The sequence below is a fragment of the Lycium ferocissimum genome, chromosome 10 (assembly GCF_029784015.1).
Source record: "Lycium ferocissimum isolate CSIRO_LF1 chromosome 10, AGI_CSIRO_Lferr_CH_V1, whole genome shotgun sequence".
In the NCBI taxonomy this organism is placed as follows: domain Eukaryota; kingdom Viridiplantae; phylum Streptophyta; class Magnoliopsida; order Solanales; family Solanaceae; genus Lycium; species Lycium ferocissimum.
This window is the reverse complement of record NC_081351.1, coordinates 22,508,598-22,580,686: the sequence shown is the minus strand read 5'-3', so window position 1 is coordinate 22,580,686 and position 72,089 is coordinate 22,508,598. Positions and strand designations below refer to the sequence as shown.

The following is a 72,089-nucleotide window of genomic DNA, read 5'->3' as shown; positions in this document are numbered from 1 at the left end:
GCAGACCTTAATTTTGTTGGAAAATCTTAATTACTCCTAGTTGTTATTGTACAAAAGAAAGAAATAAAAAAAACTCCTAGAGCCTGTTTGGATGAACTTATGCCTTATAAGTACCAAGCAACATAAAATTTAAAAAAAAAAAATAAGTTGGGTAGTCTAACTTATTTTTTGGCTTATAATTTGTTTTCTAATTACTAGATATTTATAAGTCAAATGGGCCCAATTATTTTTGAGCTTATTTTAAGACAAAATGACTTTAAAATTTATCCTGGCCAAAATTAAACAAAAAAAAGTTTCGAAAACATTTTATAAGAACTTATAAGTCAATCCAAATGGGCTCCTAGAAAGAAAGGTGTGAACTGAAAGTAAAGTCTTCTTGCTGAGCATATGTGTGATCAGTATTTCACACAAGGAAAAGTTAGACCAAGACTTGAGAGAAGAAAATAACAAAAATTGGGCCTTATGTTTCAACATAGTCCCTTAATCATGCTCCTACGTAGTTATAGACCTTTAAGTTTGTAAAAGTGAACACTTTTAATCTCTATCTAATATTTAAAAAATTTATTAGATTTGATGGAAACTACAAAAACAACTAAAAAACTCGAAAATTCCTGTCAAATTTTAGACACTACAATACCAAAAACTCCACTATACACCAGAAATAGAAATGCATTTAAACAAAAATTGCATTTGGCACCAGAATTAGATCGAAAATTACATCGAAATGCGAGATTTTCTTCTTCTTTTCATAATTCTTGTTAAATCTAATAGCCATAATATGTCAAATATTTGGTACATAGACCAACGTGCTAACTTTTATAAATTTAAAGGATTAAAATTGCTCAAGAGTATATCTAAAGGACTATTTTAAACTTAACTCAGAATATAAACTATTTTTGTCATTTTTACTATTTGAGAGAGATATGTTGGTTCTTTTTCAATAAATTGTTTACATTTAAATTTGGCTAGATCTGCCATGTGATGATCTTTTTCTATTTTGACATTTTCTCCGGTTGAGTGAGAGACATATTTATTTTTTTAATCAACTATTTACATTTAAATTTGATCAGACATGTCATGTGTGAGTCTTTTTTAAAAACCATTGACCTGATCATTGAATACTTTTGATATCTTGAAACACGATATTATAATTATCACTGCATATTGAATATAAGAAAATCACATTTAATTATTATCATTTAAGCAGAGAATGATTGTGATAAATACATGAAATTTAATTCTACCAAAATATCTATTGAGTTGCTTTTCTGTATTTTCCCACTTGTTAGGGCTAGCAGCCAAGGGAGACCATTTTTATAGCAGGGGAGTTAGACTTAAAGACTTTAGTAAAGTTATTTGCAAAATTGGCCCGTTATGTTTGGGTAGATCTAATATAGTCCCTTAATTATGCCCCTGCAAAGATATTTTCTTGTTGAGCATTTGGATGTACTCACTCAAAAGGAAAGAGACTTGGGAGACTAATTGGATGCAGGTGGGTGCGCTTTTTAAATGTGTTCACTAAATGCTAAATTTAAAGGAACGCACCTAATGAAGAATGTATAATGATGCAACTTGATAGCCCAAGAAGCAATGTCTTGTTATATTAATATACTACTCAAATCCCTGGTTCATAGCATTTTATTAACAAAAATACCTAGAGGACACAAAACTGCTCATAAATATATTTAAGAGATTGTTTTAAATCTACCTTAAACACGAGGGACCATTTTGTCATATAACTTGTCAAATGTATTCTACTCCGCATTTAAACCAGCAGTGCTTGGGTTCATAAGTAATTGATAAAACGAGACTAAGAAGAAGAAAAGATTACTTCCCACGTTTTAATTAGTTAAAGGGATTTTAAAAGAAAAGAAATAAGAAAAAAAAGGTTTTATTAGCAAAAGAATGTGTTTTAAAAAAAAAATAAAAAACAAAAAGGGGTTTTATTAGGAAAATAATGTGTTTAAAAAAAAAAAAAAAACAACATGTTTATTAGGAAAATTACATTTTTGACCCAATTAAGTAATAAAAGGGGTAATTTTTTTGGACTAAAGCTATCAAATATAAAGACATTTCTTTATCCTTTTTGGTTTAATCAATAGTTTACATTTAAATTTGGTTAGACATGCCATGTGATGGGTCGTTTTCTATTTTTGTCATTTTCTCCATTTGAGAGAGACATACTTGTTATTTTGTAATCAATTATTTACATTTAAATTTTGTTAGACATGTCATGTGATGAGTCTTTTTTAAAAATCATTAACTTGATCATTCAATACTTTTGATATCTTGAAACAGATATTATAATTATCACTGAATATTGAATATAAGAAAATCACATTTAATTATTGTCATTTAAAACGGAAATTAATTGATATAAATACATGAAATTTAGTTCTCCCGAAAATATCTATTGAGTTGTTACTCTTCCTTAACTCCCCACTTGCCAGGACTAGCCGCCAGGGGAGACCTTAATTTTATTGGAAAATCTTAATTACTCCCTAGATGTTACTGTACAAAACAAAGAAATCAAAAAACTCTTAGAAAGAAAGGTGTGAACTGAAAGTAAGTCTTCTTGCTGAGCATCTACATGTTTGTTCAGTATTCACACAAGGAAAAGTTAGACCAAGACTTCAGAGAAGAAAATAACAAAAATTGGGCCCCTACGTTTCAACATAGTCCCTTAAGCATAATTATAGTCCTTTTAAGTTTGTATAAGTAAACACTTTTGATCTTTGTCTAATTTAACGACCTCATTAGAATTTTTATGAGAACTACAACAAGAAGCAGAAAACTCAAAAAGTCCTATCAAAATTTTAGAAACTACAACACCAAAAAGCTCCACTATACCATAAATAGAAATGCATTTTAAAAAAATTGCATTTGACACCAGCTAGACCGAAAATGTACCCCCAAATGTGAGTTTTCATAAAAACTTATTTTTCTCTACATTGTTATTAAATCTAACAGCCATAGTGTGTTAAACATTTGATATAGAGACCAAAAGTGCTAACTTTTATAAATTTAAAGAAATAAAATTGTTCAAAAGCATATCTAAAGGACTATTTTAAACTTAAACTTGAATATAAAGGACTAGTTTATCATTTTCTCAATTCGAGAGAGACATGTTGGTTCATTTTAATCAATTGAATCAGTCATTTAAATTTGGTTGGACTGTCACTTGATGAATCTTTTTCTATTTTTTTCATTTTCTCCATCTGAGAGAGACATATTCGTTCTTCTGTTAATCAATTATTTACATTTAAATTTTATCAAACTTGTAAAGTGATGGGTCTTTTTAAAAACCATTGACCTTTTCATTGAAGACATTTAATATCTTGATACATGCTATTATAATTATCATTAAATATTGAATATAAGAAAATCACATTTAATTATTTTGATTAAGAAGAAAGGGTCTCCGACAATACATGAAATTTTATTCTCCTGAAAATATCTATTGAGTGGTTGCTTTCCTTTAATGGCTCCACTTGCCACAGCCGACTGCCAAGGGAGACCTATTTTTATAATTTTTGGAAATTGGAACAGGAGAGTTGACTTCAAGACTTCCGTAAGTTATTGCAAAATTGGCCCCTTATGTTTTGGTAGATTCAAAATAGTCTCTTAATTACTCATAGTTGTCACTGTTTTGGTAGGGATATACATGGACCTGATTGGTTCAGTTTTTTCAAATACCAAACCAAACCAAGTGTGTCGAGTTTTTAAATGTATAAACCAAACTAAACCAATAAGTTGGGGTCTTCAACCTCGAATTTTCTCGGTTTTTCGGATTTTTTTCCGGTAAAGTATTCATACTAAAGATATAACTTGTGCTTCGAAAATTACTTTAGTCCTAGTAAGATACAACTATTTAATTAAGATTTTTTTAAGAAAATAACAAAATGTGAGATGAGATATGACATTGTACTAGACTGAAAATGTACCTCCAACTATGAGTTTCCATTAAATCTTTTTTGAGTTCATAATTTTCGTTAAATCAAGCAACCATAATATGTTAAATATTTGATATAGAGACCAAAAGTGCTAACTTTTATAAATTTAAAGGATTAAAATTGCTCAAAAGTATATTTAAAGGACTATTTTAAACTTAATCCAAAATATAAAGGACTATTGTTGTCATTTTCTCGTTTGAGAGAGACATATTGGTTTTTTTTCAATAAATTGTTTACATTTATTTGGGTAGACATGCCACGTGATGGGTCATTTTCAATTTTTGTCATTTTCTCCATATGAGCGTGACATTTTTTTTTTTAAACAGTTATTTACATCTAAATTTGATCAGACATGTCATATGATTGGTCTTTTTAATAATCCATTAACTTGATCATTGAAGACTTTTAATCCCTTGAAACACGATATTATAATTATCACTGAATATTAAATATAAGAAAATCACATTTAAGAAGAGAGTGTTAAGTAATACATGAAATTTAGTTCTCCGAAAATATGTATTGAGTGGTTGTTTTCCTTTAATGGCTCCACTTGCCGGGGCAAGCCGCCAGGGGAGACTTATTTTTATAATTTTTAGAAATTGGAACAACGGAGTTGACTTGAAGACTTTGGTGAATTACTGCAAAATTGGCCCCTTATGTTTGGGTAGATTCAACATAGTCCCTTAATTACTCGTAGTTTCTTCTGTTTAGATTTTAAACAAGCTGTGTACTTTGATGCTTTCAAGATTCCAATTGGGTGTTTTCTTGCTAAGCATTTACATGTGTTCACACAAGGAAAAGTTGACCACATTGGGAAGACTTGAGAGGAGAAAATTAACAAAAATGACCCCTATGTTTAAGGTAGATCTAGTATAGTCCCTTAATTATGCTCCTGAGCAGTTATAGTTCTTCAAGTTTGCAAAAGTGAGTGCTTTTTGTATTCGTTAAATATTTAACAAACTCGTTAGATTTTACGGAAATTGTGATAAAAGTAACTATTTGACCATAAACATTAGAAATGTCCTCTCAATTATAGAAACTGCAATACCAAGAAGCTCCACTATACATCACAGATAAAAATGCATAAAAAGAACTACATCAGACATTAGAAATAGACCGAAAATATAACTTCAGATATGAGTTTTCGTTAGAACATTTTTTTTTTTTTTACTTGGAAAAGATAAAATTAGAAAGCTTATTGCACCAAAGAGGCAAATAAAGTCAAGCAGGTTTTGTTTATTACCAGTTTCATAGTACATCCAAGTAACATGAATATTAGTAGCTTAGACTACTTGATCATTCCACATTCATTGAATAATGAAGGCAACAACTGGATACTCCCTCCATCCCATTTTATATGGGGTGTTTGACTGGACATAATGTTAAAAAATAAAGAAAGACTTTTAAAACTTGTGGTCTGAAAAAAATCATAGAAATCATTTCATTAAGGGTAGAAAGGTAACGTTAAAATTGAATTGTTACTCCATTTAGAAAGGTGTCTTTTTTATTTTGGCGAACTAAAAAAGAAAGAATATCATATAAATTGAGACATAGGGAGTATATTTTACTTTCTCTAATAGTCAAACAGGTCAATATGTTGTTTGTTGCTGAATTATTGCCATAGTACTTTAACGAATATGAATACACATTCTCTAGACTATGTAATAATGTCGACCCCTGAGTATGGTAAAAATCTTTGTTGGGAGCGCTGCCATCAAAATGAGCCCTGCAACTCTTAATTCGGATTTAATCGAGCTCCAATATAGGGACCGGACACAGGGTGAAAAAAAAAAAAAAAAAAAAAACTATGTAATAATGTAACTTGATGGATCAAAGGTCACTGTCACGTTATATTATTCAAATCCCTGGTTCATAGCATTTTATTGGAAAAAGGCTCATTTCTTGAAAACTTAGAGGGCCAAAACTATTCCGCAATATATTTAAGAGATCATTTTGAATCTACCCAAACGTAAGAGATCAATATGTAATTTTCTCATAAAAAAAAAAAAAGATATTATAAACGCCTCCAAGTTCACGTGATGCTCACTTGCCTGAGGTAGCATTTTACAAACAGCTTTGATTCATTAAGATGAAAACTTCACACAGGAAGTGTATGCCACGTATATTTGTTAGTCTATTATTTATGGGTTTTATGGGCCTCCATGTGTTTGTCTGTGTGCGACACATCAATGTTCGCATCAGATTTTCTTTGAAAAAATAATAAATATTTAATTTATCTTTGTTGCGTAGACTTGGGGCCTTTTGTCCAAGTGCTACTGAATTTGACTCGTCTACTTTGTAAATATTATACTTGGGAAAAGGGTTCAAAATACACTCAAACTATGGTCAAAGTCGCCATAACACACCTAAACTCTGCGGGGGTCCTACGACCCCCCTGGACTTATTTTTTGTATTATCTACGCTCATGTGGACAAAGTGACCCAGTATTTTGACTATTTGAGTGTGTGCGTGACGCGGACTACGAAATTTGATTTTGTAGCGACCGTTTCTTAACGAAGGGAGATGAATCAAATTGGGTCATAAATTGCACTTATAGTGACCAAATCTTTTTTCAATTCGTTGAAATTCATTTCTTTCAATTATCATGCCTTTTGCTCTATGCCTTTTGTGTTGAGTTTGTGCATGTTCAAGAATTTGTGCCTTTTGCTTTGCTTTGTATTGAGTTTAAAAGAATTAATTATTCTTCAATTGGGTATTTTTCATTTCTCCACTTTTCAAAATTTCAAACTCAAAAAAAACTCCATTGTAACGACCAAATCAAATAGGTCTTTTTCGATATTATATAGGATTTGTGGCGTTGTCGACATTGAAAACATGATTAATAATAGTGGATTAAGATAGTAGAACCCAGTAAACAAAAACTCATTGGGACGGCAGTTTCGACACCAAGCTTCCGGATACGGGTCTTAAAATTCCGGATTGATGAATAAAATTCTTGGTTATTGATTGTTTGAAGGCGAACCGAAAACAGAAGACATCTAGAGCGTGAAGAAAAGCTGAACAACTTCATAACCATGAACAAAGCTTGAGAAGCTTCGAACTCAAATTTTCGGGTTAAATGGGCAGGCTCCATTTCAAGTGGGTGATATATCAAAGAACCGGGATACCGAGAGGAATTCGAATATGAAATTTGGTGATGTTTGGTTGAGATTTGAAGGGCATTAGGATCGAATTCAGTCCAGGTTCTCTATAAAAAGATGAATAGTAATTTCTTTTGCCCAGATTTTGCAAAAGTTGCCATAACACTCCTGAACTTTGCGGGGTGTCACTGTGTTGCTTGGATTTATTTTTGTGTATTATATATACTTTTATATGGAATCTTACGCGCTTAGAAAGTTGATACAATCTCTTGTACAAGTCACCGTAGAAAGGACTGAAAATACACAAAAAATAAATGGGGTCATAGGAACTAAGAGATCGAGTGTGTTATAACATTTTAAATGGTTGAGTGTGTTTAGACATTTTCCTATTATACTTTGGTAATAAAATTTCAAGCTACCAAAAAAAAAAAAAATCCTTTGTTCCAATTTATGTGATATACTTTTCTTTTTCAGTCTGCTCTAAAAAAAAAAAAAGATACTTTATTATATATGCAGAAATAATTTAATTACCCTTAATCAAACGAGTTATAGTCACACAAGTATTTATGACTTGTTTTAGATCACAAGTTTTAAAAATCTTCTTTTCCTTCTTAAACTTTCTGCCTAGTCAAACTATATCACATAAATTGAGATAGAGAGAGTAATTTTTTCACACCATATAAAATTTTCTAATTTCTTTTCTATTTTTCACTCACCATTTACTCCATTTTTCCTCCAACAAAAACGCCACTTCAATGTCTTTTTCTATTCCTTCATTTCTACCATTATTACAGCAATTGAAGTTGAAGATGAAAAATTGAGTATTTTACAAAGTTTAGCTCCTCTGCTTGTGCAACCAATTAAAATCCCTTCCCATTAAGAAGGGGCTCCTTTACCCTCTTGTTTTTATTCTTTCTTTTTAACTTTCTTTTTTAGTTAAAAATCGTTACACTCAATCCCTTTATTTGCCTGTCTTACATACACGCACTTTGTCTAATTCAGTTAAGTTAGTGGCACATAAATTTGGAGAAAAGGCCATAAATAGTCCCTTATCTAGGGGAGTAGGTCTAAAATGATCCCTTAACTATACACTTATCGATTTTAGTCAACTTTAACTATCCAAAACTTATCAATTTCGTCTCAGTATTTTTTTATACAAACAACGTACAAACTCATAAACTTGCTGAGATTAATCATTAAACCATTCCTCGACTTATATTCTCTCTCCCTCTTCTTTTTCCTCAAGTTCCTCTTGTTTTTTTTTTTTTTTAAAAAGAAAGATTACAAGATTAAGTGTCGCTCTCAGTTTCTAAAATTCGAAAGACAAACTCGCAGCAAAATTTCTATAACCATTCTTCTCAAATACTACTAAAAAATTGGTAAAAATCGACGGAAAAAAACAGATGGAAAAAACCAACGGAAAGACCGACAGATTTTGTCGATTTTTTCAATAATTTTTTAAATCTTTTTTTTTTAAGAAAAGGTCGATGGCCTCATTTCGATTTTTTTTACAAAAATGCGCGAAAAAAATATAATTATTTGTTATATTATTTTCTAAAATAACGATGGAGTTAGTCGGTTTTTTATTTTTATTATAAAAAAACCGATGGAGACGAGTAAAATTGGTTTTTAGAGCGAAAAAAGCGATATAAATTAAATCAATGTAAAGTATATGAACAAAAAATATCAGTCGTCTAATGGTAAAGCCCCTTTAATGCCAAGGAACATACCCGGATTTGACTCCAAGTTCCTATGGAACATATAGAATGCAAGTCCGATTTTTTTTTTTTTTTTTGGTTTAAACAAGAGGAACTTGACGAAAAAGAAGCAGGGAGGGAGAAATATAGGCCTGAGGAATGATTTAACGATTAATGTCACAAAGGTTTATGAGTTTGTACGCTGTTTGTATAAAAAAATACATAGAGACCAAATTTGATAAGTTTTTGGATAGTTAAAGGGTAAAGCCGTAAGATATAGTTAAGGAATCGTTTTAGGCACTGGTCTTAGATAGGGACCATTTATGGCCTTTTCTCCATAAGTTTGGTCAATAATTATAGGGGTTTAAAAGAGTAGACTAGATCAAGTCAAAAGTGTGTGGATGTAAAAAACTGGAACAAGTACAGAGCTACACTCTGCATAAAAAGGCAGTGAAACATTGATTTAGCATAGTAGAAAATCCCCATTTGTAAATACACTCTCTCCATAGTCGTCTCTCTCATCAATACTACTTTACTGTAAATCGATATTAGCGAGTTGACTTAGTTTGACATGGAGGCGATTCTTGGGCCTGAATTTGAAAACTTTCTCTCCGAGGCACCTGAAACCGTTCTACTTATCGTGGAGGCGATTCCTGGGCCTGACTCCGAGGCATTTGAAAACTTTCTCGAGCCATTTGAAACCTTTCTCTCCCATCTAATAGAGAGACGATTGAAGGCTCAGATCATATTCTACATAATGAAACAGAAATACCCCGACACCCTTGCTCTTAAAACAGTTAACCTTCTCAGTTCTTCCCAAGCCAACATTGATTCTCGTACGAAGTGTGCTGAACTCCTTTCCAACTTACTTAATGATGATGACTTATGCACTTGGCACAATCTAAGCATCTTCACTCAGTCTGCCATCAAATCTTTCCTTCTTAATCCTATCATCAATTTGGACGAATCACAATTCATCAACAAATGCCGCTGTTATACCATTTATTGCTTGCGTGCTTCACTTCTCCAAGACAACAAATGGCCTGAATTATTGCCATTGTTGTATCAATTCCTCACTGATTCGGCTTCAAACAATTACCTTAAAAAGTTTGCTTTTCGTATGTTTGCTGAACTACCTGAGGGCATAGGTGAAACAATAGTAGTCCCTTCGGCAAAGACTTTGCACTCACTATTCCGTACTACACTGAATGATGATACCATTGATCTAAATGTCAGGATCACAGCTGTGAGCGCTGTGATCAGATTCATTCAGCATATGCCGAGTTCAAATGAAAAGGAGCGCTTTCAGTATTTGTTGCCGGGAATGATGAAGACGTTGACTGACGCATATTTGAGCAAAGGTGAGGTTGCAGACGAGCAGGCCCTGAAACATTTTATAGAGTTGGCCAAGGATGAGCCTAGGTTCTTTAGAAGTCAGCTTGTGGATGTGGTATCCACCATGTTTGAGATAGCAGAGGCTGAGACATTGGAAGAGCGGACGAGGCACTTGGCAGTTGAGTTTTTGATAACATTGGTTGAGGCGAAGAAGAGGGCCCCAGGCATGATGAAGAGGGTCCCCTTGTTTATTAGCAAATGTTTCGCGATGTTATTGAAGTTATTACTAGATATTGAGGATGCTTGGCATAGTGTCGAGACTGATGTGTTCGGGCCTACAAGTAACTTCGAAGTTGGCTGGATGGGTTTAGGCCGGTTTTCTTGTGCCTTAGGAGGTAAGTCTATTGCTCATGTTGCCATGGAGCAACTGTCTGCTTACTCGGATGCGCCAGAATGGGAGAAGCGCCATGCAGCTCTCATCGCATTTGTTCGTATTGCTGAAGGCTGCTCAAAGGTACAACAATTGTCCTACTTGTGGATTAATTATGACTATGGTTTGGTTATAACGCATACTATTTCAACTCGTAGCATTTAAGAGGTGCATTTAGTGGCAACCTGCCTAAATTTATCAAATAACTAGTAAATTGACCCGCGCGCGGTTATTACAACCTCATTAAACTTATAAAATGACGTTTTTATTTAAACTTGAATACTAAGTGAAAAAGTCATTTTTGACCCGTTCTCTTCACAATTGTTTATTTTTAATGTATTCAAATATTTTTCACTTGTTCTCTGCTCAATTGTATAGTTTTAATGTATTCAAATACTTTTAACAAAACTTATGAGAGCTTTAGTTGTAAATATACTATCCGTAATTTCTATTGTTTTGAGAAAAATTACAAAAGTATTGTTTCATTTTATTTCAATCTTCTATATAATTGTTAAAACTGCATGTTATCTTCTATATATTATATTTTAATTCCTCATACAATTAATGCTTTGACAAAACAAATTAATAGTGTAAGCGAATACACTTGCTGGAATACATAATATTCTTCAATTTAATTAATACATATTTAATTGTTTCCTTAAAAGGTTAAATATTTTAATTTTATAGCTCTCATATTTTATCGTGTCAAAAAAATAATAATGGAGAAATCATGATGTGTCAATTTTCCCAACAAACTCAATATAGTTTGTTGAAGAAAACAAAGCTCATCATCAAAGGATCGATGTGATGTAGCGGATGGGCTGCTCCTCCATAAAAAAACTTTATCGATCCATAAGATGTATGCATTGAACTTTATTTCTGCCTCTCACTCCCAAAAAATTGGGAGAAATATGTGGACAAAAACCATTGGCTTTTTGCGCGAAAATTAAATTTATCTCAATATAGTTTTTTATCCTTCAATACTGTCATAGGATTAAATTTTTTGTTCCAAAGGTAAGGAGTAAACAATGAAAGAGATGCTAATAGAATGTCAGGATATGTATCAATTGAAATGCTCATAGAATGTCAGGATATATATACCAATAAAGACACATATATATATATTTGCGAGTCCAATTGTGCATAATAATTTTGCAGAGAACGAATCTCGCAATTTAAAGTTTCCTTAGTTATAAAAACTGAAAAGGCAACGCAATATTTTAAAGATTCATGTAATTTCACAAAAAATTAGTAGTAAAAAAATAAAAAGAAAGAATGTAATTTCAAAAGTACGCTAATACAAACTGAATTTAATCTTTATTTTCTTTTGTTTCTCTTGTTCATTTACTACGTACTGTATTCTTTTTTGCTCTTTTGTCTTTCCATCTTCTTTTTTTTTTGTTTTTTTTTTTTTTTTTTTTTTTTTTTGGCCTTCATATCTCTTCTTCTTACCACAGCCATTGTTTCACCAAATATTAAAAAAAAAAAATCCAATAAACACACTAAACATTAGAAACGTACGCCACAAAGTAGAAAAAGACATCTTGATTAATAAGTAATAACTTTTTCATCACCCTCCACATAAAATTTAAACCCAAAAAGGGTAAAAAAAAAACAAAGGCAGTATATCTCAGAATTCAACTCTCAAGTATGAAGAGATGAGAGAAAAGATTAATTTGTGAGCTCTGATTTTGTTCATCAAAAGAATATAATTTTACTATCGTTATGCAATCTCAAGAACCTACCGAAATGTTTGTATGGGAGAATCGGGCGGCGTATGTCCTTTGTTATCACTGTTGCCACCTTCATAGGCTAATCGGGCGGCGTATGTCCTTCCATATGCTGTTATTTTTAATAGTGAAGAGAGGAATTTTGAAATTATAACGTAGCACGCAAACGAGAAGAAGTAAGAAAGGGTTGGATTGGAATTGGAGTAACGGTTTAGTGTATAAATGAGAAGAATTAAGAAAATCGTTGATTTAGAATTGAAGTGGCTATTGGGTTTCTCAAACTGACATTGATCATTCAAACGGTTGTTCTGCAGTTGAAGTAACTATTGGGTTTTTAAAAATAGCATAAATTGGGAAAAGTAGGGGAGAAACTCAAAAAGCTGAGTAAAAAGATAAATGAACTTCCTGGATTTAGAGAGTGCGTGGCAATTAAAAACATTACGCAATTATAATATATATAGATTTGCCCAAAGTCCCCTATTGTATATTTTAAAGCTCATCTCTTTGATTTATTTATTTTTGGATTTAGTGATTACCTTGAATTAATGGCTTCTTTCCTCTTATAGATGTGCAGCTTGCCATGCAATTTGGCGGTTTTCGTATGACTTCTCTCCGCATTTGCAAGAAAAATACCATAACCAAGTATTCGTTGCATTAGCTGCAGCTATGGATGATTCTTATCCACGAGTGCAGGTTTGTCCTACCGTCTATGAGTCCTGCAAGTTTCCTACAAAACAATTGCAAGCTAAAACAAGACTAGTTTATCATTGATATATGAAACAATCAGCCATAAGCCCTTTAATTGTTATTTAAACAAATATTGGTAGGAGTAAATGTTAATTGTTAATGCTAATATTTAGTGGAAATATTGTTATCTGAATAAAGTAGGGCGTGATGACAAAATTAGTTGTCAAAATAAAATTTGAGTGGAAATATAATTATATGAATAAAATAGGGCGTGATGACAAAGTACTGTGAGTATGGATTTATTTTTGCCTAAAATTCTTACAGATTTAGTTGAAATTTTTGTGAGGAATTACCTACAGATTTTTCTCAAGAAAATTCCTCCTTTTATAATTTTTTACCAAACAATTCTTGCTAATTTTTTATATTTCATGCGGAAATATCCGCAAGTAGTTGCATGCGGAATAAAAATCCCCATGTAATTTACCTGGGGAAATATGAATCCGCAGGTAATAATTACTAGCGAAGGTTTTTCCTTCGTTTTTTTTTTTGCAGGAAAATGCTCATGAAACTACATTACCTGCGGATTTTTCTGTATAATCCCCAAGAAAATCCCTACGTAATTTGCATTTTTCTAGTAGTGCACTATAGTTTGAGATGCAAGAAAACGTTTTAATTTATAAGAAAACATATGTAAGGGATCATTGATAATGCTTGATACAATAATGAAAGTAATTTTTCAAGGAAAATGTATATTCAAGGTTAAAACTGTAGAGAAATGTAGCAGAAGAAAAGTAAATTCGGGAAACCTTCTGCTATCCCAAGATCATTAACTAAGATCGGATGATTCAACTAAAGAAGAGGAAGCTTTGGAAAGTAAGTGTTTACTTGAATTGCTTTGAAGTGGGTTGTGTTGGGTTGATTACAAATGACTAAGGCCACCCCTATTTATACTTGTGTAGGGATGGTTCTAGATAGAATTATCTAGATATATCTACAAAATATCTAGTTAGTCTTATCTTCTAACACTACTCTATATATTATTCTAGGATGTAGATAATTCTATCCTCTACAAATATCTAAGTGTCTAGAATTTCTAGACATTTCCTAAGTATAGATATCAAAGCTATTATAATACAACTTTCTAGCAACTCTTCTAGATATCAATGATATTTATTCTTCCAAAAAATTAACTTTAATTTTTCACACTCCCCTTTAAAGTAATTTTTTGGAAGCTATCCTGAACTTGTTGTGGAAGAACTCAGACGAAGCTTTTGAGCGTGTCTTGGTGAAGATCTCAATAATATTTTCTCGACACTTCTTCCTTCTTCAAATGGTGATGATTTTTCGCTAATAATTGGGCCTCCAAAGAAACATGAATATGTCTTGATAAAATTTTCATCTCTCTTACAGCCAGACTTGACAATATTTCTTTTTGGCCTTTGCGAACCACGTGAATCATCTTCATCTTGAGTTTCACATTCTTGAGTTTCGTACTCCTCCTTTCTCTTAGCTCCTTGACAATTGTGTTATTTGGAGAAGCACCTGAGTCGGTGACGATCTGAACATTAATTTCCTGCGAAGACTCACTACCACCATAGGATCCACCACCAGATTCCCTTTTCAGCTCCTCAATGAACCTTGTCGACCTTCGCAGCATCCGGAACCATATTATCCGTCTCTCTATGAAATTAAACCTTCAAGGTCTACCTCTTCATTTATTTGACCGTCGGCTTCTCCATCTGCTTCCAGTATTTGATCTGAGCTAGTGATTGACTCTGATATGGCGAGATGATTGACTAGAGACTTCAACTTCCACCACAACTCGCTCAATGCTTTCTCCAGAATGGTTACCATTGCCATATATAGTTTCAAACACTTCATGCTCAGATTCTACTTCAACATCCTTTACATCCAGACTTTTATTTCCAATTTCAGGATCTGCTTCGTTGATTTCCTCGGTAGCAGCTACCACGTCACTAGTCTGAACGTCTTTGGAATCTTCTTGCTTTTGTTGATGAAACCAATGCTTTCTTTCTCCACATGATGGACTATATTATCTCCTGAATCCACGATCCGGTCTTTTCGAAATTGAGGCGAGGCTAAGGCATCTCTTGCTCGAGTCTCGGCTACGAAGCACCTTCCCCGCTTATTCTTCTTCTTCAACTTTCTCGGTTTGAGCCATGTGAGCTTTCTTTGGCCTAAACCAAATATTTTTATCTGTCCTACTTCACTACATCGGTAACACGACAGACTTCTTACCATAATGATTAGAAGAATCATCTTTCGTTCGACGAGCTCGAACCTCATGGAATTGAGAATGTGTCATATCTCTTGAGCCACTCTCGCTCTTGTCTTCCTTTAAAATTCCTCTTGTTAGCAACAAGAGCATTTCCTTCCCTTCTTTTGATAGACACACTAGCCATCTATTTGGCTAGTAGCTCTGTGATGATAAAAGATTCTCAAACTCCTCCAAGGATGGTTGTTGAGCCCATCCCAACCGATGTAACAAAAGGAATATATTCTTTCTTCAAACCATGAATGATAATTCTTCTCATTCGTGCTTCAGAGATAGCCTCATCCGGATTTAACAATGAGATCTCTGAACATAAGTTCTTAATCTTCAAAAAATACTCGGCAATAGAAAGATTACCTTGAATGGTGTTGGATAATTCATTCTCCAAGATTTGTAGCCGCGCTTTATCCTTCTTATTGAACAAACGATCAAGGGTCCTCCAAATTTCATGAGCTGATTTGCACCTTATAATATGATCAAACAAGTTGTGAGAGGTGGACCTCTTCAGGAGGAACTCCGCCTTCACATTAATTTGCTTCCATTTCTTGTATGCGATGCTATTTTCTGGTCCGTCAATAGGAGGACTTATTACTACTAAATGTCAGGGGAGGTATCTAAAGTGTACCCTTAAACTACTTATTTGATAGATGCGACATTACTTCTCCATTCAGTTGTTGATGCCAACTAATTTTCTCCTTTTACTCTTTGGCATTTTCATAGGCAATTGCCGCATATGCTCTCGGCGCCTTCGGTGAGACCGGCAAGCCAGAATTTTTGATACCTCACCTAGGTGGATTAATTGAGAAACTGCTTGTACTTATAAAGGTGTGCAAATATAGAGGCAAAAAAATTACAGAGGAATTTCACTGCTCACAAGTGTGGAAGAAACTAATTTTTTTTTTTTCGTTGAAATGCAGAATGACAAACAAATTGTCCAAGAAAAAGCATTACATGCAATCGGTTCTACAGCTGATTCTGTTAAGGTATTAACTGGTGCATTTTTTTTCAACTCAATTATATTTGTACCTATATTATGAATCATGAAGGCTAATATATTATACGCCAATAGGAGCACTTCGGAACCTGCTATGACACTGTCATGCCACACTTGAAAACTGTCCTGAGAAACGCAGATCTTCAATCTAATCTCATTCTTCTTCCCCCTGCAATGGAGTGCATAAGCAGCGTTGTGAGAGCTGTTGGCAGAGAGAAATTTAGAGATGACGAAAAGCAGGTCTTCTACTAATAATTATACCCGGTGGATCCAGTACATATCTTCTTTAGTTCCGTAATCATGGCTTGGTTTTTGTTTTATTACAAAGTAGGTCAATTTTCACAGCAAGATAATGGCAGGGATATCTTTCCTCATATCAATTCTATTTTGGTTTCCCTCTTGCCATTTTCTTTCACTGGTCATTTCTCAACATGAAGCTTAATTACTTTTCATTTGTTTCCTTTTTTGTTGATGTTGTTGTCATTAAAGGTTATGGAAATGCTTATGTCATTACAAGCAAAGGTGGATGATCCAACTATTACTATAGACATGCTATATGTATGTGTTAATCACTTGATTTTAAGATCATAATTGCTTTCTAGATGGGCCTCTCTTTATTTTCGTTATTTCATCACAGGCATGTGGTAGAATTTGCGACTGCATGGGGAAGGATTTTCTTCCTTATATGAATGTAGTCATGCCCATCTTATTTCATTGTGCTCAACTTAATAGGTAAGCTTTTATCATTGAGGTTTGACTTTTTTCCGTAATTTGTGAAGTTCATTTAGATTTCTTCTTCTTTTATTTTATTTAGTTATATAGTTGACCTACATTGGGTATAAAAGGCATCCAAAGTGTTTTATAAATATCGTACTTAAGGTTATCAATTGGACGCTCAAATTCTTCCAAATACTATCAGAGAGCCAACTCTTGACAAGTCCATTCTCACAAATGTCTATCGGTGTTAAAGTCCAAGGTTGAAATCCAAAATCCAGTTACACATGCTAGAGGTGTTGAGGAAAATTAATCTTGGGTCTAACTCAACTCTATCTTTTTTTACTGCTTGGTTGGAAACAAGTCATTCCGGGATAACTTATCTTGGGATTAATTATTTCTACTCCCCACAAGTGATAAAATAACACTATTAAATCCTGAGATTAGTTATCGCGATTTTATTCCAACCAAACGTGGGATATACTCATCTTAAATATAATTACTATTATTTATCCTTATTCGTTGTACCAAATGACCCTAAAAGCCTACGTTGCTCGAGTGATTGCCCACGAATAGATAAAGTGAAAGAAATGAACTTAAACACAAGAAAATATAAAAAAATATGAGGCAGAATGTAGCTAAAAACATGTACTTCGAGCCGCCGGTCAGATACAAAGATAGTAAAAATGAATTACGCAAGATTAAGTTAGATGTCTGAAACGAATATGCAAAAAATTTCAAATAAATGAGATATAATATGTTATAGTACTATTTTAATTATTTTATTTTTCTAATAAATATATAATTATATATCATATGTCTTTAATATTCTCTAATCAATTAAATTTCAAAGCTTCGGATGTGCCACAGTTCAAACAAAAGTCCAGAATTGAGGAATGATATTTTGATAATTCTAGTACCAATCAAGGGGCGAAAATCCACACTACAGCAAGCTGCCCACTGTTAGACCCAAAACACGAAGTGATCATCCTCTAACTGCCGGTTTAATTCGTTGGGAGAAACCTTTTCCCCTTCATATAACATTCTTTCAAATCTCTATTCAGTTCATTCACATCGATGCGAGTGATGTTCACACTCTTAACTAACATTAAGTGCTCAACAGGTTCATCCTTAGTTGAAGTGCCTAAATTGAATTATGTGACAAGTTCAAGTGGCTAAATATGTATTCAGCCTTAATTAAATAATTACTTCTATTGGATATGATTGATTTCTCGTACAATCAAATCTTGCAGTAAAGAGACACTAGAGATGAAAGCTAAAGCCTGTAAAATGCTATGTGGGTATGCTCAAACATTGAAGGAAGACTTTTACCCATGGATTTCCCAGGTTGGCGTGAATGATCACCTGCGTGTTTTCTTTTTCTCATGTGCTTTCGAGAGAAGTCAAATTAAACAAGTGATATCAATTGCTTAATGTATGAAACAGGCCGTTTCAATCCTTGTTTCACTTCTGAAATTCTATACCCACAAATCTGTCAGGATATATGCTGTTTTAGGTGAGAATTCTCGTGATTTCATATATTTTTTTCCAGTTGTTGATGCAATTGATTATTTTTTGCTGTTTAAGCCATGCCCGCCCTGTTGCGTTCTGCTAAGCTGGCTGTTGAGAAAGGGGTTGCTCAAGACGAAAGTGAGTCATATTTCATGGAGTTGTCAGACCATATAATACTGGCTTTGGTTGAAGCTTTGCATAAGGTCCTTCTTAACATCAATACTTATGTTGTTTATTTTTCTTCCTTTTTTGGTGGGAGATTGCTTATGTTCGGTACCCGCAAGGGTGGCTCAGTTGGTTGAGCATGGGGCTTTCATAATGGAGGTCTCAGATTCGAAATCCCCTGCCTACGAAAGTAGAGGATTTGCTTTCTGGGTCGAGCTCGTCACACATGGCTTGCCTAGTGTGGGTTATCTCTTATGCGTAGTTTGCGGGCTATCGTACAGGAGTAGAGTTTACCCTGTGCGCACCCGAAGTGTAGCGGCTGCGAGGTTCCCTTGTCATAAAAAAAAAAAAATGCTTATGTTCGGTGCATTTGGATAATAAATAAGTGATATTTGATATGTTATCTCATGCAGGAGTCTGAGACAGAAATGTGTGTAGTCATGTTGAGCGAATTGGACGATTGTCTGCAGGTTGGTTTATGTTTAATACGGTTTCTTTAATCTTGTTGATCCAAGTTTGCAGGTTGAACTTTTTAAATATGATCAAAATATTGGCCTATACATTCCCACAGAGTAAATAATTCCAACTTAAGGTCACTCTAAATCTATGGCCCTATTTCTGTTCCTTCAGTAGAGATCTAAACACATCATTCGTCCAAACTCATATCAGTTATATTAAGTTGCTACATGGGTATAAAGCTAAGTACAACTCTTATATAGAGGAGAAGGGTACAAAGAGCAATCACTTGCATTGCCTAATATATATGCAGGAGATCAACTAAAGTATAAGCTCCTTAGTTAATTTATACCTACAGACTAAAACATGGTTAAACCAATAGAATGCTTAAAATTTGCGTGTGCAATTAAATTTACTATAGATAGCGCAGTAGCCAAAGTTTTCTTGACATGACTAGGCAAGACTGGCGAGTCTGACAAACATCTTATTAACTTTGTTTTAGCTTGGCTCCATAGAGAAAAACTTCCTTTCAGATAATCCATGTTAAGACAAGTTACGGCTATTATTAATAATGTATCATTAATAGTGTCAAAACAAGGAACAGCAAAAGCAGCAGCAGGTAAGTTAGAATGGCACAGAAATGTTTCTGCTATTGTGATCCTTTTGTGTCTTCTTTCAGATTTGTGGACCACTTCTCAATGAAGGTCAGGTTCGTAGCATCGTGGATGAGATAAAGCATGTCATCACAGACAGTTCAAGTAGAAAACAAGAACTCAGAGAGAGAGAGAAAATGGAAGATTTCGATGATGAGGAAGCTGAGTTGTTGACGAAGGAAAGCAATCAGGAAGAAAGAGTTTTCTATAATGTATGTTTTATATAAGAATGCAGAAGCACACCGTTTTGTCTTTCTACTAGCATTTCAATTTGAATCTACTATTATTAGCCAATCATTCTATCCTTTTTATTAGGTCCGCTATATATTGGGCAAATTGATCGGAACTTTCAAGGCTTCTTTCCTGCCTTTCCTTGATGAGTTGTCAACATATTTGTTACCTATGTGGGTAAGTTATAACCAATATAGTCGTAACCTTCTAGTTTGTTTTTCATTATATTCATTTTTTCTTGATTTTATGAAGGCCAAGGAGAAAACACCTAATGAAAGATGTACACCTACTTTAATCTTTAATGTCCTTGTGGAGGAGGGGTGTCCTGAAGCAGCTCTAAAGTAGGTTTATTTTGTATGAGCATTCCTTAAATAGGTTCCCAGATTTGATAGTTACTTCCTATACAAATTAGGTACTATGATGTATGTCTTCCTTCGATTTTGGATGCAAGCGATGACGAAGACCCAATAGTTAGACAGGTTTGTACATTTTAGTGGTAATAGCTTTAAGTTGCATTCGCTATTTGTGCTTATGCTGATGTCATGTTCAGAGTGCTCTTTATGGACTTGGTCTTTGGGCGGAATATGACCGTTCTTCTTTCAAACCTTTTGTTGGAGGTATGATATTGTTGAATGTGATATTGAGACCCTTATCATCATGAGAAAGGGACAAGAAGTGATATGTGTTTGTATTTCCTTAACCTTGTGAACTGAACCAGAGGCTTTGTCAAGGATCAATGTAGTGATAATGCATTTACGTGCTCTTGAACCTGAGAATGTAAAGGCATATGATAATGCTGTTTCTGCGCTTGGTAAGATATGTCAGTTTCATGGGGAAAGTTTCGACTCAGCCCAGGTATGTGCTTTTATTTGTTTTATGTATTCTTATACCTTCAGTTCATAAATATGCTTGAGTTGGGCATTCCAGAATCTCAGTTAAAATTTTGGGTACTTCATTGCATGTGTTAAATAATTTGAGAAATGTCATAATGTTTGGATCACTCTTTTTTTTTTTTTTTTTTTTTTTTTTTTTTTTTTTGCAATACTAATGTACAGGGATTTTAAAATCTAAAGTCCGTAAGTCACTGAACATCCATAAAAACAATTGCCTAAAAGACTACGTAGGAATATAGTCGTCGATGCTTTGTTTAACCAAGCATATAGCTAGAGATCTACAAGTGTTTCCTATAATTCCTTTCTGGTTTATTTATTTGCTTTATCCTGAGTCGAAAGGCGTTTAGTTAAGCTAGCGAGGACTTTTCTATAAGTGACTTAATTTGATTAATGATATTGTAGTCTATTTTGCTTGTAGTTTCCTCATAATTCTTATTCCAAGTCATTTTGGTAGGCTATTCCAACTTGGTTGAATTGCCTGCCTATAAAAGCGGACTTGGAGGAAGCCAAAGATGTTCATAAACAGTTGTGTTCAATGATCGAAAGGTACTGGATTGGTTTGCTCTCGTCTTTATACTCATTTGTTCTGGATTGTTTTTGTTTGTTAGGAATATAATTTTGATTGTTCTAAAATTACTAGATGCATGTTGGTGTTATCTAAGTTCCTTCTCTTTTGTATTGTCTATGTACATTATTATATTTTCATGAAGGTCAAGTTCATAGTGAGGGTATGAAAGCATTTACTAGTATGAGTTTAGAATTGTCCTTTAGCACCAATATAAACCCCCTTTGTAATGTTATTATGTAAGAGTGAAGTTTTATAATGATATGAAGTGAGCAGAATGTTTATCTCTCTCTTCCATCCTCTTTGTATCCTATGATATTATCAAGGTGCGCTTTATATTTCCTATATTGTTACCTTGGCATTGATCATTAAGGATGGTTACAGGGTAACAATGAAACCTGGTTCTTACTAATTGCATTAATGCTATTATATTTGCTTTTGGCAATTATTGATTTAAGTCATTGTAAAACCATAAAAGAGAACATTGCAAACGACAACAAATGATTAGAAACATTTTCTATTGATAAAATCGTAATTGTTCTTAATGGAAGAATGTATGTGTGCTACATGAATTTTGTAATTTCAGATATTCGGGAAAACTAAACAAAACACATTTCCAAACAAAATGTATGAAGCTATATATTAATATTGTTGCAACTAGTTTACAAGTTAATGATAGCGCAGCTGGAACATCTTTGATAAATTTGGTACAGCAAAATTCCATTAGATGGTGAGACCATTTAATGCAGATGAATTGTTGACTTCTCTGATGTGGCACTGGCAGGGATATGACTTGACACAAATCATCTTGTTGCTCGTTTTCAATTAGCAACTTAAATGTTAACATGAAGTTTTGCAAACTCTAATATGTGTTGGCTACTGGTTGATCTAGGTCTCATATATTCACGCCTTTTTAGTTTTTACCGTTTACCAGATTTCTCACTCGCAGGTCATGCGGAGAACTTTTGGGTCCCAACTATCAATACCTTCCAAAAGTTGTTGCAATTCTCATAGAGGTTAGTTTGAGATTAGAACCTGTTTATGCTAAGCTAGATTGATATATAAAAATTTCTCGCATTGATTCTTATATTTATTTATGAAGAAAAATAAATATAATGTCTGCATATACTCTACCCTCCCCAGACCCCCCTTGTGGGATTACACTGGGTATGTTGTTGTTGTTGTTGTAAAAACATAGAAATCTCAAGGATTTACAGAAAAGTTTCTTTGTATTTTTTACTTGTGCTATATGTATTTTTCTTCTTATAAATCATTTGACAATCAGGCATGCTATCTCTAACAAGCAAAGCTAAAAAATGCAACCGCGTAGAAATACTTTGCAAATCTTGAATAAAAAAATGTTAGTTGGATGATTAACTTAACCTTGCCTTTTTATCTCAAATTCCATTTAGATAGCTTATTGATCTACCAACATGATTGTCTCATAATATATGTGGCCTTTTTATCAAAGTACTCTTTATGTATCTGTAGCTATTCAGTAACTGAGAGTTGCTTCTTCTGTAGGTTCTATGTGCTGGAGAGGTTCTTGCCACAGAAGAAACTGCAAAACATATGATTAATATTTTGAGGCATTTTCAGCACACATTTCCATCAGCCACGTGGGCATCGGCAGTTTCCTTATTATTGCCTCAACAGGAGATGGAGTTGGAATCCCTTTTATCACCTGAGGAAGATGTTAACATTTCAATCGATGCAATGAAGTTACTAGTCTTGTGAACTTGTGGGAGTCATTTAGCAGTGTATTCTTTCCTGACTTACTAATATGAAGCTGATGAAATGTAGTATTCAGCAAAATCAATTCCAAGTCAGATACTTTACTGTTGTACTTCTGAAATTGTAGAAGGAATTCTGAATTGCCTATACAAAAGTTTAAGCCCAAACCTTAGATACTGGGTCTAAAGTCTTGCAGAAGGTTTCACACAATTTCAACGGGAACTTCAGACAATAGACAAATGGTTGAAGTTGTAGAAGAAATTGAACGTATAAAAAAAAATTGCAGCGCTATGTGCAACAATTAACTAGTTAAAGTCGAGACATATTTAGTAGAGATTGTATTTGCTCCTGAAAACTGTTCTTACCCTAAATTCTGGTTTTTTTTTTTTTTTTTTTTTCTCTACGGAAGAAGACATATTTCATGGGCATAATACATAAACAGACATTCAAACTTGGTCTCAGCTGGCAAGTAAGCACTCCAACTTTGGGAGTACACATATAGATACTTTAACTTGTCCCCACCATGTCTCATGGACATTCGATGCTGACGTGGCAATTATGGAGGTGTCTAGATGATCATTTTGTAAGTTGGAGTGTTCAACCGACACAGTGGAGGCAAGTTAAGGTGTCTAAATGTGCATTCTCAAATTAGAGTGTTTAATTGCCAGCTGAGGCCAAGTTTGAGTGTCTATTTATGTATTATGCCTATTTTATACCATGTTAACTAGCTGTTATAAAAAGTGATCTGTCACACCCCAATCCTGATAGGACATGATGGGCACCCGACCCTTACTTAAAGTCGAGCGAACCCGCTGGTTCTCGTTATACTCATAATCTCAGAGGACTCTTAAGTCATGGAATGGAAGCTTTTCGTAAACATTCTTTTCGTCTTTCTCGAATCAAATAAAATCTGTAATCATATGAATCTGTAAAGTAATGCATAATGATACACCGGCTTAAATAGCCGCTTACAAGACTGACATACTACATACATGACTCTGTCTGCAAAGTCTCTAACATAAATCAATACACCATAACATAGATTCTCTGACTCGGCAACACTCCGGAAAGAAATGGAGCTCGCCAATCCAGCTGAAACATCTTCTAGCAATATCCACTACTCATCTGTATACACCGCGTGCGTACATGAAACGCAACGTCCACAAGAAGGGACGTCGCACGAATAATGTACCGAGTATGTAAGGCATGAGTAACAACATAACATAGATATGAAATTAACAAGGAATAAGAAAGATAACCGTACATCCGAATGCCTCGCGTATGTCATGCATGCTTAGCCTTTTAAAAAAAACATTTCAATACATATACATAGTAACATGCCCGCCATTAAGGCTGGGTGTCATATATATAGTATCATGCCCGCCATTAAGGCTCGGTGTCATATATATAGTATCATGCCCGGCCATTAAGGCTCGGTCTTATCATCATTAGCCCACGTCCGGGGCAATATCATAACATGTCCACTGCAGTGGTGTGCACATCTACGTGCTTGCCCGGCCGACTATAGCGCGGCGCGGTGTGAGAAAATACATACATATATATATATATATATATATATATATATAAAAAGCATGCATGAGAGCCAAGTAAAAGCCATAAGTACATCGGAGTGACGTAAGGTCGGTAACCTCCGATTATATTATGGAATAATCATCGTCGCTTTGTCTCACCTTGAAGGAACAATTATTGTAAGGTGAGACTATCAATGAAGAATAGCATTAGGAGAAAACATAGAATAAGATCATAAATCTCATAGGGCATCAATTCATATACTTTTGGAATCTTAAAAAGAATAGCCATCATCCATGAATAAAATTGAGACATCAAGAAATAGTTCAACATTCTTATATCGTCATTGAAATCATAAACTTGGAACCTTTAAACATGAAATCATTCTCATCATAGAAATATTCTCACCCTTGACATCATCGTTGTTATTGTAAAACATATTCATCATTCTTGTCATAAAAGCTTACGGAGTCATAAACCTCTGGTTTAGGAAATACGAACATTTTGGAAAACATTCATGAATTATTAGGAAGGGGTTATGCCTTGGAATCATGAACATCTAACTTTTGGAAATAAGGAGGCTATGAAAACATTTATGGAATTGTAATCATAGGAATCATGCCTTGAAAGAAAGGGACGAGCCTTAACATACCTGAAGGATAATTTCTCGACTTCCAACTTACTTCCTGTCTTGTAATTCACTTAATCTTATTTGTAGCCTCGCAATCTATATATACAACCATTCACACTATTGTTAGGATCATTATCATACTCTCGTCTTAAGCCTTTAATTAAAATCCTTTTAGATTCTGTCGAAATTCGGGCAGCATCTCCCCTGTTTATATGCCTAGCCCGAAGTCATTATATCAACAACCAATCAACAACAACAATACAAACATCATCAATACCGTTATCCATACCAATACTTCCAAAAACATCCCACACGATGTCTTCTAAATTTCTCAACTAACCAACTTGTGATACGACTATTTGAATACTTTATTTCCGTAAGGAAGCCGAAATTAATACCAACAACATCAATAACAACATCCTCAACATCCTACAAGATAAATATATATATATTTTATCCAAAATTCTCTTCAAACCTCAATCCATAATTCAACAACATCAACACAACAAAATATAACCTTTATTCTTGCAATTATTCCTTAATCCATATTGATAAAGAAAGAAATTCAATGATTCATACCTTGTATTTACCAAAGTAACAAGATCTTCAATTTTTACTTGTTCCCAAGCTCCTCCAACACCAAAATGAAATCATAATCGCGTCTATGCGTCGCCCGGACTTCGATTAGTATTTCGTCGCTTGAATTTCACTCAAAATTCCCACTTTTAGGTGAGATATAAGGGCCCTTTTTGTGGCTGAATTTTCTGGAAATTTTCTGAGCTTTTGGATGAAGAAAAAATGGGATTTTAGCCCTTTTATAGTGAGCAAAGTCGGCAGTACTGCAGCAGCCCTGTTTCTGCGTTGACAGTTCAGTTTGTAACGTTCGTAATTCTCTACTCCGATGTCCTATCGATGAACGGTTTGTTGCATTATAAACTAGACTCGATGAACTTCATTTTAGGCTTTTGTTTAACCTTGAAACTCCTAATATACTAGGAGATATGCCCCTCCAAAGTTGACTAAAAACTTTGCCCAACATTTCTCAATTTTTCGTCGAACTTATTTTCTTCAACTTGCTTGGTCTCGAAATCTTCCGAAACTCTTCATTCACGATACTTATCATTTATTATACTTGATAATGGCCATGTCCTTGTGTTTCAAAATAGTCTTTCCCGATTACGACTTACGAGATCATAATCATCCTTTACTTAAACAATATACTTAATAATGCCTCGTTCCTCATACTCCAAGGTTGTTTTACCTAGTCGTAACTTGACATACTTACATTCCAATTCAACCGATTTGCTTCTCCGAGGTACGGGGTGTAACATGATCCTTCTCTTTAGTACCTAATTTTAAAGGTCATTAACATAATAATAATCATGAATTCCGGCTTTATATTTATGTTTAGGAATGTATCAAGCCTTTAAGTGCACCATCTATCTAGCAAGACTCATGAACTGATGTGACATTTCTCCATTTTAGGGCATCTTTCAGCTCAAATAGATCACTAATTTAGTACTCTTCCCAACTAACACAAAAGCTTTCATAGTTCCGTACCTTAGAAACGTAGGCGGAGCTAGGATTTTGAGTACATGAATTTTGGATTCTAAAAATACAACAACTTATTAAGTGAATTTTCAAATATAAATATTGGGTCTCGGCCGAATAGAAGCTAATGGATTCTGGCGAACTTGTAGTTCTGACCAAGACTAGAAACCTAGTAGGTTTAGTTGTTGCTGTTAAGATATAAAATGCAGCTTGCAACCAAAAGATTCTAATATTGTACCTACTTTAGTCTCCATGGAACTAACCTTTTATATGTTGGATGATATCTTTTTAATTTTAAACTTTAGTTAGAAGTATGAGATGTATCCAAATGGCAGATTTTTGGAAGGCCAAAGTACGATAAATTATTTAAGAAAATGATGAAAGAGTAAAACATTCAGGAGCAGGCCAGGTTCGTGATTGCAACTTAGTTTTATGGTTGACCAGGTGCAAAGTTGTCCTAATCCACCAAATATAGTTTTATGGTTGACCAAGTGCAAAGTTGTCCTAATCCACCAAATATTATGCTATTTTTGTCAAGAACTAGACCACATTTGACTTTTGTTTCTTTTACTAAACATACTATACATTTTGTACCTTGTGACATGGTATCTAGAACCATGTACTGCCTAGCATGTCTCAAATTTTTTATGTTTCTCCCTTTCTTGTGAAATCTTTAAAATGATATTTTTAGAAAGAATTTTTTAACTTTTATTATTTAGTTAAATTCAGATCCCTTAGTCAAATTCAGATTCGCGATGCTTCAGACCCTTTAAAGGGGATTTTAAAGCACTATTTCCAAAACTCGGACTCGAGACTTTTAATTAACGGAGAATTCTATTTATGCTATCCCTATTTCTTGGCCTAGGAAGTAAGACCACTATTTTATTAAGATAAGCATAACATATCATTTTTGTGCTTTTGCCGGCATCAATTCTGCAAAAATGACAAAATGTGCCTCTTAAGAATGATGAACACTGCCACCACCAATACCAAAAAATACATGCAATGCATCATCACTTGTACTTAAAAATTGAGATGAGAAAAATTCACTTAGAGCCTTTATAACTAGTGAAATTATCCGCGCTTTGCGCGATTAGAAAAATACTTAGCAGCGATCTCTTTTATAAATTTAGATGACATAAAAGAGATTAAAAAAGATATATTGTTGTTAAAAGTAGAGCTTTAAGAAACTTCTTTTTCATCGTTAGACATTTTCATACAGGAAAAGAAGAAAAATATTTTTAAAGAAATTTTTGCTTTTGAATCTCTTATACACACACACACATAGACGAATTCAAGTTTTAAATTCTATTGGTTCAATCTTAAGATTTTTAGCATTAAATTTATTATGGCTTCCTATCTACTATGTATTACAAATTTAGTAATTTTTTTATACATAAATTCATGCTCCGAGAGTTATTGGTTCAAACGACACCCCCTACCTATAATGCTAGATAGGTCTCTAAATATACATAGTTACTTGATGTCACCATAAGTATACGGAAAGAGCAAGAGATTTTGGTAACGCAATGAAAATTAATTATAAAATTATGAGTCTTAAAGTGTACTTCAATTTGTGACGTAATTTTTTCTTTCTAATCCTCTACTTGACCAATCAATTCAGATCCAAAACTATATATAACGATTTACATTTTTACCCAAACTACACAGTGATGAGTTTCTAAATTCTCATATTTACATTGGTTTTACTTATTGTTGAAATTGGAGAAAAAACAAATATTTGAGCTAATATATTCACGTACCCACACTCACATTAGTTATGACCCCTATATATATATATATATATATATATATATATATATATATATATATATATATATATATATATTACTTTAGTTTGTCTCTCAAAAACAAGAAAGTATCGACCCAAAAGATTTCGTAGCTAAACAATAAAAATCTCATGCTAATCTCATTTAGTGATAGATTAGCAACGGATTCAATTAATTAGCAGCTATTTAGCGACAAATTAAATGAGGATTACCCGAAAATTCTGTAGCTAATCTCATGTTTGCTAGTAGTAACAACTAATTGTTTAAAGCTTTGCTTGATTTACTACGAATAAATAATTAGAAAACAGCAGAAAGATTTCTACCAATATAGAAAATGCAACCGGAAGATTTCTCAAGCTTTGCCTAATATAAGTCCTCCATTTAGATTGTGAGATACGTATTCAGAGTATTTTGACATTAATGTGATGGACAAAATGCTTGTATCAACAGACCAGACAATGAACACCATAAAAAATAATGAAGGGCCAAACATTCAAATGCTGTGACTAACGTCTCTTCTTCAGCAATTCCGTGCACCCTCGTCACCCCACTTGGAGTCGCATCATCTCTCGGTTCTGCTCTCTTCCAATGCATCATCACCATCTGTAGAGATGTAATGGTGGCATTTTAGGTGTATAGAAGTTATTTTTAAAAAAACATGAAGAATATATTGGAGTCCAAACAATATATAGTAAAACAAATAGCCTTAATTTTGGTGATGGAGGGGAGAAGGAACGATTGAGAACTTGAAAGCCGACGGCTTTTCAATTCTCCATTAGTTGTAAATAATAATTAAGTAATTAATATACAATGAAAGACTATGGTTGTTACAGAATTTAATGAAACTTAATAAATAAGATAGATCATGTTTAATCCTTTAATTACAAAATAAGGGGAAAATAGAGAAAAATGTCAAAAAAAAGGAGAAAAAAGAAAAATAGGAATGGTAGTCATAGAGAGGTGCCATATCACCTTATCTATGCTTAGCTTTATAATATATAAAGATTAGACATATACTAGTTGATGTGTTAGGTACTTTGATCATCCAAAATAGATATTATAAAAAGAACGAATCTCTAGAAGAGATAAAAGGCCAAAAACTAAGGCCTCATTTTCCACCCCATTTAACCAAAAAGACAAAGAACGTGCATAAGTGTGAGCCTTAGAGCATGCCTTGCAAAAATGCAGCAAACATAACAAACTAACAAACACACACAACAAACATTAAAATATTCTTGGATAATTATGTTTGGTTTGGTCATTCATGTTAAACAAGTCATTTTTCCTACCCCGTGGCAGGTACCTATATTGGGGTCTGATCTGTGATTTTACATGAGATTCAAAAGATAAAAAATTAAATATACTATGAAGCCCATAAATTCAACATTTACTATACATACATAAAAATTAGTTTTGACCTTATGTATAAAATGTATTTTTTTGTTGAAGAGCGTCATCGTACCCTAGCTTCGCCCATGGTCGTCCGACTAATTTAGATTTACGCCACGTAAGACCCATTTAGGGAGAAAGCGTAGGGTCCCTACCACGATTTTTCCATACCTAGCTAGGCTTCGAACCTGAAACCTCCAATTAAGGATTGAAAAATTCTATCCATCCTATCACGCTTCTAGTTGTTGACACACTTTGATATTTCAGTTAACTAAAGAAAGAACAAGTAAATGAAGACAAGTCTCCCATAAACTCCAAAGACTTTATAAAGAACCTTAACATTGTCTCTTCTTGTTTAAACAACTCTCCCATTCCTATCGTATTAGTCCTTTTTCTCTTAAACATCTCTTCCTTTAGCTCCCATGGAACAAGAACAAGTATATGATTCCACCAAAAAATGGAGTCCCAAAGTTCCAAAACAGAGAAAAATTGTTGGTGTAAGACAAAGGCCTTCTGGAAAATGGGTTGCAGAGATCAAGAACACAACATAAAAGATCAGAATGTGGCTTGGTACGTTTGATTCAGCTGAGGAAGCTGCTTGCGCTTATGATAAGGCTGCTTTTCTTCTCTGAGGATCAAATACGCGAACGAATTTCCATAATCATGCCCCTGTCAACCCTGCTCTTTCTATGACCTCAACCATAAGAAAAACCTCAACAAGATCAATCCCAAAAGTACTACAAAAAATCCCACCACTAGTACTATTTCAACTTCAAAAAGTTCACTTAGTGTTAGCAATACTTTTAGTCCTGGGGCAGCTAGTGGATCAAGAAGTCATTAAGAAAATGAAATAAATAATAATAATAAAAAGAGCAAAATTTAATAGCAACAGTAGCATAAACCAAAGAGGGCAGTGGGCAATCATTTCATACAGTACAACCACTCTCTATAGTCGTCTCTCTCCATTTGAGAGAGATTTTGGTTCAAAATAGTATGCACTGGACAATTTTATCCTTTAAATTTTTCAGAAATTTAAGACTATGAATCTTCGTCAAATATTAGAAGAGATTTATCTGTTGAGTCCACTTATAGCCTGTCAGAGGCGAATATATAAAATTTCTAGATGGAGAGAAAAAAATGCATTAAGTGAAAATTGATCCTTATTTCTTTAACCAAATGCACCATTAAGACTTTTGTAGCATGAATGCCAACAGCTAATATCATATCAGTTTTAAAAAATATGTATATAAAATAACTGGTTTAGCAGAAAAATCATGAGTTCAAATGCAGCAGAAATAACACATAAATATTTATTGAGTGATTGTTTTCCCACCTGCCAGGGCCAGCCACCAAGGGGGACCATTTTATATAATTTTTGGAAACTGTAACAGGGTAGTTGACATCAATTTTGAAGACTTCAGGTGTCTTGAAACAATATATTATTATCACTGAAAAATCATAACATTTATTTCCTCCGTTTCAATCTATGTGAACTCATTTGATTGGACACGATATTTAAGAAAGAGTGAAAACTTTTGAAACTTGTGGTTCAAAATAAGTCTTGAATATTTGTGTGGCTGTAAATCACTTCATAAAGTGAATTTATTTTCAAATTAGGAAAGAGATCATTCATTTTGACACGAATTAAAAAGAAAATAGGTTCACATAAATTGAAACAGAGGGAGTATGTTTTTTGCTTTTTCAGTAGACATGAAGGAGAGAGCGGTGGCTAGTGATAAATACATCCTTTGTTAACTTTTACTTATCTAATATTCTAAAAATACATTTTCATTTTTACTTGTCACTTTTATTATATCAAGAAAAGATAATTGTTTTTCTATTTTACCCATAATATTAATTATTCACTTCAAATTCAATAAAAATATACACCAATTAATATGAGTATATTGATAAATTATGCACTACATTTATTCTTTTTTAAGGGGTGTACAAAATCAAAACGAACGTGCAAAAGTGAACGGAGAGAGTACTTCTCTAGCAACCAAAACAACATCAAAATTTAAAAGCAACAATAGCATTAGGAAGAGATATAGAGTCTATAATTGATTCCAACTGTATATCTTCTTGTTGACCAGGACTTGAGAGAAATAAATAACAAAAATTGGCCCCTCATGTTTCAACATAGTCGTTTAATTATGCTGCTGCACAGTTATAATAGTCCTTTAAGTTTGTAAAAGTGGACACTTTTAACCTCTATCTAATACTTATTTAACAGCTTTGTTAGAGTTTAATGGGAACTATGAACAGAACCAGAAGACTCGAAAAGTCCTATCAAATTTTAAAACTACAACACCATAAACTCCACTATACACCAGAAAGGCAGAAATAGAAATGCATTTCAAAAAAGTGAACCCAACACTAGAAATACACCGAAAATATACCTCCAAATGTGAGTTTTCAATAAAACTTTTTTTCTTCTTCTTCTTCTTCATAATTCTCGTTAAATCTAACAGCCATAATATCTTAAATATAGAGACCAAAAGTGCCAACTTTTATAAATTTAAAGGATTAAAATTTCTCAAAAAGATATTTAAAAGACTATTTTATACTTAACCCGAATATAAATGACTATTTTTGTCATTTTCTCGATATGAGGGAGACATGTTGGTCCTTTTTTAATCAATTGTTTTAGACATCTAAATTTAGTTGGACATGTCATGTACGACTCTTTTTAAAAACCATTGACCTGATCATTGAATTTTTTTTTTGTTTAAGATCATTTGAAGACTTTTGAATATAAGAAAATCACATTTAATTACATTTAAGAAAATCATATACAACATGTGATGAGCCTTTGTATATAACATGTGATGAGTCTTTGTTTAATACTCTTGTTAGAATCAACTTTCCTTCTTTCAACAATTATGTGGTTCAAAATAATGGAAAGAGGATATCCTTAACACCCCCCCCCCCCCCCCCCCAACCCAGTGTAAAGTATCGATTAAATGAGATATTTCTCCATTAAATATTTACTCTATTTATGTGTCATTTCTATTAGTGATAAAAATTTATTAAGGATAAAATAGGAAAAAATAATTAATTCTGTTTTGAATTTCTAAAATGACATATAATTTGAAACAACTATTTTTGTGTTTACATTTAAATTTGGTTAGACATTAGGGTCTTTTTCTATTTTTGGCATTTTCTCCATTTCAGATAGACATGTTTGCTCTTTTTTAATCAATTATTGATCATTGAGGACTTTTGATATTTTGAAATCCGATATTATAATAATCGTTGAATCTTGAATATAAGAAAATAACATTTAATTTTTTTTCTTGGAACTCCAGGGAAACATGCAGTTGCTACCCTTCGGATACACACTGGGTAACTTATTTATTGTGCAATAATTCGCAAAACACACAGGAGATGCAAACTACACAAAGCAAGCAGGTGCGACGAACTTTGACTGAGAAGGTTGTTGGTGAAGGGAATCGATCCCAGCTTTAACTAAATATTCTGCATTAAATCCAACAACGTTAGTAAGTTTGTTGGCCCTTTTCCCTTTTAAAATTATCATTAACACTAATTTTAAAACAAACTTGTGTTTTGCATTGTTGGAAGACTTTATTATCTTCTACCTACCTTTCTGTTCATTCTTTGACTCGAAATAGTGGTAATGAAGAGGAGAGTGGTCAGTCATAAATACCAGTAACCAAAGCAAGTTTGCTTTTTGTTCAGAAAATGAAATAAATAATTTTAAAAAAAGCAAAATTTAATAGCAATGGTAGCATAACATCATACAGTGCAACAACTCTCTATAGTCGTCTCTCCATTTGAGAGAGATTTTTGTTCAAAATAGTATGCACTGAACAATTTTTATCCTTTAAATTTGTCAGAAATTTAACACTATTAATCTCCGTCAAATATTAGAAGAGATTAATCTGTTGCCTCTGACTGGTTCATAGCATTTTATTGAAAAAATATTTAGAAGACCAGAACTGCCCAGAAATATATTTAAGAGATCATTTTAAATCTACCCCAACCATAAGGGACCATTTTGTCATACAACTAGTCAAACATACTATACTCCGCATTTAAATTTTAACAAGCAGTGCTTGGGTTCATAAGTAATTGATAAAACGAGACTAAGAAGAAAAAAAGATTAATTCCCATTTTTTAATTAGTTAAAGGGATTTAAAAAAAAGGGGGTTTTATTAGAGAAAGAATGTGTTTAAAAAAGAAAAAAAAACAATATGTTTATTAGAAAAATGACATTTTTGATCCAATTAAGTAATAATAGGGTTATTTTTTGGACCAAAGTATGAACGGGAGTATTTTTGTTCAATTTCACATAGTTTAAGAGCATTTTTTTAAACCCTTTTTCATTTAATGAGTTGTTTACATTTAAATTTGGTTAGGCATGCCATGTGATGGTCTTTTCTGTTTTTGTCATTTAGAGAGACATTTTTGTTCTTTTTTAATCAATTATTTACATTTAAATTTGGTCAGACATGTCATGTGATGAGTCTTTTTAAAAACTATTGACCTAATCATTGAAGACTTTTGATATCTTGAAAGACGATATTATAAGAAAAATACATTTAATTATTGTCATTTAAGAAGAAAGTGGTCTGAGTGCCAACAATTAATATCATATCAGTTTTAAAAAATATGTATATAAAATATCTAACCAAGTGCATTAAGTGAAAATTGATCCTTATTTCTTTAACCAAATGCACCATTAAGACTTTTGAAGATGAGTGCTGCGGCAGTTAATATCATATCAGTTTTAAAAAATATGTATATAAAATATCTAGTTTAACGGAAAGACCATGAATTCAAATGCAGCAAAAATAACACATAAATATCTATTGAGTGGTTGTTTTCCCACCTGTCAGGGCCAGCCACCAAGGGGGACCATTTTTTATAATTTTTGGAAATTTTTGGAAACTGTAACAGGGTAGTTGACATCAATTTTGAAGACTTTAGGTGTCTTGAATCAATATATTATTATCACTGAAAAATCATAACATTTATTACCTCCGTTTTAATCTCTGTGAATCCATTTAATTGGGTACGATATTTAAGAAAGAGTGAAGACTTTTGAAACTTGTAGTTCAAAATAAGTCTTGAATATTTGTGTACGTAGAATCACTTCACAAAGTGAATTTATTTTCAAATTAGGAAAGAGATCATTCATTTTTTACCGTAAAAAAAGAAAATAGGTTCACATATATTGAAACAGATGAGTATGTTTTTTGCTTTTTCAGTAGACATGAAGGAGAGAGTGATGGTCAGTGATAAATACTTCCTTTGTTAACCTTACTTATCTAATATTCTAAAAATACATTTTCACTTTTACTTGTCACTTTTATTATATCAAGAAAAGATAATTTTTTTCCTATTTTACCCATAATATTAATTATTCACTTCAAATTCAATAAAAATATACATCAATTAATATGGATATATTGATAAATTATGCACTACATTTATTATTTCTTAAGGGGTGTGCAAAATGAAAACGAACGTGCAAAAGTGAACGGAGAGAGTACATCTCTAGCAACCAAAACAACATCAAAATTTAAAAGCAACAATAGCATTAGGAAGAGATATAGAGTCTATAATTGATTCCAACTGTATGTCTTCTTGTTGACCAAGACTTGAGAGAAATAAATAACAAAAATTGGCCCCTCATGTTTCAACATAGTCGTTTAATTATGCTGCTGCACAGTTATAATAGTCCTTTAAGTTTGTAAAAGTGAGCACTTTTAACCTCTATCTAATACTTATTTAACAGCTTTGTTAGAGTTTGATGGGAACTATGAACAGAACCAGAAGACTCGAAAAGTCCTATCAAATTTTAAAAATTACAACACCAAAAACTCCACTATACACCAGAAATAGAAATGCATTTCAAAAAAAGTGAACCCAACACTAGAAATACACCGAAAATATACCTCCAAATGTGAGTTTTCATTAAAACTTCTTTTCTTCTTCTTCTTCTTCTTCTTCTTCATAATTCTCTTTAAATCTAACAGCCATAATATCTTAAATATAGAGACCAAAAGTGCCAACTTTTATAAATTTAAAGGATTAAAATTTCTCAAAAAGATATTTAAAAGACTATTTTATACTTAACCCGAATATGTATAAATGACTCTTTTTGTCATTTTCTCGATATGAGGGAGACATGTTGGTCCTTTTTTAATCAATTGTTTTAGACATCTAAATTTGGTTGGACAAGTTATGTACGACTCTTTTTAAAAACCATTGACCTGATCATTGATTTTTTTTTTTTTTGGTTCAAGATTATTTGAGGACTTTTGAATATAAGAAAATCACATTTAATTACATTTAAGAAAATCATATACAACATGTGATGAGCTTTTGTATATGACATGTGATGAGTCTTTGTTTAATACTCTTGTTAGAATCAACTTTCCTTCTTTCAACAATTATGTGGGTCAAAATAATGGAAAGAGGATATCTTTAACCCCCCCCCCCACCCCAGGGTAAAATATCGACTAAATGAGATATTTCTCCATTAAATATTTACTCTATTTATGTGTATCTCTATTAGTGATAAAAATTTATTAAGGATAAAATAGGAAAAAAATAATTAATTCTGTTTTGAATTTCTAAAACTACATATAATTTGAAACAACTATTTTTGTGTTTACATTTAAATTTGGTTAGACATTCCGGGTCTTTTTCTATTTTTGGCATTTTCTCCATTTCAAATAGACCTGTTTGCTCTTTTTTAATAAATTATTGAAGACTTTTGATATTTTGAAACATGATATTATAATAATCGTTGAATCTTGAATATAAGAAAATAACATTTAATTTTTTTTTCTTGGAACCCCAGGGAAACCGATTACTTTTTCGGATGCACACTGGGTAACTTACTTATTGTACAATAATTTGCAAAACACACAGGAGATGTAAATCGTACAAGCATGTTACGGTGCGACGTAACTTTGATCGAGAAGGTTGTTGGTGAGGGGAATCGATCCTACTTTAACTAAATATTCTGCATTAAATCCAACAACTTTAGTAAGTTTGTTGGCCCTTTTCCCTTTTAAAATTATCATTAACACTAATTTTAAAACAAACTCGCGTTTTGCATTGTTGGAAGACTTTATTATCTTCTACCTACCTTTCTGTTCATTCTTTGACTCGAAATAGTGGTAATGAAGAGGAGAGTGGTCAGTCATAAATACCAGTAACCAAAACAAGTTTGCTTTTTGTTCAGAAAATGAAATAAATAATTTTAAAAAAAGCAAAATTTAATAGCAACAGTAGCATAACCCAGAAAGAGGCAGCGGACAATCACATCATACAGTACAACAACTCTCTATAGTCGTCTCTCCATTTGAGAGAGATTTTTGTTCAAATTAGTATGCACTGAACAATTTTTATCCTTTAAATTTGTAAATTTAACACTATTAATCTCCGTCAAATATTAGAAGAGATTAATCTGTTGCCTCTGACTGGTTCATAGCATTTTATTGAAAAAATATTTAGAAGACTAGAACTGCCCAGAAATATATTTAAGAGATCATTTTAAATCTACCCCAAACATAAGGGACCATTTTGTCATACAACTAGTCAAACATATTATACTCCGCATTTAAATTTTAACCAGCAGTGCTTGGGTTCATAAGTAATTGATAAAACGAGACTAAAAAGAAAAAAAGATTAATTCCCATTTTTTAATTAGTTAAAGGGATTTAAAAAAAAAGGGTTTTATTAGAGAAAGAATGTGTTTAAAAAAAAAAAGAAACAATATGTTTATTAGAAAAATGACATTTTGACCCAATTAAATAATAATAGGGTTATTTTTTGGACCAAAGTATGAACGGGAGTATTTTTGTTCAATTTCACATAGTTTAAGAGCATTTTTTTTTAACCCTTTTTCATTTAATGAGTTGTTTACATTTAAATTTGGTTAGACAAGCCATGTGATGGGTCTTTTTCTGTTTTTGTCATTTAGAGAGACATTTTTTGTTCTTTTTTAATCAATTATTTACATTTAAATTTGGTCAAACATGTCATGTGATGAGTCTTTTTAAAAACTATTGACCTAATCATTGAAGACTTTTGATATCTTGAAAGACAATATTATAAGAAAAATACATTTAATTATTGTCATTTAAGAAGAAAGTGGTCTGTCATAAATACATGAAATTTAATTATCCCAAGAATATATATTGAGTGGTTGCTTGTCTTTAATTTCTTATGTTTAGTTAATTATTCTCAGTTGTTACTCTTTCTTGGATAAAAAAGAGTATCCACTTATAAAATTAAGAAAGAATTAATCTTATTTTTTTAGATGTGTCCCTATTAAATGCTATGTGATCGCAATACCTATTTAGTTAGGGGCAATTTAGTTAAATTAATAATTTTTTTCTAAGAATTAATATTTTTTTAAAAGATGTGCAAATGAATAAGTGAACACTTTTTTTTATCGGGAGTAAACAGTGTTCAAAAGAAAGGAAAAAAAGCTCCTAGAAAGAAAGGCGTGTGAGCTGAAAGTAACTTTTGTTCAAAATTCCAACTGGATGTCTTCTTACTGAGCATTTACATGTGTGTTCAGTGTTCACACGAGGAAAAGTTGACCAAGACTTGAGGGAAGAAAATAACAAAAATATTGATTTTCTTTGAAAAAATAATAAATATTTAATTTCTTCTTGTTGCCCGCAGACTTGGGGCCTTTTGTCTAAGTGTTATTCAATTTTGACTCGTCCGCTTTGTAAAAAGTTATAGTAATCCTTTAAGTTTGTAAAAGTGAATATTTAACAACTTCGTTAGATTTTTTATGGGAACTATGAAAAGAATAAGAAAACTCAAAAAGTCTAATCAAGTTTTAGAAACTACAACACCAACAACTCTACTATACACTAGAAATATAAATGCATTTCAATCTCATATATTGGGATAGGGGAAGTAATTTTTTCACACCATTTAAAATTTTCTAATATCTTTTCTATTTTTCACTCCACCATCTACTCCATTTTTCCTCCAACAAAAACGCCACTTCAATGTCTTTTCTATTCCTTCATTTCCACCATTTTTACAGCAATTGAAGTTGGAGATGAAAAATTGAGTATTTTACCAAGTTTAGCTCCTCTGCTCGTGCAAGCAATTAAAATCCCTCCCCATTAAAAAGGGGCTCCTTTACCCTTTTTTTGTTATTCTTTCTTTTCAACTTTCTTTTTTGCCTCTTGTTTTTTCTTTTTTAGTTTTTTACTGTAAATCGATATTAGCGAGTTGACTTAGTTTGCACATAAGTTTGGTCAATAATTATAGGGATTTAAAAGGTAGACTAGATCAAGTTAAAAGTGTGTGGATGAAAACATTGGAACAAGTACTCTCTGCATAAACAGGCAGGAAACATTGATTTAGCATAAAGTCCATTTGTGAATACTCTCTCGACTCTCATCAATACTACTCTACTGTAAACAAGTTGACTCAGTTTGAGATCGATTCTGGGACCTGACTTCGGAGCATTTGAAACCTTTATCTCCAATCTCTCTCGGTCGGAGGTCGAGTCACGGAGATGATGACAGAGAGATCCAAATTCTTAAAACAGTTAACTTTCTCAGCTCTTTCCATGTCGACGAAATCGATTCTCGCGAGAAGTGATGATATTTCGGCATTTGACTTAGATATATGCACTTGGCGCAAACTAAGCATCTCCACTCAATCTTCCATCAAGTCTTTCCTTCTTAATCCTATCATCAATTTTGAAGAATCACAATTGATCACCGAACGGCGCCATTATAACATTTGCAGGTTGGCTACTTCACTTCTTCCGGACAACAACTGGCCTGAATTATTGCCATTCTTGTACCAATGCCTCGCTGATTCAAACAATTACTTCAAAAAGTTAGCTTTCTTAATATTTGCTGAACTAGCTGAGGACATAGGTGAAACAATAGTAGTCCCTTCTGCAAAGACTTTGCACTCACGATTCCGTAATACACTGAATGATGATACCCTTGATCTAGATGTGAGGATCGCAGCAGTGAGCGCTGTGATCAAATTCATTCAGCGTATGCCGAGTTCAAATGAGAAGGAGCGCTTTCGGGATTTGTTGCCCGGAATGATGATGACATTGACTAACGCATATTTGAGCAAAGGTGAGGTTGCAGACGAGAAGGCCCTGACATATTTTATAAAGTTGGCCGAGGATGAGCCTAGGTTCTTTAGAAGTCAGCTCGTGGATGTGGTATCCACTATGTTTGAGATAACAGAGGCCGAGACATTGGAAGAGCGGACGAGGCACTTGGCAGTTGAATTTTTGATAACATTGGTTGAGGCGAAGAAGAGGGCCCCAGGCATGATGAAGAGGGTCCCCTTGTTTATTAGCAGATGTTTCGCAATGTTATTGAAGTTATTACTAGATATTAAGGATGACCCTGCTTGGCATAGTGCCGAGACTAATGTGTTTGATTATACAGGGGCTACAAGTAACTTCCATGTTGGTAGGAAGTGTTTAGAACGGTTTTCTCTTGCATTAGGAGGTAAGTCTATTGCTCATGTTGCCATAGAGCAACTGTCTGCTTACTCGGATGCGCCAGAATGGGAGAAGCGCCATGCAGCTCTCATTGCACTTACTTTTATTGCTGAAGGCTGCTCAAAGGTACACAATTGTCTTACTTGTGGATTAAGTATGCCTATGGTTTGGTTATAACACATATTATTTCAACTCGTAGCATTTAAGAGGTGCATTTAGTGGCAAACTGCCTAAAGTTATAAGATAATTTGCCATACTCCCCTATTGTTTATTTTAAAGCTCATTTCTTCGATTTATTTATTTTTGGATTTAGTGATTAACTTGAATTAATGGTTTCTTTGCTCTTATAGGTAATGATTAAGAATTTGGAGGTGGTGACATTGGTTCTCAATTGTTTCCAAGATCCTCATCCTCGAGTTAGATGGGCAGCTTGCTTTGCAATTTTGCGGTTTTTGCTTGACTTCTCTCCGCATTTTCAAGAAAAATACCATAACCAAGTATTCCTTGCATTAGCTGCAGCTATGGATGATTCTTATCCACGAGTGCAGGTTTGTCCTACCGTCTATGAGTGCTGCAAGTTTCCTAAAAAACAATTGCAAGCTAAAACAAGATTAGATTATCATTGATATATGAAACAACCAGCCATAAGAGCTCTAGTACTGTGCTTTTGGAGCTCTAGTAGTACAGTTGATTAACAACTTTTCATAAGAAAGATAAGTCTACTACTAGAAAAATACATGAGGAAGTCTACATGGGGTCGATTGAGATGAAAATCTAAAAAATAGTTTTAATTTATAAGAAAAAATTTGCCAAATTAAGGGATTTATTTGAAAAATAATCCCAAAGTATTTTTTCCTATGTGATAGGTAAACAATCAAAAATATTAAAAAATTATTTTTGTGAAAGTAGAAAAAATCCCCAAGTAATATTCGGATGTAGGCCGGAGATTATTTTTGGGGACTTATGGGGATATTTATCACCAGAAATTATTTGGGATTTTGTTACAGTGAATTTAATTATTTCTTGAGAACGAACTTGGATTTTATTACCTAGAAAAAATGGGGATTTTGTTGTTGCTAATTTACAATAAAATTAGTTTTGGGAACTCCCAGGATTTTATTACCTCAAATTACTTGGGGATTTTATTGGTTGTGACTTTAAGATTATTTCTTGGGAATTTACCTGGGATTTTTATTACCTAGTAAATTATTTGGGGATTTTGTTATTGTGAATTTGGCTGAGAATTATTTATTAGTGATATAAAGAACAATATATTTTTTGCAAGTTAAACTTAGTGATTGTGTACAAATTAGATAATTTAAAATTAACCTCTAAATAATAAAAGTTAATATTCAAATAACTTCCTTCAATATATTGATTTTATCTATTTTATATTTATTGATTACTTATTGGTAAATTTAGTTAAAATGTTGATTCCATATAAAAATTAATGATGTGAAATTGTTTGGATTGAATATTCATTTCATTAGGCATGGAACGGTTGGTTTTAATATTTTTTTGGACGTTCTGTACTACTTTTTCTGACTTATTCTCATGTGGCACACATTTGTTCCAAAAAAATGTCATCTTTCTATATTTTTAGAAATTATTTCGTTTTGAACTTCTCACTTTACCCTTAATGAAACGTGTTTTTTCGCCACATAAATTCGGGAAAGGGACTAATTCATTAATTTTATTTTATTTTGATAATTAATAAATTTATATGATTAATATAAATGATATAACAAAGGTGGGCTAATATATTAGAAAATATACTAAGCTATATACAAAACAACATCAACAACAATAACAACATTTCAGTTCTGAAGTGAGTGCACGGAGATTGTACCCACACATTGAGAGGTGAAACATCCTAAATTGTGTATTATTGTTTTACAATTAATTTTTAAATCAAGAAAATATTAAGTTGCATTTATTATTAAAAAAAATGATGTGACTAATTTTTAATCGTATTTCCTACTTTGTATATGTTAATTTTTTATATGCATTAAAGTGATGTAATCTAATTATAATATGTTATTTAAGTCTATATATTAAGTAACATTTACAAATAAATATCACTTAAGTATCAAGTAATCTTCCGATTCTATTTTCAAACACCATCTTAATTAACACCTAATTAATATTATTACGATAACTTGATCTTGTATTCACTGTTACAATAGGGAAATAATATTAGCAATTACTCCATCCGTTTCAATTTATGTGAACCCATTTGACTGAGCACGAAGTTAAGAAAGAAGAGAAGAGTTTTATATTTGTGTTGTTAAATGAGTGACATATATTTTGTGTGGCTATAAATTATTGCATAAAGGTAAATTATTTCAAAATATAGAAAGTGATCATTCTTTTTTGTACGGACTAATAAGAAAATATGCTCACATAAATTGAAAAGGAGTGAATACTTAACAAGATATAATATATTCAATTAAGATATGTCTTATATAAAAGAAAATTTCAATGTGCTATTCAAGGCATATAAATTAAACTTGTTAAAAGTATACCTTAAGAAAAGAATTCAAAAAGAAATATGAATGGAAAAATCTTAGGAAAAATGATGGTCGTGGATCTCCGTACCACATCGGCTACGGAGCAATTGCTTGAGCTAAACATAAGCCCTTTAGGGAAATATTACTTGGTCTCCATTATGCTTTCTACAATTGAAATCTCCACTTAAAAATTTAGTGGAATGGAAATATTGTTATCTGAATAAATATTGGTAAGAGTAAACGTTAAAAAAAAGTAAAATTTGAGTGGAATTACAATTATATGAATAGAATAGGGCGTGATGACAAAGTACTGTGAGTAGGGATTTATTTTTGCCTAAAATTCTTACAGATTTAGTTGAAATTTTTTGTGAGGAATTACCTACGAATTTTTCTCTAGAAAATTCCTCTTTTTATAATTTTTTACCAAACAATTCTTGCGGATTTTTTATATTTCATGCGGAAATATCCGCAAGTAGTTGCATGCGGAATAAAAATCCCCTTGTAATTTACATAAAATATGAATAAAAATAAATGAATAATTACTCACGAAGGTTTTTCCTTCGAATTATTTTTTGCATTAGAAAATGCCCATGAAACTACATTACGTGCAGATTTTTCTGTATAATCCCCACATAATTTGCATTTTTCTAGTAGTACTATAGTTTGAGATGCAAGAAAATGTTTTAATTTATAAGAAAACATATGTAAGAGATCATTGATAATGCTTGATACAACAACGAAACTAATTTTTCAAGGAAAATGTATATTCAAGGTTAAAACAGTTGGGTTTATACTAATTTTGGAAAAAAGGTGCAACTATAAAACCAGGCATATGAGACTCCCAAGGTGAAAGAAGATAATTACATCAAAATATAAAAGTGAAAGAAGAAAACTGACAACTTTGGCTTCATACATACATACTGTTCAAAGTCCCCTAAGGCCCGTAATAGTGGCTAAAAGTTCACAATGGCACACTGAGTTGATCAGAATTACAAATGAATAAAGTTAAAAAATTGATCGATAAAATAAATAAAGTTATAAAAGATTAATGTTTGAGGCAAGTTCCTCATTTGGAGGTTTTATTTTCTTCTGTTTTCAAGTTGAATAGTGGGTATGACTATTCAAATTCAATTTCAGTTCTGAATCTGGTCTATATTGAATCATTTATAGTAACTTTTCAAATTCATTGGAAAAGATATTTGATTAATATTTTAATAATTTGTAAAAGAACAGTATAACTTTTAAAGGGCATAAAGGTCTATCAACTTTATATGGGCATTTTGTCTTAACTTTTCACTATGGTTATTCCCACTTTTAATATATGTTGAAAATAATAATTCAAAATTATAGAAAACAAAAATTGGTTAAGATTTGATATTTTAATCCATGTCCAGTTAAGATTTATAATGGTTGAAGAGAAAGTGTTTCAACAATTGATGGGTTAGAAACAAGTGACTCAACAATTTGAAGATGGTAACAAGTGGATAATTAGATGTACAATAATGAATTACGGAAGAATGTTGGAAATAATAATTCAAAATTGTAGGAAACAAAAATTGGTTAATTTAATTGTTAAATTTATAGGTAGAGAAACAAACAATCTCGATCATAGTAAATATATTAGATAATATTATTTTTAATTAAATGCATTTATTTTATGAATTTCAAAATATTACGATTATATTACCTCAAAAATTAAATGAATCACTTAAAAGTGTTTTGATTCAAAAGCATAGAACTAATAAGTAAAGCCTAGACAAAATTTGCATATTAACCAACTCATTTGATTCATAAAAACATTTGAAGATGGTTATTAACAAGTCTAAACTTTTAACACAAAAATTAAATACCAAAATAGAAAAAAATAATTAGCAAAAATAATAACTATCAAAATTCATAGAATTAAAAATATTGGAAATAATAATTCAAAAGTGTATGAAACATTAAAAGATTTGGTTGATATTTTAATTAAATGCATTTATTTTAGGATAATTATATTAAACTCAAAATAAACATTATATTACCTCAAGTTTTTTAAATTTGAGTTAAAAGTAATTTTTGATTCATTATTCAAATAAAAATAATACTATCAAAATATTATATAACAATCATCTAACAAAGATAAAATTATGGAAAGAAAATTTTTAGAAGAAAAAAAAAAAGAGAAAGAGAAAAGTCTATCAATAAAATATTTTCCTTCAATATATATAAGAGCTCTCTTAAAAGCTGACTTACAAGTTGAATGATTGTAACATATGAGACTATAAAGAAACTACTTATTACTACTAAATGTCAGGGGAGGTATCTAAAGTTTACCCTTAAATGAATTTCGGAAAAATATTCATAAGCCTAAGGATTTGATAGATGCGACATTACTTCTCCATTCAGTTGTTGATGCCAACTAATTTTCTCCTTTTACTCTTTCGCATTTTCATAGGCAATTGCCGTATATGCTCTCTGCTCCTTCGGTGAGACCGGCAAGCCAGAATTTTTGATACCTCACCTAGATGGATTAGTTAACAAACTGCTTGTACTTATAAAGGTGTGCAAATATAGAGGCAACCAAATTACAGAGGAATTTCACTGCTCACAAGTGTGCAAGAAACTAATATATATTTTTTTTCTTTTTTTTTTTTTTTTGTTCGTTGAAATTCAGAATGACAAACAAATTGTCCAAAAAGAAGCATTAAAAGCAATTGCTTTTACAGCTCAATCTATTAAGGTATTAACTGGAGCATTTTTTTTTTTCAACTCAATTATACTTGTACCCATATTATGAATCATGAAGGCTAATATATTATACGCCAACAGGAGCACTTCCGAACCTGCTATGACACTGTCATGCCACACTTGAAAACTGTCCTGAGAAACGCAGATCTTCAATCTAATCTCATTGTTCTTCCCTATGCAATGCTCTGCATAGGCTGTGTTGTGAGAGCTGTTGGCAAAGAGAAATTTAGAGATGACGAAAAGCAGGTCTTCTACTAATAATTATACCCGGTGGATCCAGTACATATCTTCTTTAGTTCCGTAATCATGGCTTGGTTTTTGTTTTATTACAAAGTAGGTCAATTTCACAGCAAGATAATGACAGGGATATCTTTCCTCATATCAATTCCATTTTGGTTTCCCTCTTTCCATTTTCTTTCACTGGTCATTTCTCAACATGGAGCTTACTTTTCATTTGTTTCCTTTTTTTGTTGATGTTGTTGTCATTAAAGGTTATGGAAATGCTTATGTCATTACAAGCAAAGGTGGATGATCCAACTGTTACTATAGAATTGCTATGTGTATGTGTTAATCACTTGATTTTAAGATCATAATTGCTTTCTAGATGGGCCTCTCTTTATTTTCATTATTTCATCACAGGCATGTGTTAGAATTTGCGAGTGCATGGGAAAGGATTTTCTTCCTTATATGAATGTAGTCATGCCCATCTTACTTCAATGTGCTCAACTTAATACCATCTCTATGGAGCAGTACAATGCTAATAGGTAAGCTTTTATCATTGAGGTTTGACTTTTTTCCGTAATTTGTGAAGTTCATCTAGATTTCTTCTTCTTTTATTGAGTTATATTATATAGTTGACCTACATTGGGTATAAAAGGCATCCAAAGTGTTTTATAAATATCGTACTTAAGGTTATCATTTGGATGCTCAAATTCTTACAAATACTATCAGAGCCAACTCTTGACAAGGCCATTCTCACAAATGTCTATCGGTGTTAAAGTCCAAGGTTGAAATCCAAAATCCGGTTACACATGCTAGAGGTGTTGAGCTATGATAAGAAAATTGATCTTGGGTCTAACTCAACTCTAAGGGCCGTTTGGTTGGAAACAAGTCATCCCAGGATAACTTATCTTGGGATTAATTATTCCACCCTCCCACAGGGATAAAATAACACTACAATCCCGGGATTAGTTATACCGCGATTTTATCCCAACCAAACGTGGATAAACTCATCTTAAATATAATCTCGGGATTATTTATCCTTATCCCTTGTACCAAATGAGCCCTAAAAGCTGGCTCAAGAAGTGAGGATTGCCCACGAATAGATAAAGTGAAAGAAATGAACTTAAACACAAGAAAATATAAAAAAAAAATATGAGGCAGAATGTAGCTAAAAACATGTACTTCGAGCCGCCGGTCAGATACAACGATAGTAAAAATGAATTACGCAAGATTAAGTTGGATGTTTGAAACAAATACTGCAAAAAATTTCAAAATGACACTAAATGAGATATAATAAGTTATAGTACTATTTTATTAGTTCTAAATAAGTATATAATTATATATCATGTGTCTAATATTCTCTAATCAATTAAATTTCAAAGCCTCAGATGTGCCAAAGTTCAAACAGAAGTCCAGAAGTAAGGACTGATATTTTGACAATTCTAGTACCAATCAAGGGGCGAAAATCCACACTATAGCAAGCTGCCCACTGTTAGACCCAAAACACAAAGTGATCATCTTCTAACTGCCGGTTTAATTCGCTGGGAGAAACCTTTTCCCCTTCATATAATATGCTTTTCAAAAAGCCCTAACTTTGATCCAATTCTTTCAAATCTCTTTTCAATTCGTTCACTGCTATACTTGATGTTGCTAACACACAGTGTATAATATGCTTTTGAAAAGGCCCTAACTTTTCTGGATTTTTTGGATTCATTTTTTTCTCTCTTTCTGATACAGTCCTGCTTGCCACATCAGTGCGAGTGGTGTTCACACTCTTTAATTTGTGTGGAATTGTCAAATAAGTGTCCAGTAGGTGCACTTTTAACTAAAATTAAGTGCTCAATAGGTGCCTAAATGGAATTATGTGACAAGTTCAAGGGGCTAAATATGTATTCAGCCTTAATTAAATAATTACTTCTATTGGATATGATTGATTTCTAGTACAATAAATCTTACTTAAGCTTCAAATCTTGCAGTAAAGAGACACTAGAGATGAAAGCTAGAGCCTGTAAAATGCTATGTGGGTATGCTCATACATTGAAGGAAGACTTTTACCCATGGATTTCCCAGGTTGGCATGAATGATCACCTACGTGTTTTCTTTTTCTCATGTGCTTTCGAGAGAAGTCAAATTAAACAAGTGATATCAATTGCTTAATGTATGAAACAGGCCGTTTCAATCCTTGTTTCGCTTCTGAAATTCTATACCCACAAACCTGTCAGGAAATATGCTGTTGAAGGTGAGAATTCTCATGATTTCATATATTTTTTTCCAGTTGTTGATGCAATTTATTATTTTTTGCTGTTTAAGCCATGCCCCTCCTGTTGCGTTCTGCTAAGCTGGCTGTTGAGAAAGGGGTTGCTCAAGACGAAAGTGAGTCATATTTCACGAAGTTGTCAGACCATATAATACTGGCTTTGGTTGAAGCTTTGCATAAGGTTGTTCTTAACATCAATACTTATGTTGTTTATTTTTCTTCCTTTTTTGGTGGGAGAATGCTTATGTTCGGTACCCGCAAGGGTGGCTCAGTTGGTTGAGCATGGGGCTTTCATAATGGAGGTCTCAGGTTCGAAACCCCCTACCTACGAAAGTAGGGGATTTGCCTTCTGGGTCGAGCTCGTCGCACATGGCTTGCCTAGTGTGAGTTATTTGCGGGCTATCGCACAGGAGCAGGGTTTATCCTGTGCGCACCCAAAGGGTAGCGGCTGTGAGGTTCCCTTGTCATAAAAAATAATAATAATAAAAAGTGCTTATGTTCGGTGCATTTGGATAATAAATAAGTGATATTTGATATGTTATCTCATGCAGGAGTTTGAGACAGAAATGTGTGTAGTCATGTTGGAAGAATTGAACAATTGTCTGCAGGTTGGTTTATGTTTAATACGGTTTCTTTAATCTTGTTGATCCAAGTTTGCAGGTTGAACTTTTTAAATATGATCAAAATATTGGCCTTTACATTCCCACAGAGTAAATAATTCCAACTTAAGGTCACTCTAAATCTATGACCCTATTTCTTTTCCTTCACTAGAGATCTAAACACATCATTCGTCCAAACTCATATCAGTTATATTCTGCTAGTAGCAGAATAAAGCTAAGTACAACTCTTATATAGAGGAGAAGGGTACAAAGAGCAATCACTTGCATTGCCTAATATATATGCAGGAGATCAACTAAAGTAGAAGCTCCTTAGTTAATTTATACCTACAAACTAAAACATGGTTAAACCAATAAAATGCTTAAAATTTGCGTGTGGAATTAAATTTACTATAGATAGCGCAGTAGCCAAAGTTTTCTTGACATGACTAGGCAAGACTGGCGAGTCTGACAAACAGCTTATTAACTTTGTATTAGCTTGGCTCCATAGAGAAAAACTTCCTTTCAGATAATCCATGTTAAGACAAGTTACGGCTATTATTAATAATGTTTCATTAATAGTGTCAAAACAAGGAACAGCAAAAGCAGCAGCAGGTAAGTTAGAATGGCAAAGAAATGTTTCTGTTATTATGATCCTTTTGTGTCTTCTTTCAGATTTGTGGACCACTTCTCAATGAAGGTCAGGTTCGTAGCATCGTGGATGAGATAAAGCATGTCATTACAGACAGTTCAAGTAGAAAACAAGAACTCAGAGAGAGAGAGAAAATGGAAGATTTCGATGATGAGGAAGCTGATTTGTTGGCGAAGGAAAGCAATCAGGAAGAAAGCGTTTTCCATAATGTATGTTTTATATAAGAATGCAGAAGCACACCGTTTTGTCTTTCTACTAGCATTTCAATTTGAATCTACTATTATTAGCCAATCATTTTATCCTTTTTATTAGGTTTGCTATATATTGCGCACATTGATCGGAACTTTCAAGGCTTCTTTCTTGCCTTTCCTTGATGAGTTGTCAACATATTTGTTACCTATGTGGGTAAGTTATAACCAATATAGTCGTAACCTTCTAGTTTGTTTTTCATTATATTCATTTTTTCTTGCTTTTATGAAGGCCAAGGAAAAAACAATTACTGAGAGACTCACATCTATTGGTGTCTTTAATCGTCTTATGGAGGAGTGCCCTGAAGCAGCTCTAACGTAGGTCTATATAGTTGTATGGGTTTTCTTAAATGAGTTGCCCGATTTGATAGTTACTTCCTGTAAAAATAGGTACTATGATTCATGTCTTTCTTTAATTTTGGACGCAAGCAATGACGAACACCCACGTGTTAGACAGGTTTGTACATCTTAGTGGTAATAGCTTTAACTCAAGTTGTGTTCACTATTTGTGCTTATGCTGATTTCATGTTCAGTCTGCTCTTTATGGACTTGTGCTTTGGGCGGAATATGGTCGTTCTTCTTTCAAACCTTTTGTAGGAGGTATGATACTGTTGAATGTGATATTGAGACCCTTTGAATCATCATGCGAAGGGACGAGAAATGATATGCTTTTTTGTGTATTTACTAAATCTTATGACCTGAACCAGAGGCTCTGTCAAGGATCAATATAGTGATAATGCACAAACGAGCTCGCGAACCTGAGAATGAATTTGCATATGATAATGCTGTTTCTGCACTTGGTAAGATATGTCAGTTTCATGGGGAAAGTATCGACTCAGCCCAGGTATGTTCTTTTATTCGTTTTTGCATTCTTACTTCTTTTGTTCTAGTGTTTTCAATTTGTTCTCCTAACTCTTAGAGACCCCAAACTAATTCTTTATTTTTCTAATCACATCCGAAAAAGGACATATCATGTATTTTTTTTGTATACATGTAATCTGAGATTCTTTCTCCTTTTTCAGATGATACCTGCATATATAAATTTTTAAGAGTTTTTGTCCTTTTTACTTATTTAATTAAACTATAGATGAAGGTGTTTCAGTCGGTAGAAAAGGAATTGTAGACACTTTCATATGTTTGTGTAATGTCCTTAATGGAAATAGAGAACAAAAATAGTAATTGCGAATTGAATAGCTCAAATTGGGATTTTATTGATGAACAAACGTTACAAGCTTAGAAACAGTGGAACTCATAGGCAATGAAACTCCGTTAATGAGCTTCTAACCTGCAATGGTGAATTAGGGCAGAAAAGAAGTTAGGGAGAGAAGAGAAGAGATCGAGAGAGAAGAAAGAATTTGAGAGGCAAGTTAGAAAATTATGAGCTGCGATTCCCTCCGTTATTCTGTTATAGACAGAAGTTGTAGGATTAATCCCCTCCGTTAATTGCTAGCCGCCTCTGAGATTGAATCTGAGCCCTACGATCATTTATTAAGTGGTCAGCTGGACCTCACGTGTGCACGTGTTGTATCCACGTTTCTGGCTCATATTCCCCTTTCGCGAATTAAGCTAATACCTCAGCTCCTTCACTTTCCCAATTCATTTCAATTCATGATCTCCGAACACTAGGCTTGACAATTTCATTTTAAGGAAATTGATTGCAAAAATTTTCTTCATGTGACTGGTACGACGGTGTGTGTCGTTTTCTAATACCTTTCACTAAGGTTTTGTTTCATTGTGAATGTACTTACCCGTCAAATTATGGTAATTTGGTAGGTTATTCCAGCTTGGTTAAATTGCCTGCCTATCAAAGCTGACTTGCAAGAAGCCATATTTGTTCATGAACTGTTATGTTCAATGGTGGAAAGGTACTGGATTGGTTTGCTCTAATTGTTTCCTGCATCCACATGATTTCTCGAACTTCTGCACGTTGTTGTAACTTCTCTATGTGGAGATCTGACTTGCAAAAGTCATCTTGCTGGTGGTTGTTACTGTATTTACACCTTTTTACTCTTCTAAACTTGCAGGTTAGACAGAGAACTTCTAGGTCCTAACTATCAAAACCTTCCAAAAGTTGTTTCAGTTTTTTCAGAGGTTAGTCTGTAATCAAAACTACTAGATGCTAGATTGAGCTGTTCGTTTTTGATTGATTTAAAGATTTTGCAACTGCGATTCTTCTATCTATTCTTGTTCGGAGAACATTAGAACCTTATGAGATTTTTAAAAAGTTAACATTTGTCAGTATTCCTCATTTTTGTTCTGCTTTTTAAGTTTTGATTTGACTTAAAAATAAAAATAAAAGGTTTATTGAAGCAGAGCGGTTAAATAGTACAACTATGTCGAAATACTATTCAAGGATCTAATTTTAAGTAACATTCCCGTGTTTCTTTCCCTTTGGCTTTAAATTTCATTGAGATAATTGAATGATCTGTCGATATGACTCTTAACAAACTAAATTAATGTATATGTAAACACTCGGTAATTTACTGTTACTTCTTGTGTAGGTTCTATGTTCTGAAAAGGATCTCGCTACAAAAGAAACTGCAAATCGCATGATTAACGTATTGAGGCATCTTCAGCAAACACTGCCACCAGACACCATGGAATCAACATGGTCATATCTTTTGCCTCGGGAGGAGATGGAATTGAAATCCCTTCTATCACCTGAAGAAGATGCTAACTTTTAACCAATTCAATGGAACTACTACAATTGCAATTTGTTGGATCAAGCATTTTTTATACTTCAAGAGTGTAGCAGTTGTGAGCATAGAAGACGGAATATATATTTTGTAATGTCTACATGTATTGTATACTTCTTTAAGCAGCATTACTATTCCAAACATCATAGAAGGAACCAAACATCATTGAAGGAATAATGGATTATGTTGGTTGTGATTCTGATGTTTTGTCTGATTGGTAGTGCTAGCTTATTTGCATTCAGTCATTTCTTAACATAGAGCTTATTTTTCATCTGTTTTCTTTCGTTGTTTTCATTTAAATAGGTTATGGAGGTGGTTATGCCGTTACAAGGATCAGAACTGGAGGCATATGTGTTAATTCTATTATTTTACGAACTCAAAATTTAGGCTGAATACATTTATTGCCACTCAAATTTGCCCCTTTTTTCTCATTTAGACACCTGAACTAAAGGTTGATACAGAACAAAATAATCGTTAATTGCATTTAATGGTATGTCGTATTTCGTACCTCTTTTCTTGCGCTATTCTTCTTCTTCTTCCCCTCCTCTTTGTCTGATCTTTGGTACAAATATTGAATTGAAGTGCAGGTGCTGCAGTTTGAACTTTGCAACACTTTTGAACTTCAAATGCAGACCAATAGCCTGAAGTTGGTCTGAGTTCCACTTCCAAACTAAAGAAGAATCTAACAAGATCATATTGAATGTGGAAAATATATTTAGCAGTGCACTCATTTTTACTTACTAATATGAAGCAGATTGAATTGTAGCATCAAGCAAAATCAATTCCTAATCGGATACTTTACTGTTTTTTTGCTTCTGAAGTGATAGAAGAAACAGAACTACCTACGTAAAAGTTTAAGGCGAAACCTTAGGTACTTGGTCTAAAGTTGTCCAGAAGGTTTCAGACAAATGGTCGAAGTTGTAGAAGAAACTGAACTACGATTGAGAAAAATGCAGCATTAGTGCACCAACTAGTTTAGAATCGAGAAGTATTAGTAGATATTGTATTTGCTCCTGAAAACTGGTTTTATATTTAAGTTTAGGCATGTATCAAGCCTTTTAAGTGTACCAGCTATCTAGCAAGACTCATGAATTGATGTGACATTTCTCCATTTTTGGGCATCTTTCAACTCAAATGGATCACCAATTTAGTACTATTCTCAACTAACACAAAAGCTCCCATATTCCTATACATCAGAAACATCGGCAAGATTAGGATTTTGAGTTTATAAGTTCTGAATTCTAGAGAAAAGGTAACTTACCGGGTTCTGAATAAATTATTTGTATATATTAAGTGGATTTTTTAAATACAAAATACAAAGTCTGAGTCAAAGCTATTGGGTTATGTCGAACCTGTAAACAGGCTTGTAGCTCTTCCCCTTATTAGAAACTTGGTAGGTTTAGTTGTTGATGTTATAAAATGCAGCGTGCAACCATAAGATTCTCTTGTACCTACTATAGTCTCCATGAAACTAACCTTAATTATATTTGTTGTATGATATCTTGTTCTATTTTAAATTTTAGTTAGAAGTATGAGATGTATCCAAATGGCAGATTTTGGAAGGCCAAAGTACGATAAATTATTTACGAAAATGATGAAAAGAGTAAAACATAAAGGGCAGGCCAGCTTCGTGATTGCAACTTAGTTTTGTGGTTGACCAAGTGCAAAGTTGTCCTAATCACCAAATATTATGCTATTTTTGTCAAGAACTAGACCACATTTGACTTTTGTTTCTTTTAATATACAAGTATACTATACTTTTTGTACTTTGTGACATAGCATCTAGAATCACGTACTGCCTAGCATGTCTCAAATTTAGTATGTTTCTACCTTTCTTGTGAAATCTTTAAAATGATATTTTTAGAAAAGATTTTATAACTTCTATTATCAATTTTCACCATCTTCATTAGTTGAGTGGACTAATCTTTTTTCATTTTCGAAAACCATCATATTTTCTTGAAAAAAATATGAAATCTTTTTATTTTTATTTTTTATGTCACAACATTTGGTATTTGGTACTCACTAGTCGGACTAATTCAGATTTGCCGCTTGAGAACCATTAAAGGGGAAAACGCTCTTTACCAACGATTTTGCCATTTTTCAGAGCTAAAATTCGAGACCGTTAATTAAATGCGGAGGGATTCTATTCATTCTATCGTACCCCTCGGCAGGACAAGTAAGAGCACTCTTTGTTAAGATAATCATACCATATCATTTATGTGCTTTTGCAGGCACAAATAATGATATTCATGGTCTGCAAAGATTACAAAATGTGCCTTTTAAGGATGATGATGAACAATGGCACCACCAATAGCACTTAAAAATACATGCAATGTCATCATCACAAAGTACTTGAAAATTGAGATAAAGAAAAAAAAAATCCCATGGACCCTTTATTAATTAGACATATACCAGTTGATATGTTAGGTATTTTGATCATCCAAAATATATTAAAAGAAAGCAAGAATCTCTAGAAGAGATAAAAGGCCAAAAACTAAGGCATCATTTTCCACCCCATTTAACCAAAAAGACAAAGAACGTGCATAAGTGTGAGACTTAGAGCATGCCTTGCAAAAATGCAGCAAACATAACAAACTAACAAACACACACAACAAACATTAAATATTTTTAAACAATTATAATTTGGTTTAATCATTCATGTTAAACAAGTCATTTTGCCTTCATGACATATTCTTTACATCTTCTCTCCTCACCACAAACTTCAATATTTTTAGGTTTTCCGCTCAGTGTTTAACACCTGTATTGGGGCCCGACTAATCCTAATTCGCGCCGTGTAAAGCTCATTTAAGGGAAAAACGTGGTCCCTATAAGGCTCTTTTTTCATATCCAGAACTCGAACCCAAGACCTGTGATTAAGGTTGAAGAGATTTTATCTATTTCAGCATAACCCTCGGAATTTCACACACTTTGATATTTCAGTCAACTAAAGACAGAACAAGTAAATGAAGACAAGGCTCCCATAAACTCCAAAGACTTATATAAAGAACCTTAACATTGTCTCCTCTTGTTTAAACAACTCTCTCATTCCTATCCTATTAGTCCTTTTTTCTCTTAAACATCTCTCCCTCTAGCTCCCATGGAACAAGAACAAGTATATGATTCCACCAAAAAATGGAGTCCCAAAGTTCCAAAACAGAGAAAATTTGTTGGTGTAAGACAAAGGCCTTCTGGAAAATGGATTGCAGAGATCAAGAACACAACACAAAAGATCAGAATGTGGCTCGGGACATTTGATTCAGCTGAGGAAGCTGCTCGCGCTTATGATGAGGCTGCTTTTCTTCTCCGAGGATCAAATACGCAAACGAATTTCCATAATCATGCCCCTGTCAACCCTGCTCTTTCTATGAAAATCAGAAACCTCCTCAACCATAAGAAAAACCTCAACAAGATCAATCCCAAAAGTACTACAAGAAATCCCACCATTAGTACTATTTCAACTTCAAAAAGTTCACTTAGTGTTAGCAATAGTTCTAGTCCTGTGGCAGCTAGTGGATCAAGAAGTCATCAAGAATCTAAGACATGTGATGACGATGCATACAAGCCTGATTTGAGTTTCTTTATGGATGAATTAGATCAAATGGGGTCTAACAATATTGATCATTCATCAACATTTTCAACTGATTTTGATAGGATTTTTTTGGATGATGAAAAATTTGGTACATTTCAGGAGGTACCAAAAGAAAATCTTGAAGATCAGATACCTGAATTTGAACACATGAAGGTTGAAGAGAGGCAGATATCAGCATCACTATATGCTATGAATGAAGTGAATGAGTATTTGGAGAATTTTCATGATTGTAATAATGATGCTGCTTTTTGGGATTTGCCTATGTTGTACCAAATGTTTTGACAAGTTAGGAATTCTTTTAGGCCTTTCAAATCCCACCGAGCGTGATTTTTTCTTCTTAGATCGAGTTACAATAAAGACCTGAGCTCCATGAGGGTGGGAGATGTAAGAAAAATTACCAATCTGGTCCTTAGCCCGAGTATCATATTTGACTCGCAATATGGATCAGCTTCTTGATACGTTCGAGAAAGTTCTACTTGACTCCATTTAATTTTTCTTTCAAATGTTTTGTTCAAGTTAGGAATTGTTTTAGGCCTTTCAATTTATTATCATCATAATTGAAGTTAATCATCAAATCAAGCTCTTCAATGAGTTTTATTGAGCTTTTTTAGTACCTTGAGACTGCTTTATCATGCCTTTTTCGCTTTCATTAGTTTCATTTTCATTTTGCTTTGAACTGCTTGTGCTTATCTAATCTTTTCTCGTCATGTTTTCTCTTGAGCCGAGAGGTCTTTCGAAACAACCTCCCTTATCTTCCGAGATAAGGGGTAAGATCTAAGGTGACACTTTACCCTCTCCTGCATCCCATTGTGATTTTACTGGGTATGTTGTTGTTGTTGCAATTTCTATGAACATTTGGATTGTTGTCCATCAAAAATTGAAAATAAAAATATTAGTAGTAATTTTTCTTATTTGCGAATATTTTGAGGTGATATTGGTTCTCATCGATGGGCTATCGTCGACAAAATATGTGCAATAGATTTAATCTTATCTCTTTTGGCTTGAGATAAAATTGTGTGCACGAGAGTTATTTCTGTTAAAAAACATACAAGTAATTAGAATTTGCATTGAAAATGCACCACTATTTTAAAGAATGCAGACTTTATTAATGCTTCGTCTTTTGTGCAAAGTCTAAAGATAATGGAATGAAAAAAAAAAAATGGAATGTTTTACACTTTTTTCTCCCATTAACTTGGAAGGGATCCAAAAGCCAACTTAACAAAACAAAAATAAGTTAACAAAAGTAAAGTAGAAGATCAAACTAAAAAACCTTTTTCACTTTTACTTATTATTTTAAGCATATCAAGACAACACAATTTCTTTTTTCAAACAATACACTTTCTTTTTTAAAAATTATTATTATTATGAAAAAAATTTATAGTGGACAAGTAAAAATATTTTAAAAATTATGTACACGATAGTTATTTCTATTTAAAAACTCACAAGTAATGTAATTTGGACCGAAAATGCACCACTATCTTAAAGAATGCAGACTATTAATGCTCCTGGACTGTTTAATGCCTTTTCTCCCATTAACTTGGAAAAGATTCAAAAGCCAACTTCAATAAACAACAAAAAATAATCAACAAAAGTAGAAATCCAACTTCAAACTAAAAATTATTATTATTATTATGAAGAAAAAAAATGTACTCCTATTTACTCTCTAAGCCCTTTTTTTATAAAAAAAATATGACTTTCACAAAAGTTTAATAGAAGACAATAGAAAAGTACTCCCTCTGCTCACTTTTACTTGTACATTATAGACTTTGCACACCCTTTAAGAAATAATAAACGAAGTGTATAATTTACCATATTACCCATATTAATTGGTGTATAATTTTAATGACTTGAAAAATAATTTAAAATGAGTAATTACTTTCTCCGTTTCAAAATATTTGTCGCATTTTCATTTACACGCCCATTAAGAAAGCATTTATAAGGGTAGCATTTTGATTATTTTACCCTCTTAACATATTTCATCATGTTTCCTCTTCTCAATAAATATTTACTCTATTAATGATAAAACATCTTAAATATTGGTATGTGAATACAAGGGTAAAATGGAAAAAAGCTACTTAATTTTATCTTGTGTAAATAAAATGACAAATATTTTTAGACAACTATTATTAGCAAGGACGATAAATATTTTGAGACGGAGGGAGTAATACTAAAACTGAAAAAAAAAGAAATTATCTTATTTTGATATGATAAAAGTGACAAGTAAAAGTGAACGGAGGGACTAAATAAATTTTCCTTTTTTAGCCCGTCAAGAAACAAAAGCTATACAAATTTCCAAAAAGCACCTATAATAATTAACTAAAAGGGGGAAAAAAATAGTGGAATTACACAAGGGAAAAGCACAAAGAGAGTGTTATGTAATGGCAAAATAGCCACGTCATCACTTGTTTACCTTTCCCTTTCTTCAATAAAAAATGACACCTCTTTTGAATCAAATTTCTTATACAAAAAACTCTGAATATTTACTCAAGTAAGTGAGTTCTGTGCCATTTATTTGCTTATTTATACTCTTATATTGAGTTGGTTTCTTGATATTGTGTTTGTTTGATTGATTTCAGTTTGTTGTTGTGAAGTTTAATGCTTTCTGATTACTGGGGTTTTGTTTTCTTGAAGTTCTTTTTGTTGTTGTTGCTATTTTGGTATATTTAAGTTTGGTTCTTGATATTGTGTTTGTTCAATTGATTTCAGTTTGTTTTCTTGAAGTTACTTTGCTCTATTTTGATGTATTTTAGTTTGGTTCTTGATACTGTGTTTGTTCTATTGATTTTAGTTTGTTTTTGTGAAGTTTAATGCTTTCTGCTTTCTGGGGTTTTGTTTTCTTGAAGTTCTGTTGTTTTTTTTGTTTATTTATGTGTTTTCAGTTTGGTTCTTGATACTATGTTTGTTCAATTGATTTCAGTTTGTTTTGTGAAGTTTAATGCTTTCTGATTTCTGGGGTTTTGTTTCTTGAAGTTATTTAATTCTATTTTGATGTATTTCAGCTGGGTTCGTGATTGTATTTAGAAAAAATCTCTTTTCAATTGATAATCGTGTCATATGTTGTTGTTTGTTTTTCAGTTTGGTTCTTGATATTGTGATTGTTACAATTGATTTCAGTTTTTTTGTGAAGTTTAATGCTTTCTGATTTCTGGGTTTTTGTTTTCTTGAAGTTATTTGTTCTATTTTGGTGTATTTCAGTTGGGTTCGTGATTTTATTTAGTTCAATTGATAATCGGGTCGTTTGTCCAGTTTAGTGCTTTGTGAGTATTATATTTGTTCTATGCACTAGCTGACCTAGAATTTTTAAATAATGGGTGCTCAATTACGTTTACTCTGAAGTTGTTATTGAGTTTGGGTGCTCAATTAATATATTTATATAAACTAGTTTTTACATATATATGATAGTGTTTGACTTCAAAACAAGCACCCATAGCCATAACCTTTAAATCAGGTCCGCCATTGGTTCTATGTGTGCACATATATACAAAGGAGAAACAAATTGTAATAACAAGTACTCCCTGCGTCTCAATTAATGTGACGCTCTTTCCTTTTTAGTTAGTCCCAAAAAGAATGACACCTTTATATATTTAGTAACAATTTAACTTTAAACTTCCAACTTTACCCTTAATGAGATGATTTCTAGACAATGATCTATAGCTTATTTTAGACCACAAGTTCCAAAAGTCTTCCTTTATTTCTTAAACTCCGTGTCCAGTCAAACATCTTCTCATAAATTGGGACGGAGGGACTATGGTTTGAGTTTCTACTGACTAGTAAGATGTTAGTTGAGCTTCATCTTTTGTTATCAGTTCCCTAAAAACCTCGCCGGCAATGAGGGCATAGGCTGAATATCCTTTCATATGACTCCAATTCTCCTTATTTGTTTTTTTGAACTTGTAATCGTTTATGCTTATCAGCCCCTCTTCCCCTTCTTAATGACCTGTTGCTGTAAGGCTTATCAATTTGAGTGCCTTGGTGAATCTTGTCAGCCGCTGTATCCTCATTTAAATTCCACTTTTTGAGCCTTGATATATGATCTGCTGATCTGAACTCATTTTTTAATGCAGCTGGATCGTAGGTGTAAGTGACTGCCTTTTGGAATATACTCATTGATGTTGCACGTAAGCTGGGGTGTACGCTTCTACTGAAAAATTGGAACAAAGCTTAATTGCAATAGATTTAAGTATTGGAGCCTCAAAAATGTCGAGCGGAGATGGACGAAAAGTCTCTTGTGAAGATATACAAATGGTATGCTTTCATCTTTTTACAGATGAGTTGTGATCTCCTTACATGTTACTTTGTTTTGCTTAGCCTTGCACTTGTTTATTAATCATTCTTTAAGAAACGCACTTGTTGAAAAGGTAAGAAGCAATTGTGATGATTCTAATTCTTGATTATTGCTTCTCTAAAATATCATGAATTTATACTCGGCTTCTCTTCCCCATTAACATGGAAGAATGTGTTTCTGGCGCATTGATGATGTATATGATGATAATCTATGACTAATAAATCCTTGAACTTGTATCCTTAACAATATGTTAACAACTTATAGCATCTTTTGGGCACAAAGATCGATTTAGGTCATTGGTTGAAGGAGAATTAGTTTTCTTTTATGTTTGTATTTCACTAATAACATATACTTCAACCAATACTGCATTATCTGTTATTGTGATTTCAATATAGTTCTATGAATCTTAACATCCACCATCTCCCGATATGATAAAACTGAAAAGAGAGCTTGGGTGTCCTACTTTTCCAAATTGAATGATCATGAGATCTGCGCAAGTACATGTGAAAAAGATGATGGTTATTTTGAATTTCAGGTGCAAAATCGGATAGAGCAGTGTCTTCGGCAATACATGAGTCGGAAAGAAGTTGTGAACACACTCTTCATCCAGGACAACATAGAGCCTAGATTTACTGAACTTGGTATATTATATATTTTTCAAGGCATATACTCACTTCCTTCCTGTAGTGTGGAATGAGGACTGAACCTAACAAACCCTGCAACACAGAGGTTTTGAAAGAGATTCAAATAAGGATCACAAAGCTTCCTATGGCTAATAATGGTTGCCAGTATTCCTCACACTTCCTGAAAATAACAGATTCATTGTGAAACAATAAATATACATAAAAACTTCCAATCATATTTTTTTTAAAAAGAGTTTCTTTTGCCCATGATTTTTAGCTCTTTATCACACATGCAGATGTTCTCTGCCAATTTTTTAAAAATCACCTTTTCATTCTCAGAAAGTCGAGTTTATTAGTGCTTGTTATAAGCTTTATTTCTTACTAGTTGACTGTCCTTCTCTGTTTTTGTGCTGTTCTTTAGCTGTCTCCGTTTATTTTTTCTTTAAATTATACAATGGATTACTTCCTTTGCGTTTGATGAATGTCCAAGGAAAACAAGTGTATGAATGCATGAACATGTAAATGTTCTTGAACAGAGGCACCTACCTTCCAATACTAGAGAATCATTGCTTCTTTTTCTCCTTAATCATGGATTCACTCCTTAAAGGCAGAAAGGATAATTTTCCCTTATACTCTCTGGAATGGAGCAACTTTGTCCTTCGTTTGAATTATGGTCCAATATTACCCTTGCCATTAGGAACAAGTCTCATTTTTGCCCTAGAACCCCTAATGGAGCTCCAACGTGAGGGTAATAATAGAGCTTAGTCAAAAGTTGATGAATAATTTAGTTACCAGTTTCAAAAAAAAAAAAAAAAAAAGTTGATGCATAATTTTGATTCTTTTTTCTTGAACTGTTTGGACATGGAGGGTTCACTCTTCTCACGCTAGAGCTCCTTTAGTGGAAAGAGAATCAAAGACCTAAAGGTGTTTAATAAGGCTTTGTTAGGAAAATGGTTGTGGAGATTTGGGCTGAGGAACATGCTTTTTGGAGTGAGGTTGGAGGATGAGATATATTTCTATGCCTTATGGATGTGGATTGTGGAGGAATATTAGAATGGGTGGGAAGAGTTTAGTTCCTATGTAGCATTCAGGAAAGGGATTTTTGGAAGGTGAGTTTTTGGGGGCATAGGTGATATAGGGACAACAAAATTGCGTATTACTTTCCTAAACTTGTATAATATTTCTTTTTGGCCTTACATGTTTTTGGAGTTCGGTTCCTAGTTGCATCAGCTTATCTTGGGTGTTCCACTTGACGTTTCCCAGCCAATTCCTGATAAATATTTAATGCTGGCAGATTATATCCAGTTGAATGGTGCTGTTGCACTGAACAAGTTCTTAGTTAAAACTTCAATTTTCTATTTGTGGGAATTCTCACTCGCCTCGAGTATAGTCGATCTAAGTCTGATTCTGTGGACATGGAGAAATATTGATTGGTTTCCATAGTATGAATGACGATATTTGCTCAGGAGTGCGTTGTGATTAATGAGGTTAATAAAAAATACGTTAGAGACTCTTAAAGAATTAAGTTTTTCTTTCTTTCTTCATTTAAAAAAAAAAAAAAGCTCGTCTTTCTTTAAATATGGTTTTCTAGTCTTGTTTGCTATTTTGCATCTGTTTGAACTTTCCAGACCAATAATAAGATTTTCAAATAGTATTTGGGAACTGGATTTTTCATCTCAATTGGATCTTTCCTGCAAAGAATTTAGGAGAAACCTAGACACTCCGATAAAGTTCTGTTCAAGTTCAGAGCTTTTGGAATTCCTTTTGAACTTCACACTTCTGTTAACTTGATTGCTTTCTAATTATCTGAATTAATCAGTGGGTGTAATGCTGCTACCTGTACCAAACACCTGTGTCATTGGAGAAGCAATTGAAGATATCTTTGTACTGCCCATTTTGTGCCTCTGTTTATGAATGTAGTCACGAGCACTTGCAGCTCTAGTAGGCATGCTATCATGAAACTGATTTGACAAAAGATGCTGTTAATACTAATGTGCAGCTACTAATGCCTTTAATGAGCTGTTTGCTACAACACGTAAATATACTGTCTGTTCTTGCTCTGTTTATTTTTTTGGTTCTCGTTTCCAGTATTGCTTACAGGCATGTAGCAATTCACAGATTTTGTATGATTTCAGCTTCCTAACACTTTAGCATTATAATGTTCTCCCTTATTTTCAGTTTGGCAGAAACTAGAAGAAGAAAATCAGGATTTTTTTCAAGCATATTACCTGAAGCTGATGGTGAAAGAGCAAATAATTGAATTCAACAGGTTGCTGTCAGAACAGGTGAAGATGACACAGCAAGTTCCAAGTGCAATTTCTTCTCTACCTATGTCTAATGGGTGTAATATTTCGCCAAGTAAGATGGATACTTAATGAAGCTTTCTGCATTTAGTTGTCATGCATCAATCAATATCTTGTCATTGAGTAGCTTCAAAAATCACTTGTCTAACTGGGAAGTCCAATGTTCAGTTTGTGCATATGCTATGTAGTGTCCAACTTTTTAACCATATGACTTTACCTCAAAGCGGCACATACACCGTAGCTGCACTAAAACCTTTATCGGTTGGCCGATTCTTCCATTTAGTCTGCAATCAAATGCCTGCTTTGTCTCAGTATATCTTGGTTTATGCCAATTATCTGAGATACATCCAGAAGCCTCTAGTTATCTTCCTTGGATAGTTTTAAACTTCATTTGTCTTACTACTAGGAGTTCCACTCTGTCCTCTGCTCATTCCTTTCAAATACCCTCTTTCATTTGCCTCCACCAAATTTTCAATTTTCCTTCCAGCGTCTGATGCTTCACCTTCTACATTAATTGTTGTTTGCAGATATTTAAACTATGCACATCATTATAGAACATTGGCTTTCAACATTTTGATAATTATTTTGGTACGCCAGTATCTTCCCTTTTTTTTTTTTTTTTTTTGTGATAAGGTAAGTAATTTTATTAACAATTGGGGCATCCCCGTATACAAGCCGTATACCAAAAGAAGAGAACCTACATCAAAATATGGTTCTCAACAAAAGATATCCAGTTCTCTATACAAAAAGGAAAACAAAAAAAAAAAACACTAGAGACAAAACACTTCTTAGTATTTTCACAATATCTTGCTCCACCCTTTCAAAAGCCCTCCTATTTCTCTCTTTCCAAATTACCCACATGGTTGCTAAAGGGGCAACACTCCATGCCCTTGGACTTCTTTTCCCCCTCTTATGTACCTCCTTCACTGTGCCCGACATCACCCATTGCATCTCAAACAAATCGAGGGTCATCCTTCATAACCGATTAGCCACCTTACAGTGCAATAGAAGATGATCAACACTTTCGCCTGTACTCTTACACATAAAGCACCAACCAACGTATGTGATCCTTCTCTTTCTCAAATTCTCCGCCGTTAAGATCGCACCCCTAGCCGTCAACCAAGCACAGAAACTTACTTTCCTCGGTACTCTAGGGATCCAAATAGAGTCATAGGGAAAAGAACATTCATCCCTCACTAGTAGCTTCTTATAAAAAGAGCTAACAGTGTATATTCCATCTCCATTAACCCACCAGCTCCACACATCTGATACGTTTTTAGGTGTATCTATCCCATACAAAAGCTCAATCAAATCGTGGTATTCTTCCATCTCCCAATCCTGAAGATTCCTCCTGAATTTTAAATCCCAGTGAATAACCCCCTCGTGAGACTTACGTATTCGTTGGACTGTCATCTCTCTCTGGCTGTATATTCGGTAAATATTAGGGAAAATCTCCCTCTACTCGTTCCCCCTACACCACTTGTGTGCCCAAAAACTTATTCTGCTTCCATCCCCGACCTTAAAGCCTATATGTCCACGAAAGTCATCCCACCCCTTCATAATATTCCTCCACAAACCACACCCAAATGGGGTTATAATGTTTCTAGTCCTCCAACCCCCTTCCATTTGACCATACTTCTCCGCTACTACCCTCCTCCAAAAAGCATTCTCCTCCTCCCCAAATCCCCATATCCACTTCCCCAATAGAGCTTTATTGAACACCTTGAGATCTTTAATACCGAGGCCTTCTCATTCCTTGGGAGAAGTGACAACTCTCCAGTTCACAAGATGATGTTTCTTAACGCCTTCCGATGTATCCCATAAAAAGTTCCGCTGAAGTCTTTCCAATGTTTCAATCACTTTGCCTGGAGCCTGGAGAAGTGACATGAAGTACGTAGGAATGCTGGAGAGAGTGCTTTTGATCAAAACTTCCTTGCCTCCTTTTGACAAATACCTTTTCTGCCAGCCAGCTAGCCGCTTCTCTACTCTCTCAATCGCCGGATTCCACACAGCCAGGAGCCCGTTTGGATTGGCTTATAAGTTGGCTTATAAGCTGTTTTCGGCTTTTTTGAGTGTTTGGCTGGCCAGCTTAAAGTCATTGTGCTTAAAATAAGCTCAAAAAAATAATTGGACCCATTTAACTTAGTTTATCTAAAGCAGCTTATAAGCTGAAAACAGCTTATAAGCCAAAAAAAATAAGTTGGACTACCCCAACTTATTTTTTTCAGCTTATAAGCTGCAAACAGCTTTAAGCTATAAGCCAATCCAAACGGGCTCCAGTTCTTTGCAATCAGCACCTAAGGGTAGTCCCAGATAAGGGGTAGGTAGAGCACTTACCGCCATCTGATCAATATTATCCACTACTCCCACCCGAGTGATTTCACATTTTCTGAGGTTAATCTTGAGGCCTGACACAACCTGGAACGACATAAGAATCTGTCTCAAATGATCAAGCTGGGACACCTCTGCATCACAGAAAACCAACGCATCATCTGCAAATAGAAGGTGTGTGACTGTCACGTTGCTATGCCCCCTAAAAGAAGCCTCAAAACCCTTCAAAAGCTCTGATCGTCCCATCCATCATTTTGCTCAAACCTTCCATAACCAAGATGAATAACATAGGAGATAACGGATCCCCTTGTCTCAATCCCCTCAAACTCCCGAAAAATCCGCAAGGACTCCCATTCACCAGAACAGAGAATCTGGCACTAGAAATGCAGAACATGATCCATCTCCACTTATCCCCGAAACCCATCTTCGACATAATGAAATCCAAGAAATCCCAATTCACGTGATCATAAGCTTTCTCAAGGTCCAACTTACATAAAATTCCCGGCACACCTTGCTTCTTCCTGTAATCAACCACTTCATTGGCCAGCTGCATCCACTATCTGTTTTCCTTCCACAAAAGCATTCTGAGAAGTGGACACCGTCTTGTCCAGAACCTTTTTTAATCTGTTATAAAGCACCTTAGAGATAATCTTATAGATGCTTCCCACCAGACTAATAGATGCCAGTATCTTCCTATATGTTAATGAGGGTGGAAGTTGTTTCTGTGCCATTTTCCTTTGAGTGTAACTTCAGAAGTTGATATGTATCCATTATTGATATGTCAATGAAAGTCTTTGATGTGTGCCTTTCCTGATATTGCACCCATCATTTTTGCTATAACATGTTTAATCTCCTATATATCTGGCCGCTTTATGATCTTCGATGATGCAAATGATTTCCCCTCAAGTATTTCCACTTTCCTAATTCCCAGTAAGATTCTTAGAATCTCCTATGCTGACACATGCGTAAAGTTTTTCTTTTGGTTGATTGTTTCTAATCCGTATTGGTGGTTAATGTTGCTCCACGAGGTTGTATTGGGGAAGGTACAAGTATCTGTGATAACACTTGTCATTATTTAGTCGGAGGATCCATATAAGAAATTGCGAGGAGTGACCTACTCATATAGTGATTCCTTTTCTTCTTCTTCCTTCTTTTTTTTTTTTTTTTTTTTGGGGGGGGAAAAGCTTTGTACTCCACATGTACTGTTGTTAATTCTCCTTTGACTCCCCTTACAATGTAGTATCCTGTTTTTGAGAAAATAGATTTTCACATGTTGGGGTCAGTGTTTGGTGGGTGCTAATGGAATGCCATATGTAGTGTTTGCGGGTACTGAACTTTGGATTGTTCGGATGTCGAGTGTTAGCGTTAGAACAGTGTTATAGAGTAAGTTGACCAGATCCGGTGTGGATCCCACATCCACACCCATGTCATGTCGCCACGGCTGCGGCAAGGATTTTGGAGAGTCCGAGCAACATTCTATTGAATCAACTAGTCTTCACAATATAGAAACTTAAGTTCAAAATTTGTTGGGCCATTTGCTTTTAGTTTGTCTTAATCTTATCTGCAACAAGCATGAAGAGCACTGTTTTCAGTTTGGAGCCAGCCACTAAATTCTTGTTTATTCTCATCTGTGTTCTTGCTAGAAACCCGCTTTTGAGAACCCGTGTTGTTGTCTCTAGTTAATGTTAAGTTTCTTGCCTTACTGCAGTGCATCAAAATTCAACTTGCCGTGCTGCCGAAAATGTTGGAACTGCTGCAAAGCCTAATGGCATGCATGAATCTGTACATGCAGATAGACCCAATGCATTCAGTAACAGCAGCTCGTCTGTTCTCTCTTGCATGCAAACAGCAATTGATATTCCTTCTCAAAGCAGGAAAATTGACGTTCCTCCTAATATGTATTTGGGCCAGCCCTCTAACATGGGGATGAGACAGACAATGGACGGGAGGATTATTAAGACAGAACCTGTCTATGGCGGCAATTCTCCATTTGCCTTTGGTCCTCATGGCAGTTACTTGGAGTCACATTCTGCAATGGGCGATGCATCTGTTTCGTCATTTAGTAGTGTGGAGTCGAACACACAACCTCTTAATGAACCTCTTCTGGATGCTGACACCAATTCCTTTGGATTTTTAGGAGAAATATCTCAAAATTTTGGTTTCTCAGACTTGACTGCTGATTTCACTAATAGTTCTGGTATGTGTCTTCCTCTTCCCATTTTCCCATACCCTTGGGTGTGTTTGGTATGAAAGAAAATGTTTTCCTAGAGAAAGTCTTCTTGGAAAACAAGTAGGTTTCTTACTTATTTTCTAGTGTTTGGTAAGTGAGCCAAAAAATATTATCCCAAGAACATTTATATGTAATCTAGCAAAATGGGGTGGGGAGTGGGGTACAGAGATGGCGGGGGGTGGGGGTTGGGGTTGGTGGGAAGGAGACAATTAACTTAGTTTGGCACTTATGGAGCTTGTTTTCCATAATTCCAACAGGGAAATTCCTCATTTTTAAGGAACTTGTTCCAAGAGTGTTTTCCAAAACATTACGACCAACCAAACATGGGAAAATTGGAAAACATTTTCCAGAAAATGTTTTCCTCCATACCAAACGCACCCTAAGCATATCTGGATTTCCACTTTCGAAGTTTTTAGGTATTCAAATGAGTTGTGTGATGCTAATCAGGCATACTTTACATCCGTTTTGACCATGTTCAGATATATTGGAGAGCTACTCTAGGACTCCCTTTCTAGCAACAGATACAGGCAACTTGCTTGATTCAAATGGTAGGTGGATATTACCAAGGTAAGACTTTTTGTTATTCTCTTTGGATAACCAATTTCATGTTTCAACTTTCAGGAGGCATTGAGAGGTTAACCAATGCATCAGAGAGCTTGAGATATACTAATTTCACTCCAGATTGATTGTGTATAGGTACTTTCTCCATTTATAAGATCCATTAGACTTGCGGTTTTACTTGGTAATGGTTTCACTGGAGATTGGTTGTTTAGGTACTTCTTCCGATAAAAATTTAAAAATCTCATTAGAGATGAAGGTTCTGTGGTCATATTAATGTTACTCCCTTGGTTCCATTTTACATGACAATTTTGAGTCGACATGAAGTTTAAGATAATAATTTTGATTCATGGTGCAAGTAGCACATGCCACATGATGATTGAAGGTGTAAAAAGGTATGAGATAGGCCAAAAATCATCTGGAATGAAGTTATCTCAAAAGTCCTAGAATATTTTGGAATCAATATAGACATAGTTAAGAATAGTACACAATGAGTGCAAAAAGATGCATATAGTTCTTTTTGGTTTATTTGGAACTTGCGTGTCAGGGTAGAAGTAAGAATGCGATTTAGAAAACTTCTGGTTTTATAAAATTTCTTATTTGTCTTAACAAACAAACTATTTAATATTGAGCTAGATGCGCCAGAAAAGAACGGAATGGTCGTGAAGATCCAAACTAGTTTGAACTTGAGGCATATTAATTGGTTGTCCGAGGTAGGGGGACGAAATTTTAAAATTTGATTAGGAAGTAAGTTGATAAGGAAAACATTGCATCGTAACAAAATCTTGAATTTGTTTTATTATAGCAATATTGTCAAATATTTTGTACCACCCAAAGTGGAGAGTATTTCTAGAGAACTCATGTGCTTGGTTTTTCAATTTGCTTGTATGTGAATGTTTTGTCTAATATGGGAAGACAACGTATTCGGCTTGGAAAAGTACGAGGAGAATTATGGTCTTCTTTCTTCATTGTTTTTCCTCTCGTCGAAGGAGGACTTTGTAACTTATTATAGGACGAAGTAGGTCTGGTTTTTGTGCCATGGGTCAATGTTTCATGAGAAATAATATTTACTCGCTCTTCTAGCTAAATTGTTCCGCCTTCTTTTGGTTTATGATAGTTCAAGGTAATTGACTCATTCTCATTTGTTGATCTTCTCACTGCAGATTTGATCAAACACACACGATAATAGGTTTTGTATATGCTGCTCAAGTGGTTTAGGATATTTGGATTCTCTGGTATTGTAGGCTTGATGTTTTCATGGTGAATAATTCAAACATGATAGATTTCAGTAGAGATCTTGTACAAAGAGTTGAATGTGATTTAGAACATTGTTATTTTAGCCACGTATAAGCATACTGTCTGATTTTTAGTGTAACTATGGAAACAGTGATGAAGTTTAGTGCATATTGGACCAGGGATATTTCAGCTTTTCCTTTTGTTGTTTGGATGATTTTTTTTATTTTTTTACTCTCTCTCGTGCAAGTGTGCTACTTTTACTCGCGGTTAATAGAAGAAATTCTTCATTGTTGTTTAAAAACAAAATGTATGTCAGTTTAATTGAGTAAATATCTCAAAAGATTACTCAACTTTGAGAAATTATGCAGCAAAGACATTCAGCTCTGTTTTGTATAAATACAATGTCATCAAACAAAACAATATGACATGGCAAAATAAATTAATTTTGTATGTCATGTAGACATGAGCTCCACAAATATGTAAAACAAAATTAACCAAGACCCATATCTTATTAATTTTTTTGTCTAATTAAAACAGAATTAAAAGCATAAACACTGTTATATTTTGAACTACGTTTTTTCGAATCTGCATATCAAAAAGTTAAAATTTTTGAGACTAGACATTTTCACTAATTTATTTTTTTCTGAATCAGGCTCCTCTACATGTGAAGCTGATTCTTTTACATTTTCAAACCAAAATGGATCTATTTAATTTATATTGTTCTGTGTTTTCAAATGTTGTAATCACCTTGTCTCTATATCTTGACCTGAATAAGTGAATATTATCTCATAGAATAGTTAACCAAAGACAAAAAAAATTTACAACCCTATAGTGGTTTCGAAGCTAGCAAGTAACTGTCAGATCGAGGGCAATTTGCACGATTGCCCTTTGTCGAGGGTGGTCTTTAAATTTTGACCCTCAAATTGCTGGTCTTAATTTTTGGTCTTAATTTTTTACCTTTCGTTTAAAAAACTGGATTATCTCAGTTCAACCCCCCGCACAATTAAAAATTAAAAGAAAATTCACAGACTTTTGCGCATAAGGCAAACTTTTGCCTTGTGAATTTTTTTTTTAATTTTTACGCAAGAGGTCGAACCCTTAAGCCTCGGAGACAATCCACGCCAATCCAAAAAAAAAAAAAAAAAAAAAAAGAACTGTCCAAGAAGCTAAGACAAAGTGACAAAATGAAAAATGGTATAACAAATTGAGACATACAAAAAACTGAAATTTGAGCAGTATTGAAAATAAATTAATTTAGCAGCGTAGGAAATCATATCAAAATATAGCAGCGTTTATGCTTTTAATTTTGTTTTAATCAGATAAAAAAAATTAATAAGATATGGATCTTCTTTAATTTTATTTATTTGTGGGGTCCATGTGTACATGATATGAAAAATTAATTTATTTTGCCATGTTATACTGTTTTGTGGGGTCCATGACGCAATTCTGGGATGTTAAGAACATATAACCCATTGGTTTCTAAAGGTAAGATGTATGTTAATAAAGAAGAATGAAGGAGACAGATTCTTGTAATTTGCTTAAAGATATTGTGGTATAGTCAAGTCTGCATTGTGCTTTGGTATCTTCTATATCGTCTAATAAATCTTGAGCTCTTCCTTTGGTAAAAAGTTAAGGAGGTCTTATGTTTGATATCTTTTGCTTGCTAAGAAGCTGCACTTTAATGATGTTGTCTTGAACTGGTAATATGTATCCTTGAAGAAATAATGTTGTTGTTATCTTGAACCGGTGTTGTAGACACATTGTAGTTATTGTTGACCCCAATTTTGTAGTTTTGCTACTGTATATTAGATACATTTTTTTGCTGTTTTGGAAATGCAGTTGAAGCACTTTTTGCTATTATTTTTGGATATGATTGAAGCCACTTTTGCTGTAACTGTTGGATGCCATCAAAGCCATTTTTGCTGCCCTTTGGTAGGGGTTGTTAAAAACATTTTGGCTGTTGCGATATTAGGTTAGTTGACATGTTTACTATCCTTTTATGGGTACTTCAGTGATACGTAACTCAATTCTGTTTTTAGTTTGTTAGCACATCAATGTCTATTGCAGCTTGATTGTTGAGATATTTTTCAGTGTTAAGAGTTATTGTTGTCACATTTTTAAACTTTAAATTTTTGAACTTTATTTTGTTTGCGATATTGGCACTACTGTTCAATCACGTTATAAGAATACTAACATTTGATCCCAATTCATAGTGCAGGTGTTTTTGGTAAAGACTGCTCAGAAGAAAGCTAATCACAACAAGAAAAATATGTCAGCTATTGGCTAATCTATAAATAATAATGTAAATAGTACTCCTATGTATGTAAATGTTGAACTATGTAAATGTCCAGTTCAGCATCCAATAGTATGATATTCCCATGAATGTATTTAAAGAATACTTTGGCAATTATATTACATTCAGGGTCATGTTATTGTGTACTGAAATGTGTGTATATATGCAACAGTTAATATATCATGGTGTTTGTATTTGAATGCACGG

The 72,089-nt window shown here is 33.5% G+C and overlaps 4 protein-coding genes across 4 annotated transcripts; all 4 read left to right on the top strand.

The window, feature by feature from the left end:
- Positions 1 to 9,400: 9,400 nt before the first annotated feature.
- On the top strand, positions 9,401 to 23,457 carry LOC132034725 (uncharacterized; the record flags this gene model as incomplete). Its single annotated transcript, XM_059425089.1, has 21 exons — positions 9,401 to 10,670; positions 12,610 to 12,664; positions 12,813 to 12,939; positions 15,947 to 16,051; positions 16,144 to 16,209; positions 16,296 to 16,460; positions 16,710 to 16,778; positions 16,858 to 16,952; positions 18,188 to 18,281; positions 18,381 to 18,450; positions 18,522 to 18,649; positions 19,025 to 19,081; positions 19,747 to 19,932; positions 20,036 to 20,128; positions 20,204 to 20,292; positions 20,364 to 20,430; positions 20,502 to 20,568; positions 20,670 to 20,806; positions 21,299 to 21,390; positions 22,359 to 22,425; positions 22,934 to 23,457. Coding segments are annotated over 21 exons (3,312 nt in total), but the record flags the coding sequence as incomplete, so codon positions are not given.
- Positions 23,458 to 39,563: 16,106 nt separating this feature from the next.
- LOC132034724 (uncharacterized) lies at positions 39,564 to 52,675 on the top strand. Its single transcript, XM_059425087.1, has 20 exons — positions 39,564 to 40,649; positions 40,874 to 41,071; positions 45,471 to 45,575; positions 45,690 to 45,755; positions 45,845 to 46,009; positions 46,255 to 46,323; positions 46,403 to 46,527; positions 47,962 to 48,055; positions 48,155 to 48,224; positions 48,296 to 48,423; positions 48,794 to 48,850; positions 49,514 to 49,699; positions 49,803 to 49,895; positions 49,971 to 50,056; positions 50,129 to 50,195; positions 50,272 to 50,338; positions 50,446 to 50,582; positions 51,512 to 51,603; positions 51,763 to 51,829; positions 52,240 to 52,675. The coding sequence occupies exons 1-20, from the start codon at positions 39,564 to 39,566 to the stop codon at positions 52,420 to 52,422; spliced, it is 3,141 nt and encodes a 1,046-aa protein (XP_059281070.1). The 3' UTR covers positions 52,423 to 52,675.
- A 2,429-nt stretch (positions 52,676 to 55,104) lies between these two features.
- On the top strand, positions 55,105 to 56,626 carry LOC132035202 (ethylene-responsive transcription factor ERN1-like). Its single transcript, XM_059425488.1, has one exon. The coding sequence runs from the start codon at positions 55,532 to 55,534 to the stop codon at positions 56,303 to 56,305; it is 774 nt and encodes a 257-aa protein (XP_059281471.1). The 5' UTR covers positions 55,105 to 55,531; the 3' UTR covers positions 56,306 to 56,626.
- Positions 56,627 to 58,363: 1,737 nt separating this feature from the next.
- Positions 58,364 to 69,784, top strand: LOC132032843 (uncharacterized). The gene is made up of 8 exons (XM_059422610.1): positions 58,364 to 58,511; positions 60,088 to 60,268; positions 60,844 to 60,949; positions 63,110 to 63,289; positions 67,274 to 67,762; positions 68,275 to 68,343; positions 68,417 to 68,491; positions 69,517 to 69,784. Exons 2-7 carry the CDS (start codon positions 60,221 to 60,223, stop codon positions 68,479 to 68,481), a joined length of 957 nt encoding a protein of 318 aa, XP_059278593.1. The 5' UTR covers positions 58,364 to 58,511; positions 60,088 to 60,220; the 3' UTR covers positions 68,482 to 68,491; positions 69,517 to 69,784.
- The last annotated feature ends 2,305 nt before the right edge of the window (positions 69,785 to 72,089 follow it).

What these genes read in the sequence shown, in the direction of transcription:
- LOC132034724 (XM_059425087.1), top strand. Translation starts at nt 39,564, where the DNA reads ATGATGACAGAGAGATCCAAATTCTTAAAACAGTTAACTTTCTCAGCT. An exon ending in TTACTATAGAATTGCTATGT is followed by an intron (nt 46,324 to 46,402) that starts GTATGTGTTAAT and finishes ATTTCATCACAG; the next exon opens with GCATGTGTTAGAATTTGCGA. An exon ending in CAGGAAATATGCTGTTGAAG is followed by an intron (nt 48,225 to 48,295) that starts GTGAGAATTCTC and finishes TTGCTGTTTAAG; the next exon opens with CCATGCCCCTCCTGTTGCGT.
- LOC132032843 (XM_059422610.1), top strand. Translation starts at nt 60,221, where the DNA reads ATGTCGAGCGGAGATGGACGAAAAGTCTCTTGTGAAGATATACAAATG. An exon ending in TGGGTGTAATATTTCGCCAA is followed by an intron (nt 63,290 to 67,273) that starts GTAAGATGGATA and finishes GCCTTACTGCAG; the next exon opens with TGCATCAAAATTCAACTTGC. An exon ending in TGATTTCACTAATAGTTCTG is followed by an intron (nt 67,763 to 68,274) that starts GTATGTGTCTTC and finishes GACCATGTTCAG; the next exon opens with ATATATTGGAGAGCTACTCT.
- LOC132035202 (XM_059425488.1), top strand. Translation starts at nt 55,532, where the DNA reads ATGGAACAAGAACAAGTATATGATTCCACCAAAAAATGGAGTCCCAAA.